This window comes from Ambystoma mexicanum, chromosome 1q (assembly GCF_040938575.1).
Source record: "Ambystoma mexicanum isolate Mex_15411 chromosome 1q, UKY_AmexF1_1, whole genome shotgun sequence".
Taxonomy (NCBI): Eukaryota; Metazoa; Chordata; class Amphibia; order Caudata; family Ambystomatidae; genus Ambystoma; species Ambystoma mexicanum.
In genome coordinates, this window is record NC_090922.1 from 759,411,682 (window position 1) to 759,483,770 (window position 72,089).

The window sequence follows — 72,089 nt, forward strand, 5'->3', positions numbered from 1 at the left end:
CCAATAGAGGTGGATAACAGCGACTTAAAGAGTATTACTCTAGCCGCAGGCACCATTATTGGGATGGCGGTTGATGACCGACATTTTTCCATCGACTTAGTAAATGAACTGTTAGGACCAATCCCCAAGGACTGCTTTGACAGTGACAGTGATGACAATACAACACCAGACAGGATCTTTACCCGGCATGGGGGGAACTTCCTGGTGTACACTTCTTGCCCCTATGGTAAGGAAGATGTGACTTGTGACTTCAGGAGGGATGAGGTGATTTTCCAGGTTCATGAATGCTGCCTTTCCCACCTGAAGCCTCCGGTCCAAATCAGCACTCTGACCAGGGACTTCTCCACCCAGCTGGAGGAGGCCGCGGAGATAGCCAGACCAGAAGTCTTTCCAGGCTTCAGGCAGATGGTGGAAGAGAGAGTCAACCTAGCGGATGCCTGTGTGACTCTGGAACAAAAGCAAAAGTTGAAACAAGTTTTCTTGGATTTCCAAGATCTCTTTGCGGTAGACTCATATGACTGTGGTCGCACTGACATCCACACAACAACAATCCCCACGGACCCTGGCATGACTCCTGTGTTTGTGAAGCAATATCGCTTGCCTCTCGCATCAATGGAGTCCCTTACTGAAATAATTAAGAATCTTGAGTCCCGGGGAATAATCCGTCCAGTCCACAGCACCTTCAATAATCCGGTGCTGGGAATATTGAAGCCAAACGGCCAGTGGAGACTCTGTGCCGACCTCAGGGAGCTCAACAAACGGGTCCATACTTCCCGATGGCCTCTGCCCTACATTGACCAAGGGCTGGCCCAGATTCAGGGGTCACAGGTATTCACTGCAATAGACCTGACCAATGGATACTGGACCGTGCCTGTCAGCAGGGAGGACCAATACAAACTGGCTTTTACCTTTGGGGGCCAGCAGTACACATGGACCCGGACTCCCTTCGGATACCTCAACTCCGGCAATGAATTCAACATTTTCCTACATAAGGCCATGCCCGACCTGGGTGCAAGGGGTAACCTGGCTTATGTAGATGATGTCCTCATCAAAAGTTCATCTGTGGAGGAACACATAGCGGAGATCCGTTATGTTCTGACACAGTTGAGGGCCGCCGGAGCAAAACTTTCCTTTCAGAAAGCACAGTGGTGTAGTACCCGTGTTAATTTCTTGGGGCATGAGATTACTCCTCAGGGTCTCTGTCCCCAGGAAAAGAAAGTGGAAGCACTTCAGAAACTGAAAGACCCCACAACTCTGCGGGAACTAAGGAGCCTCCTTGGACTGACTAATTACAGCAGAAAGTTCATTGAGGGCTACGCAGAGATCACCAGACCCCTGATTCATCTCCTGAAAGGGGGGGTCAAGTGGGAATGGGGTCCAGAACAAGCCGAGGCAGTAAAACAACTCAAAAGAAGCCTCTCACAAGCGCCTTGCCTAGCTTACCCGGTCAGAAACAAGGAGTTCTTCCTGGAGACAGGGTTCTCTAATACGTGCTTGACGGCAGTATTATATCAAAAGCATGACAAGGTCAATAAAGTAATCTCCTATGCGAGCAAAACTTTATCCTCTGTGGAGGAAAAATTCAACGATTGTGAGAAGGCACTCCTGGCAACGGTGTGGGCATTGAAGAATTACCGCCCGTTTATCCAGGGGGAACACATCATAGTGGAGACTCCACACCAGCCTCTGCAATATCTCCAAAGTGACAGAATCCGGGCCGGAAATGTGAGTAATTCCCGAATTACTTCCTGGATTCTGTCAATGCAAGGCTTTCCTGTGGAGGTCCGATATGGCCAAAACAAGAAGAGTCCCCTCGCGCAAGGTCTGGCTGACTTGCATGATTGTGCCAGAGAAAACTGTCTCGAGGACGAAAGTCTAAAAATCAAGGACAACATGGAGGCATACCTTAATTCCCCACACAAAGTCTTTGAAGAGGACAAGTGTGAGGGAATGCCCACTGTCTATGTGGATGGATGCTCTTACCATGTTGACAACGACGGGGAGAAAGAACTGGTGGCTGGCGTAGGGAATGCATGGGTGAATGAGTCCCCAGAACCCTCCGCTGGATACAAAATTGGTCCCCGAAGTAGTCAGGTGGCAGAATTGATGGCTGTGCATCAGGCCATCCTCGCTGCTGTCCAGCATCAACTCCACGAACTGGTCATAACCACAGATTCGGATTATGTACGGAACGGGTTCGTGGAGCACCTGGTTAATTGGAAAACCAGAGGCATGTTATGTGCTAACAACAAACCCTTGAAACATGGGAAGTTGATCCAAAACATTGATGATCTGGTCACCTCTAATGAGATGACCATCTATTGGAAAAAGATCAAGGGTCATTCCAAAGTAGAGGGACCAGACAAAACTGGAAATGACTTAGCTGATCAGCTGGCCAAAACCGGGGCCATCCAAGGGGATCTAATTGAGATTGAGTCCCTGTTGGGGGAAATCCAGGTCACTGCTATCACTAGGTCCCAGACAAATGCTCACAACGACCTTTCAATTGCACAATGGAGTAAGGAGACCCCTGATGCTGATTTGATTACCGCTCAGAAGGGGGATCCAATTATTGGTAAATTTTACCAGCACCTTGAGGACCCTGAGAACTTTCCCCTGACGGATACCGATTACATTGGGAAAGAGGACCTAAGAGTGTTGATGAAATGTCCAAAAATGTTCCGGATCCAAGACGGTTTGTTGGTAAGGAAATCCAAAGCTGGCCACGATCAGTGGGTGGTTCCTACCTCATTCCGAAGCCTGATGTTAAGTCACGCCCATGATGCGGCCACTGCCGGTCATAGGGGGTTTCACACAACATTGGAAATCTTAAGAGAGGTTGCATACTGGCCACACATGGGGCAGGACCTCGACCAATACTTGAAGGGGTGTCTTGTGTGTGCACAATTTCAGCCATCATCCCTCACGCACCGCGCGCCTCTCCAAAAGAGGGGGATGACACTGCCATGGTCAGATTTACAAATTGACTTTGTAGGCCCTGTGATTCGCTCGGCTAGGGGGAATAAGTACATGTTGACTGTGACATGCTTGTTTACCAAGTGGGTGGAATGTCTCCCAGCCCCAAATTGCAAGGCAGAAACGGCAGCTGCCTTGATGATTAACCACATCTTTTCCCGTTTTGGTCTACCTCAAAGGATTGAGTCAGACAGAGGTAGCCACTTCACCAGTGAAGTAATGACAAAGATGTGGGAGATACTGGGGGTCAAGAGAAAGCTGCATATTGCTTATAGACCAGCTTCTTCTGGGGCAGTAGAGAGATATAACCGAACCATTGTGAGCATATTAAAGAAGTTTGTGGCAGATTCTGGGCCAAGTTGGGATATCCGATTACCTCTGGTCCTAATGGCCATCAGATCTACCCCTTCATCTGCAACCAAAATGTCACCATTTGAGTTGATGACTGGGCGCAAGATGGTGCTTCCTCAGCATTTGCTCTACAGGACCCAAGAGCAGACACTGATAAATGCCTCCACTACTCATGAGTATGTAGAGAATTTAAGGAAACACCTCCAACATGCTTTTGCTTTTGCTCAGCGGAATCTAGAAAGATCAGCTGATAGCATGAAGACCCATTATGACCTGAAAACTTCCAGGAAGGAATATCAGGTGGGAGACCGGGTCTATCTATACAACTTCCAAAGGAACCAGGCCAAGCAGCGCAAATTTTTGCCTACATGGAAAGGACCCTTTGAGATCGTCGATAAGATCTCCCCTGTGGCCTACAAGATCCGCATCCCCAAAGGCGGTTCTGCAGAGGGGGAAGACAAGTGGGTCCACATAAACCAGTTGAAATGTTGCCATCCCAGGCACACTCTGCAACAACTGGAGGAATCCTCTGGAATCCTAGCGGGTACTGTCTCAGACTAATTCAGTTCCAATCATAAAACATACCACATCTAGTCTCTAAAATATTGTGATTTGCATGAAACTGTCTCTTAGTTATACTGTTTTTTATCAAAATAAGAATGTAATGTTTCGCTATGATAAAATGCATATGCTGCCCCACTATCTCAACAGTGGTGGAAAAAAAAAAAAAAAAAATCGTCTATGAGTAGATATTGCCGCTTTTGCTTTATCATCCTAGGAGAGATGAAACCATGAAGAATGACCAAGAAGGACGATCCGGAGACCGGGAACGAAGATCCAATGGGCCCAGTGGACCGCCCAATACTCCCATCAGGACTGGCGAGGAGAACCGATCGATCCGACCGGATGGAGGAAAAGATGCTGAACTGTGCCATCTATTGGAAGAAGATGTGGAAACATCCCAGATCTTGCGAGTCCCATTAGTGAAATAGAATGGCCATCGCAAGAGGGGGGCTTGTGGGATGTATTTACCCATGCATCCGAGCTCTACCTCAAAACTGTGCAGTACTGACATGAAAACATCATGATGGCCAGAGCTTCCCAGAAAATGCACAGGGAAATGCATGAAGAATAGGCTGTCACCCATTTTTGCCGATGTTATGGGCACAGAAGGACACTGCCTAAAACCACCATTGGACTACCCGCACAGTAGTCTGAAACCATTGGGAATGGCAATGCTGATTGCCAAATGCAACCTAGAATTGTTGGGAATTCATTTTCTTAAATCCCAAAAATGGGTGCAGTACCAGTACTCACCACTATCCAAAAGCCGGCAGTTTAAAACCACCCTGTGTTTCTCTGAAGGCAAGCCAAAGTGCCTATTTCAAACATTGCAATATGTGCAAAATATTCACTGAACACCAGCAGACATTTGGTAGAATGGAGTTTTGTGTGCCTACAAAATCTGGGAAATGAAGAGCCCAGAACAATGCTTATAACAAAACTGGCTGAGCTATGGAGTCAGCAGTTTAAGTTGCACTGGATTTAAAGACACTAAAATCGAAAATGTTTAGATTAAATGAGTGACCTATGTTTGGTGTCACATGCCTTTGTAACTGTTGAAATGTCATAGTTTTGCACTTAGAATCAGCATTCTAGCTGCATATGTAAAAATGTTTAGTTTTATTTGAATGCAGGAACTGGGGAACAAAAAGTGACATTTTATCTGAAACCTGGCTTAAGGAACTGAATTCTGCCTGGCAACTACCCCCATCAGGAGTGAAACTTGAGTCACAGCTGTGTTCCCAGGCCTAGCTGCCCTTTTGCTGCTCACACTAAGGATATGCCATCTATCTGATAATTGAATTACCTGTGCTCTGCAGGAAAGTGAACAAAGCCCTGTCCTGGCTCAGGCAAAGGTTTTATTGGCAGGAGTCGTAAATGGTCGTAAAAAGTGGCTTCCTCCTGAGGAAAGGGGAGGAGCACTGCCTGTGAGAGCAAGCTGGCTTGGCAGAACTGGAAAGACCAGTATTTCTACCTTGTGCTGAGAGGAAACCACACCCCTTTGTAGCCAGAATATTGTTTAGAAAAAGATGAATAACTCATAGAGCGGACATGTGAAAATTTTATAAATGATACCATAATTCTTGTGATTTTTCTGCCCACAGTTTAAGAGGTTTTTCGACCCGGTGGCGTGTTCAGGGGGGTGTTAGCGGAAAAGTGGGGATAACTCTAAATGTATGCATGTTAAAAATCTGAAACTTCATCAGTTAATGTCCGTACTCCCTGCGCACATGTATGTAAAGTTGGGTCAATGTCAGAAATTGCAAAATCAGTTAAAAAGTGAAATATGTGCCATTTCTGAATGCAAGCTCCCAGGAAGAGCAGAGTTTGAACAGGGTATACCTCCTGTAATGCATGATGGGTGCATATGATTTTAAAACAATATGTACCTCCGCAAATATGTATTTGTTTCAAATCTAGATTTGTGTGTAAGTTGACAGGAGGAGTGGACTTTCTGCAGGCTGTAAAATGACATCACTCTGACTCACAGTTCATTCCCCCAATCAAATGATAAATGGAAGTTTGACCAATTAGAAGCTGAGAGAGAGGTAGGGTCAGTGATGCTAGAACACACCCACATTCTAAACACATAAAAGCAGACAGACAGGACAGAAAGGGGCCTTCAATTCCATTTGCTGCAACGCGCTCTGCTGGACCATACAACATCCAGAGATCCAGACTTCAAATTCATCAAACCTCCAGAGAGCCAAACTAGAGACTTCAATCTATCCAGAACTAGAGACCCAGACCAGAGAACCAGAGAGAGCTGACCCAGATCACTGTGAAGTGCAGAGACCAGAGGCGAATTTAAAACCCTGACCAGATCCGTGATGAGGCCCATTTCACTCAAGAATATAGTGTGAGTACATAGTAAAACTGTGTAGAACCCATCTCTTAGTTAAAATAATATAATTCAATCCATTTTAACCTAAGTAGAACTGCAGCTTAGCAATTGTGTTATCCTGCCATCATTTTTAAAGCTGAAAAAGTGTGCGTTTAAAATTTCAAATCTGAAAAACGACCTTTATTCAATCGTTCATATCTCCGCAACCGTTTGTGCTAGAGACTTGCAGTAACTTTCATTTTGAAGCTGAGATCCTAGGCTTTCCTAGGACCCCAAAACGATAGAGATAGTCCTTGTGGTTCCTCTGTAATAGCGCTCGGCGCATCCGCGAATTTTACCGCGATTTGCAAATTTCTTCACATGTAAAAACTGCTGCTGCTTGCCTTCCATTTGCCAGAAATTCGTTTAACCTGCTAATCATTTCTGAATCATTGCAAAAGTGAGCCTGGACTAATATTAACTAGATACCACTCACCCTGAACCTCTGAAAGGGAATTAAAAAGCATTTCCAGCATATTTCTCATCCATTGCTAGCACATATCAAAGCAATTTGGGCCTGTGTTTTCAAACTTCTGTAGTCTAAGCTTGCTGGGGTGAACTGAATCACATTTGATTGCATTTCTGAGAACTGTGTGTTTTCCTTCCATTTCCTTGCCTTGCATCAAGGGGGGGAGGGGATTGCCAGAGAAAAGTGATTACATTGTTTGGTTGAAATCATATTGAGTATTTTCTGTACTGCATTCATTGAATATTGCATCCACCTGAGCTTACATAAAGCATCCTCTACCACCTTCTTCTTTTGTTCCTATTTACCAGTGTGCTACCTTATCCATTTCATGTCAACTCATTAGTGATTATAAGAAGTGTGCTAGGGCCAGATTCTCCGTTGTTGATCTTTATCATATCAGATTAAGTGTGCTATTCAATTATTAATTTATTATAAAGTGTGATATATATCTATTTTAAATTATCAAATAAACCTTTTAAACTTGCAAAACAGAACTACTTCTTGGCTCAGTGGGGTCAGGGGGATTCCAAGAGAGGGGTGTTATATAGGGGTAGTCATCCAGACGCATGAACTGGACCTAAAGATATATCAATAAGGGTTTTCATTCAGTATTATAGACTAGGCGTTGACTTAGCTGTAGTGTTGAATTGAATCCTCTTACATTCCAAGGTTGGAATGGCCCGGTAATTCCTCATTCAAGGAACCCGGTCCCGGAGGGTAGGCATGCCGCTAATAGCGGCATGGTTACCTGCATTCTCGGAATGGCCCCCACTGTAAGAATACACTTTTTTGGCGTCACCCAACATTGTTTTTACTGTCTGTGAATGTAAGAGCACACGCACCTAATGGCATATTACCCTGCAAAACACATTTCAATGGTGTGAGACAACACCCTCCCCCCACCTCGGCAAATATATGGTGGGGGAGAAAGACCTCCCTCTTACCATGAAACCTCATACATGGTGGTGACATCTTCTCCCTCAAGGCATAGGCTTCATGCTGGTCAGGAGTTAGGAGTCTCCTTCAACCCCCTAATTCCCCCAATCTAAAATAAAGCTGGGGTGTTATAAGTTTTCTGACCCAACCCATGCATGGGACAGGCTGAGAAAGAAGGGTGGGGTGAAGAGGAATTTACTTCCCTGTATGTTCCAGATTTCCAGGGGCCAGCAAAGGAATTAAAAGGTTGTGACACAGGGGGTGCTGTTGCGCAAGATCCAAGATGGCTGCGTGACTCCACTGCTCTGACAGCCCGGCGGCTTTGTAGGGCGCAAATCCTACCCTAATCGCATTTCTTCTGGTTGGAACCCGAGCCACAGGCAGCTTAAGTGTTACAGCAGCCGCGGCTCCAGTTTGAGACATCGGGAGACCAGCCTTTGACTCCCTGCACAGTGCACGCTCGAGACCATGGTGCGTACTGATGTCTCCCACCGCAGGCTGTGCCTGACCACAGAGCCGAGTCAGTGGCACCCTTCGGTGGCCCTGATGACTGCCGCGGGCTGCGATGCCCTACAGAACCCCACTTGCGGGGTGACATCAGTTTAACACCTGACGGCAGATGTCCACTGCCACATCCAGAGCTGTGCCACTCTCTAACTCCCTTCATACTGCCCTGTGATCTCACTGGTTATCTGTTGGAAGGAGACCCCACCCCCGACCTTCCAAAGGCATCATATCTGGTCCTTGTTATGAGTATTGATAGTTGAAATGTGCATCTTATTACACTTGCTATGTCTCGCGTCTTGCTGAAGTTCGACTTGGTTCATGCGCTGCCCCCATACAGAGTTGAAATTGTTATTTGTGTTGGTTGAATAATAACCAGGGATTCACTTCCTTGATTGGGATGGGGATGAGGGTGGGGGTGGGCGAGAAGCGACAAAAGTTAAAAAGTATGCTTGGTTTGCGATTTGGCAGACAAGGTGCATCAAATTTTAGAACTGGTTTGTTGAACAATGTCATGTCCTGGTCCTGATCAGGCATCAGTTACCATATGTCTTCAGTCTGAAAGGCAGATGAGGAGATTGTGCTCATGAGCTGGAATGTCAGAGGATTGGGCAACACAGTGAAAATACGCAGACTGCAACTGAGCGCCACAAAGTCTGTGTTCTTTTTTTGTAGGAAGCACACGCGTTGGCGGGGAACTGTGACAGGTTTGCGAAGTCATGGGGTGTGCATTGCTATTACACCACTTACTCCACTCAGAGCCGTGGTGTGATGACCCTTGTGCATAAGCCCCTTCACTACACTCACAAGGCAACACATGTAGATACCCTAGGGCTTTATTGCATAGTAAATGGCATCTTGATGGAGCGGGAGGTGGTTCTCCTGAATATATATGGGGCCTCATTACATGGATGGCGGCAAGGATTTACCGGTACCGATAAAATACCGGTACAAGTAAATCCTTACCGCCTTACTACGAGGTCCCTTTGCGGGTTGGGGGATTTAACGCCTGCTTTTTGCAGGCGTTAAAAACCAACCCGCAAAGTGACCCAGGGAGCTAATTACGGTACCGCAATTTGCGGTACCGTAATTAGCGCCTTCCCCATTCCCATTGAGCCCTATGGGGCAAAAATGGGAATGGGGAAGGGCAATGGTGGAAGGGGGAATTACCGCACTGCCAACCTTGGAATGGGCCGGTAATTCCCCTTTCCGCCAAGGCGGTGGCAGTATTTTACCGGCATGAACCGTGGCGCTAATAGCGCCATGGTTCTCCACCATCCGTGTAATGAGGCCCATGGTCTAAATGATGATGACCCTGAATTTGATTATCAGCTGGCCGCCCTATTGACCTGATTTTGCCTGGTTCCCATATTGTGGGGGTGGGGGATTTTAATACCATAGTTGACACCAACCTCGATAGATCTAGTACTAAGGCCCGACAGCTAACCAGAGCAGCCAAGACCATTTTAGTGGCGCAGATCTCGCAGGGTGTTGTTGATGTATGGAGACTGTTAAGCCCGCTGCCATGGGAGTTCTCCTTCTATTCCACGGTGCCAACTCGCACTCGCGGATCGACAGGTGATTGATCTTGGACACCCTGGTTGGGCATGTTGTACGGGTACTTAGCCTACCCAGGACCCTCTCAGACCACTTGCCATTTATGTTGACACTGGCCTGGGCGAAGGGGCACGGAGTGACGCGTTCATGCAGAATCAAGCCGGATGCGGTGCTGGATCATGTCCTTGAGTCTGAGATTGGATCTGGTATTGAAGAATACTTTGAGACTACCGCTGGGTCTGTGGACTCCAGGCTACTCTGTGGGAGGCCTTTAAAGCCTATATCCACAGTTTGGCCCTAGCAAATGAATCAGGGATCCTCAAGGCACTCCGCCGGACCATCCGCCAGAGCGAGTCTCTACTTGCACGGCTGGAAATGCAATATGCCTCATCCTTGTCCACTGTCACACTTGCCGTGATTGAAGCTGTGCTGGACACCTTCAGGGAGCACGCGGACCACGAACGAAGGTTCCTGGATGACCCTCACACTGCAAGACGATACGGCGAGGGAGAACACCCTGGCAGGCTACTGACCAGACAGGTCCGACAAGCGAGTAACACTTTGCATATTCCCCTGATCAAAAAAAGCAGACGGAGCTCTAGTCCACACCACTCCCGACATAAACCTGGAGTTTTGCTCATTCTATGAAACTCTATGTGCAAACAGGGATACAGCTCCTGCCCCTGACATTGAGGCATTTCTTTATGAACTCCCACTCTCTGTGTTATCTGACAAGGCCAGAGAGATACCTGACCGCCCAAAATCCGAGGCTGAGATACTAAGAGCCATTGACTCACTCTCGACCGGGAAAGTGCCCAGCTCTGACGGCCTCCCCATACAATTTTACAAATGATACAAGGTGCGCCTAGTGGGCCATTTGTCTGGCTTTTGGGACGAATCGTGCACAGCCGGGAAGCTACCTCCCATGCTGCCAGAAGCGATTATCACAGTGTTGCTGAACCAGACAAACCAGCCACACAGTGTGGCTCCTACCAATGCCTCTCTTTGATAAACAGCGACTTAAAGATCTTCACTAAGGTCCTGGCCCTTCGGCTTGCTCCATATACGAGATTTATCATTCACCCCGACAGGCTGGGTTTATACCAGGACAGTCCACAGCTCTTAACCTACGGCTTCTCTTCAACATCTTGGCCCATCTGGACCTAGAGGCACAGGTATTTGCAGTGGCATTGGACATGCAAAAGGCCTTTGACTAGGTTTCCTGGCAGTTCCTGTGAGCTGTGTTGGAAAAGAGTAACTTTGGCCCCTGTTTCGTCTCATGGGTAAAGCTCCTGTTTACCTTCCCAGTGGCCAGGGTGTCCATCAATGTCCTCCAATCTGCCCAGTTCTGCATTGGCAGGGGAGTGAGGCAGGACTGCCCATTCTCAATCCTGATGGCCATCGAAACTTTGGCGGGCAGGATTTGTCAGAGACATGCACATAGGGGCTTGCGACTCACCGGGGAACCTGAGATTATCTCATTCTATGCAGATGATGCAATGCACCATGTGTGCAGTCCTGATGAAAACCTTGCACCAATCATGTGGGATGTCGTCCTCTTTGGCACTCTCTCCGGGCTTAAGGTTAATTGTACAAAGTCCGAACTGTACTAGCGGACGCCACCAAAGCCCCACATGATCTTCTTGCGTTAATTTGTTCCCCTGTCTGAGTTAAGATATCTAGGGGTGGTAATCACGTATCACTAAACCTTGCTGTATGACCAAAATTATGGAGGGTACTTGACAGCGCTTGAGCAGAAACTTGGCTGTTGGGCAAAAACTGCCAATCACAGTGGCCGGACGAGTCGCACTCATGAAAATGGTAGTGATTCCACAGTTGCTATACATATTCCTGAATGTACCACTCAGGCCAAGGGTTGATACATTTAAAAAGCTCACCTCAGCAATTAACAGCTTCTTGTGGCACTCTGGCACGTTCTGGATGAAGTGGGACACGCTGGCGAGTCCATAAAATCAAGGGGGATTTGCTGCCCCAAACTTCGAAAGATATTGGATTGCAGCCCATGCTCATTATGCAGCACACTGGTATGACCAAGACAATCCTCACCCTCATGTCAAACTAGAACAGCAAGCAGTGGGATCCCTAGACACCCACTCCTTGATCCTCCCCCCACTGACACGTCAACTGGGAGTTAGGGACCCTGTCGGGGTCACGATATCTGTATGGAGTAGGATTTGGAAACAGGTTGGCACCCTCACCAATTCCATGGCGACCTCCCACTGTGGAACCTGCTGCCGGGGTCCCCCGCGACAGACAGAACGACTGCAAACATATGGTAAGAGGCCGGGTTCGGCCTCCTCTGGGATGTGTATGCAATGGGATCCTTCACAGAATGGCAAGATTTGCCCAAACCCCTGAAGACACACCCCTCCTGCTGGCTGCACTATGCAGGCTTGCATCGTACGCTCAAGGATAGGTGCCGGGAGTTTCACTTGCTTCCACCTGATGACTCACTGTTGGCTATGGTTATGAGGGATACTACGGCTCCTGGGTGAATATCCAAGTTGTATGGGATCTTGCAATAAGGGGCATGCCAACCAGTGGATAGGCTCCGCGAAGCCTGGAGCAGGGACCTGTGTATCGACATAACATACAAGGGACGGGATTCCATGTATACCCGCAGCCATGAAGTGTCTTACAATTCAAGATTCCGCCTAATTCAATTTAAAATTCCACATAGATACCCTGCCAGATTGCACCGTATGTCACTGGAGCGCTCCCCTAAGTTCCTGAGATTTAATACAGATGATGCAGGGTATATCCACATGCTCTGGACCTGTCCGAACATAGATGCCTTTTCAGGAGTGGGGGTGGGGGGTGAGGCGGTGTCTGAAATGCTTGAGTGTACTGTTGCACCATGCCCAATGTTATGCTTGTTCCATGAGTTCCCAAAGATTTGTCGCAAATATAGGAAGCTGGCCAGCCTCTGCATGTTATCGGCAGTGCGCTGAATATTATTACTGTGGTTGGAGCCCCCACTATAAGACAATGGTTGCATGCAGTCACGTGAGCCTCGGACAAGGAAGAACGGTGGGTCACTCTGCAACCAGTAACCAGTAGGCCAACAGACATATGGGGCCTCATTAGGAGTTTGGAGGTAGCCATGCCGCTATTTGCGGCATGGCTGCCTCCAAACTCGGGTCTGGGTCCTTGAATGAGGAATTACAGGGCCATTCCAACCTTGGAGGACCCGGTAATTCCTCATTCAATTTACCCATCCCCATTCCCATTTGAGCCCCCATAGGGTTCAATAGGAATGGGGAGGGAGCTAAAAACGGGCCCGTTATTAACGGGCATGTTTTTAGCTCCCTGGTCCCCTCAAGGGACCCGGAAAGGACGTCTGGTTTGACCAGATGTCCAGAGCGGGTCCCGCGAGGGAACCTCGTAATATGGCTGAATGGGTTTAACGGCACCGACACCATTACCAGCGCAGTTAAACCCATTCCGCAGGGTCCTAATGATTCCCTTGGTCTCCTTTTCGCATCTACCTGCAATCGTTGAATACTGATAATGCTGAAAGTGTCGACCTCCATTCACCCTCTGTGGCTGGTTGACCACTATGTCTATTTTGGTCTCTATATAATGTAAAGTACAAGACGTTCGTATTAGACTTTGTGTGGTTAGATTGATTGATGGATTTACAGAGTGTTTCATTCACCTGATTGTAAAGTCAAGGAAGTTAAATCAAGTTTTTTAAAAAAAGGTTGTGACACCAGGGAAGGCTTCTCGAAAGCAGGGATCTGCAAGCAGAGGCTCTCCAGATGTGTTGGACTTTAACTCCCATGACTCTTCACCATTGACTATGCTGGCTATTGTTTATGGTAGGTTTAGACACATCTGGAGATGCCTTTTAGAGCGCTATGCTTGCTGTCAGGGCACTGAAAGCCTCTGGTCCTGCCCCATGTACAGCACTATGAAGGAATATAGAACACCACCAGCCTTTGTATTGCAAAGCATCTAAACATTTTTGATGTACTGCAAGAGCAAAAACTACATTATAGAAATGTATGAGCAACAATCCGGAGTCCAGATGGTTGAGTTTTAGGGGGACGGGATCAAACAGTGGACGTGGTAACGTACATCTTGTGTTACAACATACAGCAGAAAGCCAGGTGTATGATGCTCCCTGTGTTAGGCTCAGTGAGTTCTATTTTCATTCATCTACAAACTTGTTTTGCCAAACAACTCATTGAATTTATTTTTTTTATTTTTTTTATTTCGCTTGTTACTCCCCCTAACCCCAGTCCCCTTTTATGTCTGTTCTATCCTCCCACCACCCTTACCCCTTATATGACCTTAAAAACCGCCATATGTTTCGATTAGATTTTTCAGCCAAAGTTTTTCGGCAAAAAAACTCAGCGAAAAAAACCGGCGTGAATGACCGTTGTAACCCTCAGTGATCAGTCGTCCAGTATGGGGGCATTGCTGCATAGATGCTAAGGGGAGATTATGGCTTTGCAGCATATGCTAATATGATGATATCATAACAAATCCCCCGAGCAATAATTGCCTGCACACCCCTTGTGATTTGATCTGCCAAATACCGAATATTTGCTTCTAAGAAGCTCTTGGCAATATAGAATGTTCAGTAAGCGTGAGTCCTGCATTGGTTAGATTGTGTTTTAAAAATAATCATGTTAATATAAATACAATTTTGTCATCTCACTATAATGACATATGAGGGAGGACTAATATTGGCAAAATAATTTCATTCACATAGATGAAAAATACATGTCGCTATATTCGTAACATGTACTCAGACAGAACACATACATCATTAGTGTACATGAGTATTTTGTACCTTTGCAGGGCTGTTGTTTAGGTTTTCTTCCAATCTCACACCTATAGCATCATCAACATCGTCATCAACTATCATCATATCCTCCTCATTAGAATTCAGAATTATACAAACTCTGAGTCCTCTGGGTACCCTGTCATGCTGTACGTACGTTTTGTTGCATTGTTGCTTTCTCCCACAATTCGTCTACTTCTTGTAATATTGTCTCCAATTCATAGTACCTACCCCTCAAATGATCCCTGTATTGCGAGGGTTGTAAAATGCATTTCGTCTGGGTGAAAATAGGGTGGCAATAGCTTGACTTCTTTTGGAGTTGTAATTTGCAACTATGGTGAAATGAGAGTTATGACATTTTGGTGAGGGAGCCTTACAAACATATGGAACATATGACGTCTCGACACGCAGCAACACAAGTTCGATCCCCGGGTCCACGCTTAGAAACCTCTGGGTATTAAGCACGTTATAAATAACCTATTATCATATCATATCAAAGAAGCAATAAGCACATGCGGCGGGTTACTGGCAACCCTGTAACACCCTTACTGCCGCTTGATATCCCAGTGCCACCGGGATATCACAAGTGGCGGTTACAGTTAATCTCCATTTACATAGAGTCCCATATGATTCATGTAAATGGGGTCACTGAAGCACTGGCACGGTTGCTAGCTACCGGTGCTTCAGTGAGAGACTTGTCAGTAGGGGCCTGAAAACCCGGCAGGTCAGGCCTGCAGGGGGGTCTGTGGCCCCTACCGTCAATCTCAGAGTATGGCAGTCAGGAAAAGGTGCTGGTGCGTTGCTACTGGCACCCTTTTTTCAGGACTGCCATACTTAGAATGAGGGCCATTGATTCCTTGAGCCAACTTATTAGGGTTAAATGTGTGACCCTCAGAGTAACAAGCACAGCTCTGGTGCACACACACACTTTAACACCCTTAGCTATCTTGCATGGATTGGACCATAGCATTGACCTATTTTAATTGGATTTTTGTATTGATGAATTGTATATTGTTCGTCTCTTTGACTACTAATAATACTATATTTAGCACAACTTTGTAAATTCGATTTTTCTTCCTCTCATGCTGTGTATAGTTTGTAATAGAAAACTTGACTTTGTGTTTTAGGCCAGTCCTTTAGTGACTTGTGGCATGCCTCTTATAAAGTTGTTTTATTTTTTATTTAATACTTCTTAAGCTGCGCCGTCAACTAATATCGTTTTGTGATGCTTTAGGATCCCCGTGAATCGTTCGTCCCATTGAAAACGGCCTGTCACTTGGGGGTTTCCACTTGCTATGCTTGTAAAGTAATACATCAATGTGCTTGCTCCTTAGAACGAACCTCTGACATGGGCTCGAACTACGAGAGAATATGTACAGAACAAAAAGTATCTGGAAGAAGCCATTGGATTAATACAGAAAGTCTGACTCGGACGGAATCACTGGTCCACAGCCAGTACAATGGAAAAAAAACTACTGTGGACTTTCGACGGACATCCTGGAATTATAGAGAAAGGTTTTCTTGAACTTCTCGCCAGAAACATGGAGTGTCCCTGCCAAGCTGCTGATGACGTACTGTGTTACATTCGAGAAATAAAAAATAAATATGCTTTCTGGCAGAGGTTTACTGAGAGTCTCGATCTAAGATAACGAAGTATTTGTGAAGATTGTGAAGATAACTTGTTTGCTGGGCTGAAAATAGCACTGATGCAGGCATGGCACAGGCCAGCGCTGTAACCTTAGCATGGAATATAGGAAAGGCACACTGCGTACAGTATGTACTTTGGGATATTACCATCAGTGTATGAGAATGAAACAGAGAGGATGGGACATGGTGGTACTGTGCAATTCCTGCTGAATGTACATGGAGTGCAGTGCCCAGGGGTACAGGAGTTCCATGGAAATACATTTTTAAGGCAGACATTGGGAGCTGAACAGTTTCTCTGCATCATTATAACTGGTTGGTCATTTAATGAAATTACAGAGAATTTGAAGAGCTACCATCTACAATTCCTGGTAGTCAATAGATATACACTGGGTTCAAATGTGGATTCCCCACTCACATAACATATGGCATTGTAGTTGGGTAAGTGTCATCAAGAGGATAGATTCCACCGAGGGTTCTATGTGACACCTGATAGACAACAATTTATGTTATCTATGATATCATTCAGAATCCTGAGGTACATTGATCACCATTGGTGATAGCTGCCTTTTGTTACACTCACACAACCATCGCCAAAGGAAGACAGAGCCAAGAAGAAGAAGGAGGCTGGTGAGTCGAGGTAAGTCCTTCCTTTATTGATAGGTTGACTCCCAACAATGGAGCCATACCATCTGAGCTAACCATACACCGCTGCCTCCCAGGTGCCCCATAACACAGAAGCATTCAAAGGCTGCTCCTGTGCGACCAGGCACTGGGAACAAGTGGCAACATAATCTGAAAGGCGGCACAAGACATTTTGTCCTGCGTGGTCGCATCCACACTTGACTCACCACTACACACCCCTCCACCCACATAACCTAATAAACTCAATACAAAAGTCTTTAGACTTGGAAGACATACATCATACCGATGCCTCTCACTCTATCCCTCCTTCATTGGCATGCTATCCACCACCACCATGCACCGGTCGGTTTGTCCCTCAGGAGTCTCACACCTCCTCCTCGGGTTGCCTTACCAGTTCACACAAACAATCCACCACCCGGGCACTCACATCAGGTGTATCCCCTTATTTCAAATCTACACTCAGAGCACTGTGACCACTCAAAGTCATATCTGACATTAAGAATGTTCCTGCACACCCCCTCCCTTCCACCTCATGACAATTAACAAGTTGCTTCAGACTGCACTTCTTGCCATCATCTAACACCACGACAGTTCCGCTAACCATTACAATTCTCTTTGGAGAGGACAAATATGATTCATCTCCTGCTCTCACTCATGGGTTCCTTACCCGCAACTTCTCTCCAACTTTAAACATATCTGCACAAACATGTCTCCTACTATCCAACCACCTCTTAAACATCTCTTGACATTTTTCTGCCCTGCTGATCAACTTCACTCTCCTCACCTTGACTGGTCCTGAAGCCCTCAAACAATCTGGGGTCATTTCATATATCAGCTTCCTGCCCGACACGTCACAAACAGTGATATTCCTGTGGTCGAATGAGGCGTCGTCCTATAAATCCAGACCATATGATTAACCAACCCCTCAACATTCAAATTTGGCATTTTTGCCAATTGGATATCCCCAATGACTACTCAATTGAACCGTTGCACCATTGTATTTGGATGTATAGTTCCATCATCTCATGGCGCATGGCCACCAGTTTCAAATACTCCTGCACAACACTGGACTTGGATTGGACCCCATTATCTGCTAACAAGATGGATGGAAATCCCTCAACCCTAAAGAAACCATCTAGAAACTCCACCACAGATTTGGCTGTGGTGTTGTCAAACCAACCCATGCAGGGCCATTTAGAATGGTAGTCCAATAACACAAACAAATACTTCTTACCATGGTAGCACATTGGTCGTGGCCCTATTATACCCAATGCCAATTTCTCCCATGGTTTGGTAGGGATTTTAATGGGACACCAAGGAGGCTCCACCACTACATGCAACTTCTCGCAAGATGTACATGACACAAAATGGCTTACCGACTGCTGGACTTCATCATCCCTATTTGATCAACAATTATTGTCCCTAAACCTCCTCTTTGTCATATTTCTCCCAAAATGCCCCCATTGAGCAATCTCCAAAACGAGACCTGTCATGCTCCCATGCAGAACAATCCTTCCTCCCTACACATGATATCCCCATCAACCCACAAGTCAGCCCTGACTTGCTCAAATTGTGCGCTGACCCCCCGTTGCCCGTCTGGGACAACCTATAACAACTGATAAATCCTTGACATTTCTACACCAGCCATACTCTCTTCACCCCATTTAGCCAAGTTCAGAACCCCCTCGTAGGCCACTTGCACTTACATAGGCCATCCTTCCTTAAATTTGCATCGCCTCCCTGTGAGGAATTCGAACATCCGCACAGGGAGTGTGCGTTCACTTGGGCTTTTTTGATAATAAAAATTAGTGATGGGAGATCAACCTCCGAAAATATGTGGGGCCATGTTGCACACATTTTCCATACTCACTGCACGAAACACATAGTCATGTGCACTTCGGGAGGACACAGCCTACATGTGTCATCCTCCCCTGTCATGTTCAGCTGGAATGTGACAGCCACGAATACATCAAAGCATCAAGAAATGGGAAGGCACACCTTCCTCCAGCCATGGACAGCCTAATTAAAACATCAAAGGTTGCATGGACCGGACTCCATATTGTCTAGTTCAACTGGTGGCAGTGCATACTAATGAGAAATTATTAAGGCAAGCCTGAGAAGGGGCTTGGTTACAGGACAAACGACAGGAAGGCAGGGCTAACACTTCTTTGATATGCAATGTGTGAACTTGAAGCTAGTTCCCAACACTCAATATGAAGGATGATAAATGGCATGTCTGGGTCCACTAATACTGTAGGCAACGCATGCAGAGCGGACCCCTTTCAAAGGGAGAAGTACGTGATTTAAGGGAGACAGGAAGCTCTCATCACAACCATCAAGGGACACCTGCGCTTTGATCAAGAGCCACAGAAGCCTCAGTTAACCAGAGAGACACTTTCATCTAGAACAGACAGGAAGATGGGTGGGACATAGGAGTACATGGTGTCACCCCCTACCTTTCCTGTTGCAAACCAATCTGGCCCTGACCTCACGCATAACAACATTGTTGGTGGGGACCCAGGACTGGTTCCTTAAGATAGGCTTAGCCTGCACCAATCGCTGGGGCCCATTTGGCTTTATAAGAGGGCTGAACCCCTCACTTAGCAGATCATCCAACAACTTCAAAAGGAGTATGAAGAAGGACTCATTTGGACTCTGGCTGAAGGTACTGTCTACCTTACATCTTTCGCCAGTGAAGGAATGCCAGTATTTCCAAGAGAGAAGCAAAATCGCTTGCCTAAACATCTCCCAGGGAACAGAGGCAGATACCAGACTCAGAGGACCTGTCCAGCAGCTCCAAAACCGCTACCCAGTGAACCTGCTTTCTACCTGATACCCACAGCTGTCTCCCCTCTTGAACTCTGTCGCAGGAGTTGCAAAGTGTCCTGGAAATGACTCAATGTTGTCGAGCATCTAGAAAATCTTAAGCACCAGGTACTCTGTGATTCTGTCCCCCTGGTCCTTCTGCGAAGGCCCCTAGTGACATTTACGACCCCTTGCTGCCTTGATTCTGAAACCAAATAACCTTGAATAGTTAAGACTTATTGCTTTATAGAATACCCTCCTGTCAGTATCCAGAGTGCATCCCTTTCCTTCATGAACTCTCTGTCCTTGGTGTTCCCTTATAGGGTGGGTTCTGTTTTGTAGTTTGCTAGAACTGTCTGTTTTAATAATAATAAATTATATATGGTTATATAACCTTGACTGGACAGTCCCTTTTTTTCAATTGGTATTGATTGGATTTTCACTGTGTTGCAACTAACCAATTATCCACAACCTGAGATAAGCCTGCCGTTCCATCCACGTTACCGAAAATTGGACAACTTGTGCCCCGGAAGTTGACTCGTCATATTGGTGGCAAGCGGTTGGATCAGTTGCAGCCTTGCGCACAGCTTAGTCATCCAACGATAAAAGTACTATTGGAGGCAATGCTCAGAGATTCCTAGGTATTAGTAATAGTCATGGAGCTTGACATGGAGACTGTAAAATACATGATCAAGAATTTCCTGTGTGTCTTATGTCAAGAGAGAGGACTCCCCCAAAGACTTAGTACATGCTTAAGAAGTGGGGAAGGATATTTTGAACTGGTTTGAAGCCCTCGAGCTGGCTTTCCAGCTACAGGACGTGGATGAGGTACAATGGGGTGCAGCCCCGATGAGTCAATTACCTGCACCAGGGACTGATGCAATTCTTCAGTTAACTCCTGAGGAAAGGCCTGTTTATGAGAGCATGACGGCTGCCCTCCTCAGGAATGTATATAAAACCCCAGAACTGTATCGCTAGAGCTTCAGAGAGCTTGGAAAGAAAAATAGGCAGACATTTGAAGCATTCACACACATGTTAAAATATCTGAGCGGGTGGGTGGCTGGTAACAAAGTTGACACATTAAAGGGATGTGCAATTTGATTGCATGTGAGCTTGTATTAAAAAATGGTGAAGTTGGCCTACACCAGCATCTTGTCGACAATACTATCATGGACCCTAGGGAGCTTGCAACCGCTGCCAACAGGTTTGTGAGTACTCGAGTCCAGAAAAAAGCGCAGGCAAGCACACCCAAACTGGAAGAGAAATTGGTAGACAAAAAAGTAAACAAAGACTGGAAGGACAAATGTCCAACCCAATCCTATTCGAAGCCAGGTCCCCAAAAGAATGAAGGTAAATCCTAAATCTCTAGTTCAGCCATGCACACCAAAATGAAGAGCGCAGGCACCCCTAACACTGGGACACCTGCATTCTCACCATCTAAAGGTTGTTTTGTGTGTAAGGAGCTGGGCCATAGGAAAGGGGATCCTGCTTGCAAGGGCTTACCCAAGCAAGCCATAGCGAATGTTGGACTCATGTGAGAGGCCATCATTAGTGTAGGCCTCTTAGAGGAGGACTTTCTACTAGGCCAGGGAGTGGCCGAATGTGGATTGGTTACACTGAGTGGAAACAGTTCTGGGTCTCCAGAAGAGATCCCAATTCCCAATAATACTCAATTCTAGAACATGTGTATATCAATGGACACAAAACTCCTGCGGTCAGAGACACTGCGGCTATCGTTACTGCTGTCACTCACAGTGGGTACAGCAGGGCAGTATATTGATGGACCTGATTGTAGCATAAGTGTGTTTGATAGAAAGAGTAGGTGCCCCTTGGTGATAGTAGAGTTCACCTGGTGAGGTGGAATGACCCAGCGCCATGTAGAAGTGAAAGACTCCATCCCTGTCCCAAGTTTGATGGTTAATGATCTTCCTGATTCCGAAATAATCGCAGTGTCTATCCGATTGAGGGCCAAAGAGATCGCGAGATTGAACACTCTCAGATCCTTTGCGCCTGGAGTGCTTCCAGAGGGCTTTTTGGAAGGACCGGTGTGGCCATGTAGAGATGCAGCTGAATGCCTCTGCAGTAAGTCCCACCCCCATTCTGCCCATATGTTGGAAACCGGACATTGCGACATGTGCGACTGCAGTAATGATGCCTATACCACGAAGAGCCTTTGAGACAAGGTATCAGTTGAGAAAACCCCATACGATATATCCCTGTAGAGATAATGGTCTCCTGAAGGAGACCCCCGAAGAAGTGTGAAGATGAGAAAAAGAGAGGCTGGTGATGTCACAAGAAATGAGCGTGACACAATGAGAAGAGTGGCTGAAGAAGAGAATGCATAGACCTTATATCAAAAGCACTGCAGAAAATACAAGCCATTTTAAAACTGTACAGGTGCTTTAACGCAAGTAGAATAGGTAATCGTAAAGGCTGGCTATACGTAGTAAGTAGACTGCAGCCGGTGCCGTCAATGAATATAGAATCTGGATATTCGATGTCACAACTTTAGTAAGCTCAACCCGTGGAGAAAGGAGGATTGATAGCTATGCATGTCTTGCAGCAAAGAAATAAACTGAAGCACACAGATGGACCAAGGAAGGCTGTTTGGCATGGTTTCAAAGGCTGAAGCAGCTAAAACTGCTTATCAGTCTTTGACGAACAGCGAATGTAAGACACAGAGTCAACCCTTGTCAAGTTCCAAAGAGAGAACTCTATGGCCCTCATTCTGACTCAGGCGTTAAGGGGTTTACGGCGCCGTAAACGGCGCCGACCCTTAACGCCTGATTACAAGGTTCCCTTTGCGGGATGGCTTTTAACGGCTGCTTTTTTGCAGCCGTTAAAATCCATGCCGCAAAGGGACCTTGGTGATAATTACGGCACCGTAATTTATGGTGCCGTAATTATCGCCTTTCCCCATTCCCATTATGCCCTATGGGGCGAAAATGGGAATGGGGAACGGTAAAATGGGAAATGGGGATTTACCGCCCCACTCACCTTGGAATGGGGCGGTAAATCCGCCAACCACCATGGCTTAAACGTAGTTTACGCCATGGTGGTAAGGGTACGACCCAGGCTCTAACTTACCGCCTGGGTCATAATGAGGGCCTATGTGTGCCAAGTTGCTTTATTCAAGACAATTAAATGCTCTAATATGGGCCAATTCATGGTCTCCTGCCACGTGAGTCCAGGATGGAAATAGGAGGGGGCATGCAGACCTGAACCTTGATAAGAAAATGTTCACACTCCCTTATATTCCCAGGGAAGAGAAGCTACTACAAGGCCAAGTTCAAAGACAATATCAATGGCAGACGCATGGGTGATGATGGATGTCAGGCTAATTGGGTGGGGAAACATGGTCAAGTCCACCGACTGACACCTGGGGTACACGCTTACATTCTGCTAGTGAGTTGAATGTTCCAGAGGGTACACGCATGTCAACCAATTACAGAGGGCCGTATAATGAATGGCCTTATAGTTTGAGAGCCAATGATATGCTGTGTACTTAATAACTGTTGAAGATGACTTGCACTAGGGGTGGGCATAATTTGTCCACCTGACTATAGAGACCCAATCACATCCAATCCCTTATAGAAAGTATACTTAGATATTTCCCTTGAACCAACCACAATCTCACATAGGTTTTCTTAATTTGCCACGTAGTATGACATCACATATGACAAATGTTTGTTATAAAAGAGATGGTTTTTTAAAGAAATGCGTTGAGACTATGCTGTGTGACATCCGTTGATGTCTGTTGTAACTCCCTGTTTTAGACAATTGAGAATAAAACAGAGACATTTATCCAACTTCCTGAGTCAGTCTTATCATTTGGTGTAAGAGTTATTCTGCATCCCCTCCATCATATGATATGTTACCTCGATTACAAGGGCCAAAAGGGTTCATTTGGTGGGAAATTCGACCCATCGACCTGTAAAGTGTTGCAGACGATCGGGCACCCGCCGCAATCTAGCCTGAAGATTGCGGGTTTCCTGTGGAGAGCGGCCGATGTACAATTCTTGCAAGAAAATCGAGGATGCATGCATGGTCCCTACCTGGTTCCCACAGGCGCTCTGCGGACAGAAGGTGAAGGTGGTTGATTGTAGGAGGGAATTGATACTGAAGTCCTCGAGCTGAACGAGCGAATGCCGAGTAGACTAAGGGGAAAGGCAAATTGAGGGGTTGTGATTGTGGTAATTTAGAAAGTAACGGAAAGTAATGGGGAAGTAATCAAAGTAACAGAAGATTTGTTTTGTGTAATGAGAAAGAGAGAGAGAGAGAGAGAGAGAGAGAGAGAGACAGAGAGAGAGAGAGAGAGAGAGAGAGAGAGAGAGAGAGAGAGAGATTCCTAAACCAAGGGGGTTCTAGAAGAGATTATCACACCAATCAGAGTAAAATAGGCTACATACAGGACAGGTCCGTATAAAGCGATAATCTAAACTCTATAATCAGCGTACTTTTAGGGGTGTAAATAAAGCGTGATCACTAAGGATTAATGTGAAGAGTTGACTAGTCTGTATGTTTGTGTATTTGTGGCAGGCTAAGGTGTCGAAGAGCGACATATGTGTAAAGAAATTAAGAAAAAGTCAAGGAGTCATATTGTCTATCTAGAGCAACTGTCGGTACCGACCTAGAGGTAAGCTGAGATCATTAATAATAGAGGTTTTGAGTGGCGATTGTTCGAGCACGCTTCTATTTGTTGTTATAGAAAACGCTGGTAAGTATTGACAGTCAATTGAGACTTGTCACAAAGGGAGATATTACTTAGGCTGAGTAGGCTGAGATCATTAAAAAATAGAGGTTTTGTGCAGCGATTTTTGGAGCGTGCTTCTCTTAGTTGTTTTTATAAAGGTATTTTTGTAAACGCTGGTATTGACAGTCAATTGAGACTCGTTACAATGGGAGATATTACTCTCTGAAGCATTTATATAAGGCATTGCCAAAACCATGCTCAAGCTCAAACAGTACAGTGCAGAATGGGTAAAGGACACAGCAGATAAAATGTTCGTGCTATAGCCACAAGGGGAGTTGCTGTAAAAAGCGGTGTTGCAACACATGACCACATACTTGCACGCTGCGTACACAGGAAGGAAATTGGGGAAAATGTTAGCTATTTTAGATATTTGAAAAATGTAACAGGAAGAGAGAGAGGATCCGCCTCCTGAGAGTTGGATGCTTAACCAATGAAGGGAGGAATATGTTGAGCCTTCTGCTGCCCTTGCCTCACCAGAAGTAAACAGCAATAGTTTGGAAGACGTAGGATTGTTTTCCATTAAATGAATGGTGATGGGTATAGTAATCCGATATATGAACCACCTGCTTATAGTAGTGACGATAGTCCAGAGGAGATATTTATGGTCTTGCAAAATAAGGAAGAGAAAAGTGAGCGATTGAATGCATCGACAGGCATAGAACGAGAGATCAAGAGATGGAAAGGAGAAAATGATAAAGGTGACAAGGTAATGCTCGTACAGAATTAATGGATGGGAAGACAGATATTACTCAACCTAAATGGGAAAAGCATCGAGGAAGTTAGAGAACAGTTAGATCAAAATGAACAGGATAGAAAAGACAGGGAACAAGAAAAGAGATTAAAGGAGGTTGAGCATAAAAGAAAGAGCAGAGAGTGACAAGAACAGATGTATCAGGAGGAGCAGAAGCAAAAGAAGGAAGAAAGGGCAGAAGAGCAAAGAAAGTGTGACAATAGGCAGTGAGCAATAGAAGAACGGGATAGACAAGAAAGGAACAGAGAAGAGGAGGAAGCACAGAAATTAAGGGATACAAGAATGCAAAGACAAAAAGAAGAGGAAGCAAGAAGAGCAGGGGTAAGGAAAGAAGAGATATGACAGGAAGAGGAAAGGGTTAGATGGGAAGCGAGAAAGCAAAGAGAGTTAGATGAAGAAATAGAATGAAAGACGAGACAACAGGAGCACGACATTGACCACATTCAAAAGAAGTTGATGGAGCCAAGTCCAGCAATACAATGGGGCAGTATAGAAGAGTTCCTCTCATCACAGGAAGCAACGTCAGGGCCATCGAGAGCAACCTTAGAAGAGAACTCTGATATAGGAAGCATCAGAGATAAGATCGATAAAGCTTATCAAGACTTAAGAGAAGGTGATAAATTGGGAAGCTGAGGAAAGGGAAGTCAAACTCTAGTTTACCAATCACGCAGTGAAGAAAATAATCCATTCAGCCTTAGCACAAAGCCTTGTCTTTAAGTAGGCTGACCTTACAAAAGGGTGAAGGAGACAAGGGTCACAGTAGTTGGGGAATATATATGTCAGACGAAGATAGAGAAATCTTCCGTGGGGAAGATGGAGGAGGTACATGTGCCTCTGAGGATAATCTGCAGGCAGACAAGGATGTAAGATGGTCTGATCTAGAGCAACTTAAGAATAGGATGCCAGATCCTATAACATATCCAGAGCATCCCAAAGGACAATCGTATAGCGAGAAGAATCACTGCCATATGTAAGCAGGTGAAGGTCATTGCCAAGGAGAAGGCGATGAGGAACCATTGTCCCCACCATGGATAGGCAGACAATGCGAGCTGATTGCAGGTCAGGATTTACAAAGTTTAGCTTATTAGAAAAAGGGGTGGCAAGACCACAGTATATTCCATGGCCGCAGATGGATAAGGATAATTTAAGGTTCAAACGCCTCAGTTTAACGGCCAGGTGCGGGCCAATGGATTTATGAATTCGAAAAATTACGGGGGGGAAATGCCTTAGCAATAGGGGACATTAAAGGGCTCCTAGCAGCCATTCTTGGGGAAAGAGCTGATGACATTTGGAAGAGAGCAGGCTATTCCAATGTCACGGTACAAAATACAGAGCACGATGGAGCACCATTTAATAATTGTAGGTCATATGTCTAGAGAGCTTGCAGGGTGCAGTATCCTGAGACATCTAACATGGGTGCAATTATGACATGTAAGATGAAAGAGGACAAGGTTCCGCTTGCTTACATTCAGGACATTCAGGAACGCTAGACTTTTAAAACGCGTGAGCCATGGGGAAAAACAGTGGCAGTATTTTGCCGCAATTTTTTTCAAGGATTGCCTGAGCAGGTACAGAGACAATTTAAGAAGTTAGTGGGAATGGAAGCAATGCCATGGGCAGACATACAGTTGACTATAGTGCATCACTGTCGGCTGCTACAGGAGAAAAACAAGAAGAAAGATGATGCTAGAAGGCTCGATTAAGCAAAGCAAGTTCAGAAGAAATTTAAAAATACGCCACAGAAGGGGCATTATTGACGAGTTTAGCAGGACTGGGAATACAGCAGATAGTAGGTACATCACAGGCGAATAATCAGCGCCCGATGGACGAAGAAGGGAATGGGTTTGTACCACAAGATAGAGGCATGGGCTACAGAGAAAGGGGTGGTTTAAAAAAAAATCAATGGGTTTCAGAACTCACAGAATGGGAATCAGAATACGCAAGGAGGGTTCAACCAAGGGGGACTAGACAGACAGGCTCCCCCTATATGTTGGACATGTGGGATGACAGGCCACATTGCGCGCATATGCTGAAGCCAAGGGTATTTACAGAATGGCCAATTCTCAAGAGGGGGGGACAGCTTATCCTCCAGCATATAGCTCAAAAGTTAGGGATGGGTTTGTCCAAGATCAGACAGGGTAGCAGGCACAAGCACCACAAATGCAACAGGCACAACACCCATGCAGATACAGCAGAAAGCAAGCATAGGACAACTATTCACACCTAGGATAGGGGGAGTCATTGTGGTGGGAGGGAATCCTTTCACAGATACAGGGATATGCATGTATCCACAATAGGACAGCTCACAGGGCAACTTCATGTGTTCAGTGCTATCAGTGACCCCAGACCCCTGAGAGGAAACAAGGGTTGATGTGACGATAGAAGGCAAATCTTTTTAATTTCTAGTAGACACTGGTGCAACTCGTTCATGTATACTCGAGGGAAAATATCCAATGTCGGGAATTGCCATTAATGCTCAAGGGTTCTCTGGAGCTATAAGTTGAGTTCCTTTTACTGATGAATTACCAGTCTCTATAGAAAAATGTTACATGTCTGTTCCATTGTTGTATTCATAGCAGACACCAGTTAATATTTTGGGAAGAGATTTAATGACAAAGCTTAACATGACGGTTTCTTTTACTGACAAAGGCATAGGGTGCTCCACTCCTGGGATACATTATATGAATATGGGTGAGTTTATATTGGCATTTACAGGGCAAATGGCTATGTGAGGTGTGCCAATAGAACCAGAAGTTTTCCTTTATGAGGTGAACATTCTGTCAACATGGCTACCTGCTTTAGTAGGAAGTACTATATTTATACCACAGATACCTATGGACGAAGAGGGGGGAAAGACCATCCCCCTAGAATTAGATGCAGCCATAGTATGAGGGCAAATGACAACATTCGAAGGATAGGATGATGAGGGTAGGCTATGCAGAACAGTGATTGCCATTGAGGAAGGGTGTATATTGACTGACATCACTGACAATGACATGTTTAGACAAGACTCATCAGACGATGAAGTACTGTTCTTTATGAGCATTACATATTGGATTAAAATAGAGACAAGAGAGATCCCACAGCACAACCCATGGCAATAATGTGGCAGTGCACAGGATTTTTGGATGAAGACTTGGAGAAGGTGCCAAGCGCCTTATGGACTACAGGCCCTTATGATGTAGGCCTATTGAAGGGGGTCGGGGAGGTTAAAATAAAGCTGAAACCAGGAGCGATTGTACCGCAAGCAAGACAGTATTCCATGTCTCGAGAGGCAGATGAGGGCATTTTTAAGACTATCTCAGCACTGATGGAACAAGGTATGCTGGTATTGTCAGAATCATTGTGCAATACCGCTGTGTATCCGATCAAGAAATTAAAGAGATTGTTGTGGAGATTTATACAATATATGAGACCGAATAACCAGATTGTAGAGGCAGAGTTTCCTAACCCAGCAAATGATATTATGCAGTACCCCAGTAGAAGTGTGATATTTCATGGTGATTGATTTGAAAAGTGTGTTTTTCTCAATTCCATTGCACAAGGACTCACACAACATGACTTCCTTTTCGTTCCACCAAATCCATCTGAAACACACTTGTTTGCCTCAAGGGCACTGTGAGTCCCCATCAATCTTTAACAGAGTCCTACAGATGGACCTAGGCAATGTTGATTTGAAAAGCACTTTCATACAGTACGTAGATGACATTTTGATTCGTAGCATGACAGAAGATGAGTGCAGGCAAGACTTGATTCAGTTAATGATTATCCTAGCAGTCAATGGATACAAAGTAGACAAAGATAAGTTACAGTACTGTCAAGAAGAGGTGTTGTACATAGGCCAGTTGATCTCACATGAGGGATAAAGGGTAATGCCTGAAAGATCTGAGGCGATCATGAAAACTGCAAAACCACGCAAGGTAAAGCAGGTGCAACAGTTTTTGGGACTATGTAATTATGTTAGAGCATGGGTGTTTGACTATAGTTCGCACACAAGACCCCTTTTGCAGGCTCTAAGGAAAGCACAGGTGAACAAGGATAACATGGAATGTACTGAGGAAATGGAGGGAGGATTTGAAGAGTTGAAGAGTAATGAGTTGTCCTATGATGCTTTTTGTAGAGCATGCTTTGTTTGCCATTTTAGAGAAACCCAAGGGTACAGTGACATGTCCAAGAGCTTCTGCATATGAAATAATAATATCAAAAACAGCAATTAAAATTGTCAGGTGTAAAATAATAAACCCTGCCACTTTTGTAGTTAAGCCAGTGGCAGAGAGTGAGCATGGGCATGACTGTCAGGAGGGGAAATTGTATTCTGGCACAGCTGTAGTGAGGCACAGAGCAAATGGCGAATTTGAGGTTATAGCAAGTGTAAGACTACCGTCTCACTTTTCATTGCAAGTGGCAGAATTGGTAGCGGTTATTGTCATGCTCGAAAATCATGCAGGGCAGGAAGTGACAGTGTACAGTGACTCTGCCTGCGTGACATCAACCGTACATGCAGGACTAGCATGTTGGAAAAGGATGGGCTACCTCGAGGACAGCACTCCAGTGCACCAAGCATCATTATTGGACAGGCTTATCAAAGCACTACAACTCCCAGTAGCCATAGCAATAGTTAAATGCACAGCGCACACTAAGCAAACTGGCTTTATTGCTTATGGGAAAGAAGCCAAAGACACAGAAGCCAAAAGGGTTGCATATTCACCAGATATTTCAAGTGTTGATACTCGAAATGTCAAGGAGAAATTAATTATGGTTAGGGTAATGAATGAAGGGTTTAATCATGTACTAAGAGCCCAGTTAATGGTGGTTAAAGGCAGTGCACCAAAATAAGAGCAGAAATTATGAAAATTAAGGCAGTGTTCTTTATCCCCCAAAGATGCATTATGGCGACAGGACAGTACTGGAAAGCCAGTAATGCTATTAGCATTGTTAAAGATAGCGTTTGAACAGCTGCACTACCCTACGCATGTAACTAGGGAAAGTCTTGCTGCAACAATTGCAGAAGATTGGTTTGTGCCAAATTTGTTAGAACACGTTGAATTTTAAACTGCATTGTATGTCAAAGGTTTACCATTGGGCATACACTGTGAATGATTAGAGGAGTGATTCTTCCACCGAATGGTCCTTTTCAGCACACATATCAATCATGTTGATATGCTGCAAATAAGTTATTGATGCAGGTATCTGATAGTGCTGGTGTGTCCCTTCTCCAGGTGGATTGAAGCAGGTCTTTGTACACACCCTGATGCCACTTGCACAGTGAAGTTTTTATACGTGAAGTCTTCCCAAGATGGGGAGTGTGTGAGGTGCTGAGATCTGATAATGGGCCACTTTTTTTATGAAGTGTTTGAAAAAATAGGATTATTGTTGAGCATTAAACAAAGGTTTTCTTCTGCTTAGCGAATGGGATATGTGAGAGACTCAACAGCATTCTTTAAGAGAAAATCGCCAAGCTTAAGTTAACACTGAAGAAGGGATGGCTATATTGCCTACCTTTGGCTGTATATGCTCTAAGGGATCAACCTGGTTTCGAACCACCACCTCACGCCCCACGAGCTAGTAACAGGGAGGCAAATGAGAATGCCTTTAACTCCTCCATCGAGAAATATAAGTGATGCCCAGAGTACATCAAACATGTTAGGAAATGAATTCAATGAATATTTGACATTGATGACCGCTAGTATCTCTGTCAGTTCAGATCAACTCAAGCGCCAAGGGGGCTGGTCTCAAAAGACAGATGAAAACCATTCAGCAACCAAATCTTCAGAATTACTATCAAAACAAGACTGTTTGCTGGGGACACTGTGTTGATCAGAAAATTCACTAGGAAGTGGCATGATCATCTCATCAATAGAAGTTCCCATAGCATAAGGCATGAGTGCACAAACATAGCAACTCTCTTTATATGTACTGTTATATGATTTGTTGGACCTTATGTAGTGGAGGGTATTACTCCCTCAGCAGGAAAGGTTTAAGGAAGACGATCTTGGATCCACCTCAATGACGTAAAGCTACATATCGGTGAGGCCGTCACACCCCAACGATCCATCCAGATGCAAGACAAGGGGAAGAATTTCAGCGTGTGCTAACTCGATCGATGAAAAGGAAGAAGCCTTATAAGGCAAAGACCTGATAAATGCAAGTTTGCTTTTGGACTGTAGCTCTCCCTAGATATTCCTTATAAATATTGTAGCAGGCGTGCAAACGTGTTGCTTGAGTCACAGGAATCTTTGAAAATGAACTTTAGAAAGTTGCTGATGCACCACAAAAATGCCTAAAATGGATTTTGAATTCAGCTTTGATAATTGGAAGTGGAAGCAGTACTGCAATTCATTTTTTACTGAATACTTGTTCGACTGAGTTCATGGTTCTCCCCGAAAGTAATGTGAATCATATCGTGCTTGCTATTTTTGTGTTTATTCTTCAAGCTTATGCTGCCCTTGTTAGAAGAGATTTGGACATCCACAGGTTTGTACAGGATCCTAAGAATGGCCGTGTAATAAGGAGGTTGCTTATAGGAAAATTAGAGGAGCTACTATAAATACCAAATATACTACAGTTGCCGGAGTAGTGTTTTTCCTTCCTTAAACCATTTAAGAGTTAAAGTGAGAAATATTGAAAATGGTACGATTTCGGAGAATGAGCACGCTGAACCGACACTTGAATGGCACACGTGGTGGGGATTAATATGTTGGTTTGAAATGTACATAAGCACTATTATGCTTTGTGCATTTTTGTCCTTTTGATTTTTTATTTTATTGATCCAAAGAAGGTTGACCTTCGCAGCCATTGATCAAAGAAGGTCGACCCTCACAAGGAGCAGAAGCTCCCCCCTCCACTGCTGGAGCAGTGCGCCGCCTTGTGAAGGTGAAGCAGGAGCTTCCCTTCAGCAAGGTAAACCCCGACCTTATTTCCACCCGAGGCCACTGTCGACATCTTTTGCTGCGCTTTTATTCTACTCAGGCGTGGCTTTGCATTCCAACGCCGTGCATACCCTCAGCCAGCTAAGCAAAGCTGACAAAATTTGAAATCTAGCTGATTCATTCTTGTGCACCTAGACGAATGCACATGGAGTTGACCAGTCCAAGATGGCCACCCAGCCCCCTGGTCCTCACTTCCTGATCTCCACCTCCAGCCTGCCTGCCCATGAACCCCTCTGATTGGCCCTTACAGATCTGAAATACCCAATCCGGAACCGGGTGCGTGAGCCGGCATTGGAAAGAAGGCAGGAGGAACAAAGGCTACTTCCTGTTTTAACCTGTCCTTGCCATATCTTGCCTCTTGCCAGAACCCCTGCACAACCGGACCTGAACTCAAGATAGAAACTCAAGGTATAGTCTAACTACGCCCCATATTTCTAGTTCATTACACAACCACTCTCAGTGACCATATTTCCCGACTACTATTCAGCATATGGACTATCGATAATATTTACCGCTACATGTCACTATACCTCTGACTACTAGATCGTATACTACTGATTATTAATGCAATGTCTGCCAATGTGAGCCTGCAAATTGAAATTGCTGCTCATACGGTGACTTCTGAAATTACCTATAGCCAAACAGCACCATGTTTTGTTACACTCTGTTAGATATCACGGCATCTCGCCCGCTAATAGCACAATTTTAGTCCATCTGTACCCGACTTACGAATTGCACCTAGCCCATTAACTGGACCTAACCTACCTATGTCTTGCTACCTGATATTGCGCCCAGCCTGATAGTCGCATCTAGCCTGCCTGTACCTAGCCATTTCAAATTGCAACTGAAACTGTACCTAGCCTGATAGTCGTATCTAGCCTGCCTGTACTTAGCCATTTCAAATTGCAACTGAAACTGCACCTAACTGGCCTCTACTCAGCCACTTAGCATGTACACCTTGGGTCTTGCCTACAGGTCATCCTGGCTACCATTGTATATTACCTTCCTCATCACACTAGGAGTACAATCACTTAACCTGAACACCAAAGCTAACACCCTGAATCTATGCGCCACGTCTCATACCACCCATTTCACCTGCCCTATCATGCTCAATACAGGACATAAAATGACCCATTATCCAGACAGCACCACTCTACAAAGGCCATGTAATACTGCTGACAGAAACCTAAGATTACGCGAACGCCTGTCCAAACTGCACGAGCCACCAGCCAAGAAAGTTGAACTACTAAATCTCCTAAACAAAATACAGCTACCTTTGAAGGGTAATGCAGAACCCACCAGGAAACAGTCCAAGCCCAACAGACCCAGAATAAACAGCACCAAACAGACAGCCAAACCTAGTCATAACACCACTTGCTCTAACCTAGAAGGCCACAAACCTTATCTCAAAGGAGCGCTTATAAACGCCAGGTCCCTAGTCGCTCACGCCACAGAGATATCATACATCATTCTCACAGACAACCTAGACTTCCTGGCCATCTCAGAATCCTGGCTACATGATGCGGCAGTCCCAGATAACTATACAATTCTACCAGCGGACAGACTCACCTCCCGAGGTGGAGGCTTAGCAATCATAGCCAAAATTAGTCTAGACATGAGGATCATCATTACTACCACTTTGCAATCCTGTGAATGCCTCACGGTCAAAATAGCCATCGCCAATTCCCAAACCCTAAATATCATCCTCATCTACAGACCACCAGGTCCTATCGGAACCTTTGCTGAGGACATCTCGACATCCCTGTCCAGTAACCTAAAAAATACATCCCAAACAATAGTGCTAGGAGACTTTAATCTAGGTTACAATGGGCCTCATTACGACCCAGGCGGTAAGTTACCGCCTGGGCCGTGACTTTACCACCATGGCGTAAACTATGTTTACGCCATGGTGGTAGGTGGACTTACCGCCCCATTCCGAGGTCGGCGGGGCGGTAAGTCCTCAATCCCCATTTACCCTTCCCCATTCCCATTTTTGCCCCATAGGGCATAATGGGAGTGGGGAAGGCGTTAATTACGCCACCGTAAATTACGGTGGCGTATTTAACAACATGGTCCCTTAGCGCCATGGATTTTAACACCTGCTAAAAGCAGGTGTTAAATCCGCCATGGCGCTAAGGGACCTCGTACTCAGGCGGTAAGGGTCGGCGCTGTTTATGGCGCCGTAAACCCCTTACCGCCTGAGTTGTAATGAGGGCCAATGACAATAAGGATACCCAATCTACAGCGATTGCTCTGACCTTGAAAGAGCTGGGATTCGCCCAAAAAGTTGAATTACCTACCCACAACAAAGGTTGTATCCTTTTTTTGTTTAGCAGAACATAATTGCAAAGTAAATATCACGGACTCTGTACCGCAGATCTGGACGGACCACCACCTGCTATTATTCACAGTGACGACCAACCGGGCTACTGCCCTTTCCTCACCTGCCCCACCTCTGACCACGAGGAATAAAAAACTAATGACAGCGGAAAATCTGAAGCCCGGCATAATTCCTAAATTGAACTCACTACCAGACAGTATGGACCCTAATCCGTTAGTTGAACAGTTTAATGTAGACATGAATTCAGCCCTTGATCACATAGCCCCGCTCAAACTAAGAAATAGCAAACCAAAAAAACACCTCAATTCATGGTTCACGCCCCATCTAAAAAATCTCAGGCTGGCCAAAAGAAAACTTGAAACTATTTGGAGACTCTCCCCTTCAGTCGAAAATAAACTCAACCTTTCCAAAGCCTCTTCCCATTACAAGAAAGAAATATTATTAGCCAAACAAGAAACCTACAATACTAAAATATCTAATTCAAAATCAAGTGTCAAAGAACTGTTCAGCATTCTGAAAGAATTGGAAACTCCCGTTGTACCCCAAGAAAACTGCACTAAGGATAAAAAATGGTGCTCCAGCATACAGCTTGCCTTAACAAATAAAGTAACAAATCTACAAACTAAAATTGCCATCAATAAGGCATCCCTAATGCCTCACATCCCTCAGAGCTCAGCGCCACCTCCACAGCCCAATACTAAAGCCCGATTCTGCTTTTCTAAGGTATCGACCATAGAGGTATAAAAGGTCATCCTGGGACTTAAACCGTCTTACTGCAAAGGTGACCAATGCCCAGCACAACTCATCAAGGATGCTGTGAGAGAAGTATCGCCATTTATAACCAAACTAATCAACTGCTCCTTTACCACAGGCTCAGTACCAAACAACCTAAAAGAGTCTTGGGTACTGCCTCTTTTAAAGAAACAAACCCTCGACCCGGCCATTCCTACTAATTTCAGGCCCATCACAACTGTGCCCTTTCTTCTAAAAATCCTAGATAAAGTGGCTTACTTGCAAATACAAAATTTCCTAGAGTCTAACCACCTACTTGGAACCCGTCAATCAGGATTCCGCCCGCAACATGGGACCGAGACAGCGTTAATAGACCTTAAGGCCCAAATAGACGAATGCAGAGATAATTGCCAAGCAGCCCTACTCCTCCTTCTGGACCTATCTGCAGCATTCGACTTAGTGGACCACACAGTCCTATGTAGTCACCTCGACTCTGCAGCCCACTTCTCAAAAGAGGCTATAACTTGGATAAAGTCATTTCTGAGTAACCGGACTATGAGGGTCTTCGCTACATCAGCGTCAGCAGACCCAATTCCCATAACATGCGGAGTACCACAAGGGTCTTGTGTGTCACCCACTCTCTATAATGTTTTCACGAAGCCCCTCTTCGATGAAATGGATCATCTGGGTATCTCCTACACCAACTACGTAGACGATACCCAGATTCTCCTCTCCTTTATGCCAAGGACCTGGCCCTAGTGAACAGAATATATAGCATCGTTCAGGCATGGATGGCCACACAAAGGCAGATGCTCATTTAAAAAAGAGATGATCACTCACATTTCTTAACCGGCAAGGAGGGAGGATTATTTCTCACCTAAATCAATAAAAGCCTTTGATTCTATTCCGTATGAGCACATGTTGTTCAGCCAGACTTCAGCAATATTCACAACTATCTTTATGCCACGAATTCAGACAATGGTGAATGCAAAGTGTTATAAAGAATTGGTTTTGATGAAATGCTTTGAGGCTATGCTGTGCGACGTCCGTTGATGTCTGTTGTAACTGCCAGTTTTAGACAATTGAGAATAAAACTGAGATTTTTGACAACTTCCTGAGTCTGTTTTATCATTTGGTGTAAGAGTTATTCTGCATCCACTCCATTGTATGTTGTGTCACCTCGATTAAAAGGGCAATAATTGTTCAGCCGGTAGCCCCTAGTCCAGTTACACAGACAATGAGTCACCTACCCTTGTGGGAGAGGAGCTAGTTGCCACTGCGGATCCTACTTAGTAAGCAGGGGACTCAGTGACTTCAGAGTTGCCTGGTGCAGCACAGGAAGCTGAGGTCGAGGACCTGGTGGGTGCAGATCTGAAGGCCAGACCAAGCTGGATGTGTTTGCATCAGCTGGGGGCCCAGGTCAGTCAGACTTCTTCACAGCCCAGAAAGTGTCCAACTCTGGCGGGTCAGCGGAAGCAGGCGGATGAGGGGGCTAAGGGTGAGGGCCCTGGATTGTTGAAAGTGTAGTGGGAGGATATACTCCTGTACAGTGAGCCAAGGACTCTGAGGGTGAGGGCACTAGGAGGTTGGTGATTCCCCAATACCACAGAAAGTTCCTATTGGATTTGGCTCACCAAATTCCTTTAGCGGGTCAGTTGGGAGTGACTAAAACATCAGACCCATTGTCTGCACACTTTTACTGCCCACATTTCGGAGAAAAAGTTAAGGAATTACTCCGTCCTGCCTGACTTTTCAAGCTTCTGCCATGTCAGGTGGGGCCACAAAGGGCCCTTTAATTCCACTACCCGTGGGTGGGTGGGTGTCCTTTCAAGAGAATACACATGGATATTTGGATCCTCAAACCAGCTTAGGGAACAGATACATCTTGGTGGTGGTAGACCGTGCCACAGGATACCCAGAGGCTGTACCTCTGAGGAGCATCAAAGCCCCATAGTTGCGAAGGCTCTGATTGGGATATTCTTCTGTATTGGATTCCCCAAGCAAGTCATTTCTAACAGGGGATCAAACTTCATATCAGCATATACGAAGACCCTGAAATGCATGATAGGTGGCTTGGAAGAGCACCTGTGTAGAAAACAGGATATTCTCCTCCCATGCCTTCTGTTCGCCTACAGCGACGTGCCATACAACGGTGTACGGTTTGGCCTCTTTGAGCTTCTGTTTGGACACCCTGTACAAGGTCCTCTAGGTCTAGTGAAAGAGGGATGGGAAAGCATACCCTCACCGCCTATATGAGATGTAGTGGACTATGTACTCAACCTTCAGTCTAGAATGCCAAAGTACATGGAATAGTCAACAAAGAACATAAAAGGTATGCAGGAACTGTTGAAGCAATAGCAAAACCCGAAGGCCACAGTCACAGTCTATTCTCCAGGCCAGTGGGTGTGGATTATGGAGCCTGTCAAACCCACTGACCTTCAGGAGAAGTGGGGTGGGCCTTATTGTGTGCTGGGAAAAGTCAGTAAGGTGAATTATCTCATTGACTGTACAGGACCTCAACAGATGTGCAGGGTCTTTCACATCAATCGGCTAAAACCCCATTATAGCTGGGATGACTTAGTCATGGTATTAGTGACTGATGGAGAGACTGTGGAGGAGTTTGATCCCCTCCCAGACCTCTTGCACACTGAAGCCACAGCTAGGTCAGTTGAAGGAGTCAACCTTGCAACAGATCTGTCAGAACAGCAACTGACAGACTGTAGCCGTTTACTGGGACAGTTTTCCAGTCTGTTTTTGCTGACTCCCGGTCACACAGATTGGTGCACCCATGATGTGGACTCTGGGGACAGTAAGCCGGTGAAGAGTAGAATTCACTGGATGTCCGATAAGGTCAGGGATACCATCACAGAGGAAGTTTCCAATATGTTGTCCCTAGGAGTGATAGAGCCATCCCACAGCCCCTGGGATAGCCCAGTGGTGCTGGTTCCTAAAATCAACAGTGGTGGGAAGACTGAAGTTCGCTTTTGTGTGCACTACAGGGGGCTCAAATCTGTCATGAAGAGAGATGCTCACCCCATTCCTCGGGTAGATGAGCTCATTGACAAGCTCGGCGCTGCCAAGTACATGAGTCCCTTTGACCTGACGGCGGGGTATTGGCAGGTCAGCTTGACTGATGGAGTGAGAGAGAAGTCAGCCTCTCAACCCCAGAAGGGCATTATCAGTTCACTGTGATGCCCTTCGGATTGAATAATGCCACTTTTCAGCACATGGTTAACAAGGTTTTGTCGGGTCTGGAAAACTTCAGTGTCGCCTATTTAGACGACATTGCTGTCTTCAGCACACCTGGGAGTATCACTTATCCCACCTGAAACAAGTGCTCCGGAATGCAGGTCTGACTATCAATTCCACAAAGTGCCAGATAGGCCAGGGAACCTGGCTAGTGGGGGTAAAAACAACCTCTCGAAGGCAAAGCTACGTCTCACCGGGTACTAGCAGTCCTTCATCAGTGGGTATGGGACCATTGCCATGCCCCTGAATTATGTAATTTCCAAGAAGATGCCGAAGAAGGTAACTTGGCCACCCGCCTGTAAAACCTCCTTTGAGGATTTTAGGGATGGATTGTGCAGGGCCCCAGCTCTCAAAGTACCAGACTATGGTCAGGAATTAATTGTCTAGACAGACACTTGTGATTTTAGGATTGGAGCAGTGTTAGTGCAGCTGAACTCTGAAGGAGTACAGCAGCGTATCGCCTACATTAGCAGGTGGTTGACAAAAAGGGAAAGGAACTGGGCCATCATAGAAAAAGAGGCGAATGCGGTTATGTGGCCTGTGAAGAAGCTGAATCCCTACATCTTTGGGTCTCACTTTATGATCCAGATGGACCAGTAGCCTCTGCGATGGTTAATGGCCATGCAAGGGGAGCACCCTAAGATTTTGCGTTGGGCCATATCCCTACAGGGATTAGATATGTATATCCAGCACAAGACAGGCTCCCAGCATGAAAATTCAGATGACCTCAGCTAGTACTTTTGCCTTGATGACGAGCCAGAGGTTCAGCCCCTCAGGTGGTTCACATGTTGAGGCTGGGGGACATGTGAGTAATTCTACTATTTGCATGGGGAGTGTGCGCTTGCCTGGGCTTTTTTGATTTTTTGGTAATAAAAATGAATGATGGGAGATCAACCTCTGAAAATGTGTGAGGCATTCCGCACACATTTTCCCTGCTCATCGCATGAAACACATAGTAACGTGTATTCAGGAAGGTAACAGCCTGCAGGCACCATCCTCCCATGTCATGTTCAGATGGAATGTGACAGCCGCAGGTAAATCAACGCATCAAGAAGGGGGAAGGCACATCTTTCTCTGGCCATGAGCAGCCTAATTAAAATATGAAAGGCGCCATGGATCTGCTTCCCTATTGTATTTGGCTGGTGGAAGTTCATACTAACAAGAAATAATTAATGCAAGCCTGAGAAAGGGCTTGGTCACAGGACAGACAATAGGAAGGCAGGGCTGACACCTCTTTGATGTGCAATGTTTCAACTTGAAGCTAGTTCCCAACCCTCTGTATGAAGGACAGTGAATAGCATTTCTGGGTCCACTAGTACCATAGGCAACCCCTGCAGAGCAGACCCCTTTCAGAGGAAGAAGTATGATATTTAATGGAGACTGGAAGTCTGCTCTCGTCACAAACTTCAAGGGAGACCTGCACTTTGATCAAGAGCCACAGAGGGCTCAGTTAATCAGAGTGACACGTTGATCTACAACTGACAGGAAGATGGGTGGGAATTAGGAGTACATGGTGTCGGCCCCTACCTTTCCTGTTGCAAAGCACTCTGGTTCTGACCTCACCCATAACAGACAATTGTTGGTGGGGATCCGGGATTGGTTCCTTAAGGTAGGCTTAGCTTTCACCAATCACTGGGGCCCATTTGGCTTTAAATGAGGGCAGAAACCCTCACTTAGCAGATCAGACGACTTTGAAAGGAGTAAGATGAAGGACTCATTTGGACCTTGGCTGAAGGTACATTCTACCCTACAAATTCCACCAGTGAAGGAAGGCCAGTATTTCCAAGAGGGAAGCAAGATCCATCCACTAAACATCTCTCAGGGAACAGAGGGAGATACTGGACTCATAGGACTCATCCAGCAGCTCCAGAACTGCTACCCAGCCAGTGCCCACCTTGCCCTGCTGGGTTCTGCCAGCAAGCTTTCTAGGTGGGTAGTGTCAGAGAGTCTCTGAGCAAAGGACAAGGGTTTTGCCTGCAAACACTCTCCTAAGCTTTGGGCCATCCACCTTGAAAGGATGCCACAAGCCCTGCGAAGAAGCTAGGAAAAGTGCCACACAAGCATCAACCAATGTCTATCTTTTAAGGTCATTTTTGAGGCAGTTGAGCACCTCGAACCTTGACTTGCTTCAACTGTTGTCATGCTGCAGTAACTAAAGCCATCCAAGACACCTTGACCAGCATTCAAGATCTGCCAACCAGCCCAGAGACAATGATTCTGTGACCACTGTGTAGGCCATCCTACAGCCGTCAGTCCAGCCTTTCAAGCCGATTTGCCTGCCGCCAGATAACAAAGCTGTCTCCCGTCTTAAACTCCGTCGCAGGAGTTGCAAAGTGTCCTGGAACTGACTCTACGCTGTGGAGCCTCAAGAACATCTCAAGCACCAGGTACATTGTGGTTCCGTCCCCATGGTCCTTCTCCGAATGGCCCCTAGTGACATTTACAACCCCTTGCTCCCTTGGTGCTGAAACCAAATAACCTTGAACAATCAAGACTGATTGCTTTACCGACTACCCTCCTGTTAGTATCCAGGGTGCATCCCTTTCCTTAGTGAAACTGTCTGTCCTCTGTGTCCAGGTCGGGTTCTATTTTGTAGTGTGCTAGAACTGTATGTTGTAGTAATAATAAAGTGGATATTTTTATAAAACTATCACTGGACAGTCCCTTTTATCATTGGGTAATAATTGTATTGTTGCTGTGTTTCAACTAACCAATGATCCATGACCTTCCTGAGATAAGCCTTTCGTTCCATCCACATTACCAATAATTGAGCAAGGAGGTTTATAATTGACTGTGTTTCCAATCTGTTTGGAACCCTTCTGGTGTAGTAGAGATGTGCGGCTAATTGATGGTTTAGAAACCGATATTCATCCCTGAACCACTGGTGCACCAGAAGTTGATTTGTCACACTTCCTCTAGGGGAAGCTTGGATAAACAATTTGCAAAGACATTACATAGTCCCGGAACATAAACAATGGAAAAATTGTATTCTTGCAAAGCAAAAACCCAACAATTAATTTTCGGAGAACCACTTATGCTCTTCCCTCCTAGAGCAAGGACCAACGGTTTATGATTTGTCTTAATAACAAACGTGACCCCTCACAGGAAAAACCTGAAGTGACTAACCAACCAGAAACATGGCAGAGCCTTACATTCCATGGATGAATAATTATTTTCTACTCCCGGCAGAGCCCTGGAAGCAAAAGCTACCACTGTTTCTCTCCCCTCTCTCACTTGTGTAAGGACAGCTCCAATCCCCACTCCACTGCCATCAGTTGTCAAATCATCTTGCTGCAAGGATCATACATACTCATAATGGGAGCCACCACAATCTTCCTCTTTACTTGAGAAAATGCCACCTTACTCTCTTTGCTCCACACCAAACTTACATCCTTTCTTAACAACTCCCACAATGGAGCACAAATGGAGGCAAGCCGATCTATGAACTTTGAGTAGTACTCAGTGAGGCCCCAAAATGCTGTAAGAAATCCATGTTATGAGGTGGCAGTGCCTCCAGCACAGCGTCCACCAAACTAGTTTTTGGTCTGATAAACTGCCAATCTATCACATGTCCTAGATAAGACACTTCGGCCATTTTAAACTTACATTTCTCTTTCTTGCCCATGAGCCCTGCCTTGTCTAAAATCCTTAGAACATCACACACACTCATCATGATCCTGATAATCAGCCACAAAGACCACAATGTCATCTTGAAAGCATTTTACATTGGACATCCTTTAAACAATGTCCCCATGACTCTCTGGGAAACAGCTGCAGCGGACGCCAAGCCGAGCAGCGTCCTTTTAAACCTATAGTCCCCAGAAGGCATCACTAACAAGGTCAAAGATCTCGAGTCTCGATGCAATTCCATCTGATGATATGCACTGGGCCAGTCAATGGTGGAGAAATACTTGGCACCAGGCAAAAGGGAAACCATCTCCTGTGTGTTGGGCAAAGGATGGCGATCCACCCAAATATTGTTGTTAAGAGACCTGAGATCCACACATATTCCCATCCCCCTTCTTCGCAATCACCACCGGAGACAACCACTCTGCAGCCTCAGTCGGCTCAATCACCTGGTTCTTGCAAAGCCTGTCAATTTAATCCTGGCGTGGACCCCTTTTTTAGGATTATCTTGTGGCTAAAACCCTCTAAATCACCTAACCAACCAACAAACACATTCTTAAACTGTGCACACATGTCACTTTCCATTAACATGACTGACTAAACTGCATTTGGATTCCGAATGATCTTTAGGCCTTTCTGATGCTTCCACCTCAACAGGTACACCCCCTTGTTTGCCACACATATGACTCCTTTTACTAATCTGTAAATAAAAGCAATTGCCACTAGCCTGGAGCCTAATAATGTAATCAGTGTACCACCATACCCCTTCGGAAACATACCTGGGGCTTTTCGATCTGCTATGACAAATCCCAACCTTTGAAAAACATCCACTCCTCCCACTATATATCTGGAGCCTGATTCTACCAGCAATCATAACTCACGCCCGTCAACCTTCACCATACACCAATGGGAATCAACATCCTTACCATCAACAGTGACAATCAATAGATCACTTGCAACCAACTGGAACAAACTATCTTTCTCCAAATGTTTCACTTCACCCCCTATTATGGTTCTACACACTTACCCTACACACCCCCGCTTATTACATTGCATGTCACATTTCTGGCTGGACAAAGTGCACTGGTCGAGATATGATCACTCTCCAAATGCATAACATGCAAGGTTCACTCTCACGCCTTGGGCTTTGCATCCTTGGGAGGCAAACTCTCTGCCTTGACGTCTTGACACGGCCGGAAAACCCTTTGCCTTTGGGGTCTTGGGAGTCTTTTTGGTCATGCTGTTAATTTCCTCCTTGGAAGAATTGAGAGTCAAGGCATAAGCAGAGGGTTGTTCTGCTAACTTGGCAATCATGATGACCTGCTCCAAGGAGAGATCCTTCACCATCAGCAGTCTCCCCTGAAGCATTTTATCCATTGTACACCATACAGTCTGATCTTGCACTAAACTGTCAGCAAGTGCTCCATATTCACAATGTTTAGCAAACCCCCGTAGTGCTGCCACATAGGGGCTCAAGTTTTCTCTAAAGTCTTGCAAGCAGGAGAAAAATAGGTGGCATTCCATGGCTACATTTATGCAGGGCTCAAAAAGGTGCACTCCACAGCTAGATAAATGTCCTGCACATCACCTTCACCAATGGGGAACAATGGTGGCGACTCAAAAATCCTTCCCCACTTAACATCAAGGCTGTTGAGCAAGATCGATTCCTTCTTCTTCTGTTCAAAAGTCTTCACCCATGGCAATCTTGCATGTATTGAACATTTTTTTTCCATTGTGTCCATACAATAGACAGTTCTAAGGGGGCGTGGCCTGAAAAACAGGTGGGGACTTAATGGCCGCTTGCATGTCCACTTCAGCAAGAGTAACAACTTGAGATCAGCAACACTCTGCCCAGGGCTCTCGCATGGTGCCCTCCCTAAATCTCAGCCTGGGGTATGACTACAGCACTCTGAAAAGCCATATGTGCAAGACTGCTAAAACTCCAATTGACCCCAAATCCCAGCAGTTACTCTCTTCTGCCATCAGATGGTACCGCCGAAACATGCACACACTTCCTGCATGTTACATGACTTTCAGCAACTAGGTGGCATTGCAGCAGCACAGAGGCAGAGGTGAGGGACTGTCTGTGTCTTGTAGCCAACGTGTCGCCAAAATGTTACATTCACGCAACCATCGCCAAAGGAAGATAGAGCCAAGAAGAAGACAGAGGCTGTGGAGTCAAGGTAAGTGCTTCCTTTTTAGATAGGTTGATTCCTGACATGGGAGCCACACCATCTCTCTCGCCGTCGTTAGGCTACCTGTTTGCTGCTGCCTCCCTGGTGCCTGTCACACTTTAGTTTTCACAGGACGATCCTGTGCGACCCGGCACGGGGAGGCAGCGGCAACAGTACATGCGATGCAGTGCAAAACATCTTGCCCTGCACAGTCCTAGCCAATCTGGATTCACCACTACAACTTTCTACAATTTCATGTTTATCCACAGGATCATCCCTTTTCTACCCCATACCCTTTCATGATGGACTGTGTAAAACACCAGAGGTGCCACGATTCTCTATGTGGTAGCTAAGGTTGTGCAATCAATGCTTAAGCTCTCAGGAGGTGATGTGGGCTGGTTCTTAAGAACAGTGTAGTCCCCAAGCACCCACAAAGAACTGTCCACACACTATGTTAGTGAAAACACAGTCTTTATATAAATAAGATTCACGTTATATACACAATCACAATAGCACACTTTGTACTCTGCCAATACTATAATGGCAAATATATACAGGTCTACATGGTAACACTCTTAATTATCGATTCCTTTGAAATGTGACCACAGCCAACAGCCCCACAATAGCATACAAATCAGATTCTAAGATGTATCAACGATAGACCACAGAAAGAATGCAAGTTTGTAAAAGTATATTTTGCATGAATACCACTTGATGGTAAATGATTGGCCTAAGCACATTCACATCGCACTATAAATTGTATTGAGTGAACCTGAAACAGGCTGACTAGGCTGCCATTTTCAGTTATCTGCCATTTTGATCTCCTCTTGCTTTCTGCCCCATGTTTAGAATTGTGTTTTTGGCTCCGGCAGAGCAAAATTAACTTTGTACTGTTTCCATGATGTCAACGCAGATAAGAATGTTGAAGCTGCTAAAGTCCTACACTGAGAAACCTTGGAGTTAAACAAGAGCCGTTCTAATCAGTAATTTAGCTACCATCCGATTGTGCCTTCCCCGTTCAAACAGCAAAGTAGATTGATAAATAGTTGAACGTGCTCTTCTTGCAGAAATCTTTGTTTTCGCTCCTTGAAACTAAGCTGACTTTAAACTCAAGAACAAATGATAGACGAATATAAGCAAGCAAAATAAGGAATGTTACCTTTGTGTCTTATATTTGGAAAACATGTGAAATATTTAAAGGAAAACAACAAACCATTCATGGATGTTTAAGCATGACTTAGTTATGTGGATAGGCCATTAACCCTAGTAAATATATTACACAAAGAGATGCTGGATGATGTGTCTGGGATTGTGGAAAACTTGTATAAATATTTGTGTTTTTTAAATGTCCAGGACTCTCTCATCTCACATTGTCTGCTTGCACACATTGCCGGGTGTTGAGAGTCAGACAGCTGTCTGTTAATAAATAGTAGTACATTGTACCTTTGGACTCATGACTGGTGTATTTCTATTATGTGGTATTAAGCCTTGATATTCTTTAATCGTTCAAGTTAAATCTAGCAATGGCAGAATACTGACTCCCGTTACCTAGAGACAGTTCTGTGCGAGGATCCCCCCACCTGGGCAACCTGTAAATAAAGCATATTGACAAGCCCGGCACAATTATGCTCAATATAGTCTTGAGTCCTTCTAAAAGGTTCCACAAACCCAAAGCACCTGGTTTCGGGGAGTTCTTTGGTGAGTCGGCGACGGTCCCATCTTGAGTGCAATCCCTTTCAGGCAGGAGCAACGGGTCGTCAAGAGTCAGTGAAGAAAAGGGTGAACACTGTTGTTGAGGCAGCCGTTTTGGTTCTTGCAGTGCTCGTTGACGATTTGTCGAAAACGTCCTGCAAGCTGAGGCATGCGGTGCACCTCGACGACAAGTGTTTGTTGCCGTAAGGAGTCAATTAAGAACTTTGTCCCGGCAAGGGCATAGAGTCCTCAGTGTCTCTGCGGTCTTCTGGTGGTGGTAAACCCACTGGCGATTCTCCTTGGTTGTAGGCGGTCTTGACTTTCTCTGATAAGATGAAAGTGGTCGATGAGAATGAGCAAGGGAGTCTGTGTTTCAATGTTCTTAGGCAAGGGAGCACTGCGGCTCCAGTTGGCGACGGCGGTCATCAACGGTGATGGACTTCAATGTCTGGGCACTTCCACGGCAATCCCCGTCTCCAGTCGGCAGCCTTTCGAGGGTCTGATGTCCAGGGAGCTTTGGCAAAGATCAACTGGTGCATGATGGTCCCTCTTAGCTCGGAAGGAGGTCTCCTAGCCAAGTCCTCTCTTGGATCAGTTTCTTGAAAGCACAGCAGCTTTCAGATTACGTTGAAGGGAATAACGGTTCACCTTCTTCCAGCTCGGCTTCGAGAGTAAGCATCAAGTATCAACTTCAGCTTCTGAATGATTTCCTTCAGTGAGAGGCCTCACATATACTGTTGATCTCACATTCACTCTTCTGGGTCACACTCAAAGTGTGACCCAGCAGAAACCAATTATTCAGAAAGGCATTCAGGCAGTCAGACTGCCAATCAGGCTCACAGTGCATTCGGACCATTCTTCTCCATCCAGACATTCACAACACAGAATGTGGATTTGTACAATCACTCTGCCATTCAGCACTCCACACTGCATTCATACCTTGAGAGTTTTATTACATCTCTCGAACAGATCATTTTTCTGGGGATGGTAATAGGTGGAGGACTTGTAGGTTACCCCACACTGTTTCCACATGGTTTTCATGTAACTCATCATGAAGTTGGATACTCTGTCACAGACAACCTCTTCAGGGCTCTAATGGGTAAAATGTCCAGGAGAGCCCTGGCAACCACCTTGGCAGTAACAGTCTGAAGGGGTGTAGCCTCAGGGTACCTGGAGGCATGATCTACCAAGACCAGCATGAACCGATGTCCACCTGAAGTGGGAGGGTCAAGAGGACCGGCAATGTTGATGCCCACCCTCTCAAATGGTGTGCCAACCACTGCCAATGGCTGCAGTGGGGCAATGACACTGCCTCCAGTCTTGCCAGACAACTGACAAGTTGGACAGGTCCTGCAGTGGGACTCCACTTCTACTCCCATCTGAGGCCAGTAGAAATGCGCAGAGAGCCTCTCCTTAGTCTTCTTGGTACCAAGATGACAAGCCAAGGGCACCTCATGCACCAACTGCAGTAGGAAGGTTCTGTAAACCTGGGGTACTACCAACCTCTTGAGGGCAGCAGGTTCAGGCTTAGTGGGCTCACCCTCCCAATATATCCGGAATACCCTAGGCACTTCTCCCTGCACCTGGGACAGGGCTTGTTTCCTCAGGCACTCTCTCTGACCCTTACAGAAGTCCACCCACGAGGGTCCCCTTTCAGCCAACAGGCATTGAAGGTTGGGGTGGTCCTCTGGGTTGAGCACCTCTCCCACAGGAAGGTCTTGTGCCTCTTCTCCCTCAGGAGTTGAGTTTGGGTTTACCACTGGACCCAGCCCGTCCAGAGCATGAATCCCAGTGGGTGATGCTGAAGCAGCACGAAGAGAAGGGACCCCCTTCGCTGAGGTGACCTTCTTACTCTTCCATCTTCGTTGTGCCTTGAGTTTCCCCATCGGTGAGGGTAATGGACTCACAGCCGGTCCCGCTGTGACCTGCGAACGGATGACCGCTGCAGCAGCCATGGGTAGACCATTCATGATCATCCTCATTTCCACCAAATAATTTCCTAACAAAATGTGAGCAGTCACATTGTCCTGAACCAGGACAGGAATCTTTGCTGTCTTGTCTCCAATATTAATGTTGACTAAGGCTACAGGTGATAATTTGGGAGGCCCACCAGCTAACCAGGTGGTTCTCAGAGGAGCACCTTCATAGTCCTCTGGCTTGAGCAGGGTCCTGTCCACCACTGTCATGCTCGCCCAACTGTCTCTCAAACCAGTAGAAGGCTGGCCATTCAAGAGGTAACTTCTCCAAAACCTATGAGTGTTCTGTGGGATTGTCATCAGTACTTCTGCGTACAGGTCCCAGTCCTTAGGGGACACCCGGTGGGAGACCCACTTGTCAGCCAGCCTGGCCAGCTTAAAGGAATCTAAAATGTTCTGGTCATCAACATATTGACGCAGTTCTGGTGAACAGGCTTCAAAAAAATGCTCAAAAAACAAAAGGTGAGACAATTCAACAAATGTTTTCACCTTATAAAAATCAAACCTCCCCATCATGTTCATATGTGCAGCACTCACCCAGTCAACCCAAGACACATTCTCTCTTTTCTTCCATTCCCTGAACCTTTTAAGGTATTGAATAGGCATCTTGCCAAACTTAGCACTCAAAGCAGACTTCATGCACTCATACTGACCCCTTTCTTCCACACTCAATTTCAGAATACCGTCATGTCCAGTCTGAGGCACTCCGCTAAACAAAGACTTAGCCCAGTCTCTTTTAACCACATCATGGATTCCACAAGCCATCTCAAATGTGTCAATCCATTGGAGGATATCAGAACCCTCTGCATACACACCAACCAAATCTTTCCTAAACTTGGTGGCTGTGGATCTGACACTCTCAACTTGTTTCGCTGATGTCTCCACTCTAGCTTTCTCTAGCTAGATTTGCTGACATTCAGAGTCCTTGTTATTGAATTCAAGCTCCCTATCCTTTAGTTCCAGATCCCTGGCTTTAAGGATCACTTGCTATGCCAGCTCCTCATTCTTAAGCTCAGCTTCTATTTCCAACTTTTTATATTCAAAGGCCAATTTCATCCTTAATATTTCAGGTTCCAAGGCATTCCCTGAAGAAACATTGCTGGAGGTCGGAACAGAGGCAGCAGAATGGTGGCATTCCCAGAATCAGATTCAACAACTGCCGCAGGGGCGGGGGCCTCAATGGTTGTATCCCCACTTCAAAAGCTTCACGATCAGTCTGGTAGTCCATCAGGGCAGCTTTCAGCTCAGCCCTATACTTATCCTCAAAGTCTAACTCCCTGGCTTCACAAGCTCTCTGGAGAGCCTCTAAGCTCACCCTAGTCAATTTACATTAGCAATAGATTCCATTGATTGTAATGTAGTTCTAATACACAACTAAAGCTTAATTTAACAAAGTGTAGATATTTTGTAAGTGGCAATGTTACACACTGATTCTTAAAACCATAAGCATCCCACCACTGCCACCAGTGTAAATCACCAGAGGGGGGCATCTATACTCCTGCTCTCTGTATAGCAGAGAAGAGGCACTGAGCACCCCAGCCAAGACTCTCTAAGCAGTAGCTAAGGTTTCAGGAGGTGATGCAGGCTGGTTCTTAAGTACAGTGTAGTCCCCAAGCACCTACAATGGGATGTCCACATACTATGTTAGTGATAACACAGTCTTTATATATATAAAATAATAGGGGCCATCTTGTTTCCCATCAGGAATAAACTGAGTCCCTTGGCAGGTCCTGGATATCCCAAAATGGAGGATCAGAGCATCTATCAAATTCAGCATGGAGATGTCACCAGCCCATACCCTGCTCTGTGGACCACACACAGAAATATACACTAGGAGTACAGGGTCGTACTCCCACCCATGGGTGCCATAAGGGTATCCTAAGGGTCTGTTCACCACAGCCAAAAAGAGGAAGAGCCGTACCGGCCAGAGTCCCACATGAACTCCTACAAGGAAAAAAAACAGAACATACATGATAAGGCAATAAAGGACAAGTATACGGAGGCCCAATCCCTCCAATGCATCCCCAGCATCACAGTCCAGAAGTACATGAATTTTTAGGGGAGGCATGATGAATGCATATAAAACCAGGGCCTGAATAATTTAACTGGTGACCCACCACCTTCCCCAACACTCCGTATTGTGGCTCGTATAATTTTACAGACCTTTAAACATCTGGGCAGGCAGAGACAATACTATATACCCCGGCTGTGAGGTCATGATGTTGGTATATGGCTTCCATATTCCACTGAAATGATGTCATAGTAGGAGGATACAGCACTTTGAAATATCTTTAGGCACTAAAGTCCCCCTTTTTGAGCCATTAACAACAGGTATATGTCAGTAGTCATTCACATCAAAAACAAGGTACACTGACCACTAGCTACCCACCTCTAACACACCAAAGGGGCTACTCATCAGCAATTTTCCTCATACTAGGAATTACATCAAGATCAAGGTGATATATTTGACATATTTTAATAGTTAATTACTCAAAAACATAACAATAAAAAGGCATAAAAAACCATTTCCAGCGTTCATCATTTTTTTCGAACCACAGTAGAGAGAGAGAAAATACCACTTTGCATGTATGGCTGTTATTCAAACCAATGTATTTTACAGTAGGTAATCATTCATTGGCAAATGTGATGTTAGTAATAGCGTGACTTAATCACATTACAATTATACAGAAAGTAGTATAGTAGCGTCTACAATCTAAGTGTGTTTCTGGGGCCAGAGACAGCACCGTTGCAGTCTAAAGCTTATCAATGGAGTCATTGGACCCGTCTTCAGGACGCAGTTGGTTGGGAACCAGGTTACACTATCAACATGGCACCTATATGTCGGTGTGGTAACTCTATGGTTATTTCTTATGATGTGATGGGCGAGGCGATTGCAAAAGTCAATCTAATTTTGGCGGCAGACAAGTCCGTCTCAATGGTTCAAGCATTCCGTATAAACCTCAGTGTGGTTGACAGATCCCACGTTACGTCTTAGTCGCAGACGTCGGTCATGTGCATACTAGGGCACTATGTTTCCCACAAGGCATCATAGAATTTATACAGTGGTGGTCCACAGGGATGCCTTAGTTAACGAGTGTTTCCTATTTCACTGCGAGAAATCGACTCGCAGAATGCTTGCTCCAGAGGATTATTCTGTCAAGTCACTCCCAACGATCACAGGGTGCCGGTATAAAACGCGGCTGCATTCACGCCGTGCTCATAGATGAAAAAAGCACACGTAAACGTGATGTATCCCTCCTCAAAGACCACAACCCCCTTATAAAAAATTGAGGAAAACCTTTTTGCTCACAACACTTTTTTAACCGGTAGTCATTCACATGCCTGTCACAGACTTCTCTTATTTGGCTAGAACAACCACTCATTTTGACAGGCTGGACTGTGTCTGCTAGAACAACCACTCATTTTGACAGGCTGGACTGTGTCTGCATACCAGAACAAGAAACATTAATTTTACCCTGTTATGCCTTCATCCTAACAAGAAGTCAGTGTAACTCTCTTGATGAGTAGTTACTAAGTAGGCATCTTTTCTATCATTTACCTTATGTGTCCTTCCCTAAACAGATGACCTGACGTTGCACCTGCTTTAGATTCATGTGGTTGCTAATCTCAGAACCCAGTAGGTTCCTATACAGACTTCAAACAGATCTATTTAGGTAGGCATTCAAATCAGCAAGGGCAATTAGACTAGGGTAAATGGGAAAAGCCTATTGGCTAAACTGTAGGTTGAGGCGTTGCACCCTGATTGATTTATACCCCCTCTTCCATCTCTCCTCCACTGAAGCATGAGGCTTTCCTCTGAAACCAGAAATCTTAGTCATCAAGCCAAACCACTGAAACCTACCGTCCACTCCAGCGCCTCATGTGACCCTCGATTTAATTTCCACCCAGTTTTTGACACTATTGCAGTATAAGTATGTACTCTATTGTTGCTTCTTATGTGGATGACCCTCTGTAGAGGTGGCAAGACAATTGTGGCTCTGTGCAAAACACGCAACTGAATAAATAAATGGGACCTCCAAAAGAGAACAAGTCCTACTTTTTGCTGTTTCTAGCCAAATTTCCTCAGGATGTAAGGCACTCCAGACCATCAGCCCACTCTCTTAACCAACAGCAAGTACCCTCCGCCCCAGATACACATTATCAGTGGTTTGGAGTGCACAAGTCATGCATAGCTTTCTATAAATGGACTAATCTCATATCATTCACGGAAAGTTTCCTACGCTCTATACAAGATTGACAACGGATCTTTTTCAATAAACACGCAGCTTCGCCTAAACCAATGAGATTATCCCTGACGGCAGGTAACCCTAGAAGAAGAAGACCCTGTTTTGACACTGAGCTCCACGAGGATTAGGGCCTGCGTCAGTCTCCATCAGGCAATTAATTGCTAAGAACTGGAGGGAGTGTTCTGCACAGTAATGTTCCATTTCCGGAACTCCCTAGTGCTTTGGGGGAAAAGTATTGTTAGATATTGCCGCCTTTTTTCTAACCAAGTGGTCAGTTAAAGGTCTTTTGTTTTTTTTCTTCTGATTGATTCTGGCACTGATTAATTGTTGAGAGAGCTTGACCTTTCTTTCATCCTGTTCTTATTTTAGAAAGTGTCCTTAGTTTGCATTGGATGCTGAGCAGGACTTGCTCACACTTCTATCTGACATGGGCGGATAAAGGATGACAGTCCACTTGTGTCCATGAACTAACTATCCCGTTGAAATGGAAGTTTTCTTCTCTGGTTGTTTATGTGTCACCTGATCTCATACTGCACTTGTTGCAGTGTTTGAAAAGTGATAGCATATTTAACCAAGCTCTGGCAAAGACAAATGCCTTGGCTTTTGTGCACGCATTGATAAGACATGTGCTAGGCATTCATCACTTGCCAACTATTTATCCTATCTTTCCAGTACTACCATCAGTTTCTCTGGTATTCATATCCTATGACTGGTGTTGCTAGTAGATCCCAGCTGACCCCAACAGTTCTGGCAAGGCTGGAAGAGAGAAATGAATGAAGTGACTTTCTGAGCTCTGGGACCTAGGGAACCTATTTACACTTTGAGGAATCCTTTGCTGTGTTAGCACATGGCAGCTGAATCAGCAGTTCAGCCATAGACGGGCTCCAAGCTGAGCTTCTTGTACCAAACCGGCCATTCCTCCCAAAGTTCATAAACAAGGGAGGGCTTTCTAATTTCTGAAGAAGCCCTGATGAGAAGGGCTGTGGTAAGTGCAGAGAAGTCTAATAGCACGAATATAAAACACCCTTCTATCCCTCTTCATATGTGTGCTACCTGTTGATTCGAATGTTTTATGTCATGTGTCGGATCTCACTTACCAAACTTGGCATTATTTAGCTAAGTGGTGTTCCGCACAACTGGTATCCATTTAATTTTATTCGGGAAGTGCTCTGCTGATTGCACAGATGTTCGATGATCCCCTGACTGTGGTTAAGGGAGAGGAAGATTGCTCAGGTGAGTGCTGTGATCTTCCTTGCCCTGCCCGAATTCACTCTTTGCCTGCCCTTCCTTACATATAGCTTGAGCCTGGCAAAGACTTGCAGGGATTCTTAATCCAAATGCTGAGCAGGATTCTGTGAAGGTGACGGAGGAGAAGTGGTGTCAGAGTCCTGTAGTGCCTACAATGCTGGGTGCTTGATGAATGTTGGTGAGGTACACTGTACATACTTGTATTTGCTCCCTCTACTGGTGTTTCAACGGACTTGTGTCCCTTCACTAGTCTATTGTTCATTTGCTCTTTGGAATCATCTTCTCTGGTGGCTGAAGGTGTGGGGGACTGACCCTGGCTTCCCCTTTAGCCATCAGGCATTCCTGACACACAGTGATCTTAGCAACCTAACGGATTTGACTGTCCCAATTGGCGTTGGTTCAGACAAACCTTGAAATGGGTTGTTGATATCATCAAAGTAGCATTTGTTTGGGCTGTGATGCATCAAGCAAAACAGAGTGGGAGGTGGTCTTCTCTTCCACACCATGAAGTACAGTGAATAGATATTAAGTAAGGGTTGACCAGTGCACAGTGACTCACTTTTCCTTGACAGCTAATCATGAGTGATGACAGGGGACTATTTATCTTGGTTGTTTGATTAGCTGGGTTGGAGTGTGCAAGTTACTTTAGTTGTTGATTTTATGACTGTATCAGAGAATTTCCCTAGTGGATTGTATGTTCAGCCTTGTGTAATCTACACGGTATGGAGGCATGTCTGTTTCAGGACCTTCCACCGGTGAAGCAGGCAGATAATGGTATGCTTTCTCCAGCCCAGAGAACCAAGAAAGCGTCTGTAGTGATGGCTCCAACCAAAGAAAACAATGTCAGTAATTTGGGCAATAGTAATATGGGAGTGCAAGATACTGGACAGTAGCTGATTAAGAGAAGAAAAAGAACAGTTCATCTTTAATGGAAACTTTGTAAAGCTGCTCTTAAAATACTGCAAAGGTGGTGCCAAAGGTGCTCTCATCCTTAAATGTGCCTCTATCATCTGAAAAGCACAAACGGTCCAATTTTGTGGTGCCTGTCAAACGTGTCAAGAGTAGGCATACTTTGGTTATGTTATTGCAGTAGACATTCATGTTCTGTACACCATATTGATAGAAACAGGAACATCATTACCAAAGCTAATATCCCTAAGAGTGAAAAAGCGGAAAGACCAGCTGTCATAATGCCTTCTGTGGTGCCGAGGACCCCTCTGATGGCACTGCCCACCTTCTTGATGTAAACAGCGAGCATTTGACTGAATGAGGGTGTTGCTATCATGTCTAACCCATCTGTGTTTGCCATGTCCTTGTCTCGTGTGAACTGTCTGTCTTGATTTTGAAAAATGTTGTCATGAAGTCACAGTTGTGAGGTTTAACAAGCAACGTATCGAAACCTTAGCTATTTTTACTGGTGTTATGCACGGCCAGACTACTCTGAATTCTCACGCTCTGACACCAGGCAGTAATGATACTCAAGAGACAAAACAGGATCCGCAGGTGAAATTTGAACAGGGTACCACATTGTAGACCTAAGACCTCATGTTGCTCCTGCGCGTTATTTGGCGGCCGGTACCCATTATTTAATTTTAACTTTATTGTTTATTTATAACGCGCCTAATACCAGCGAGTGGTTTCTAAGCACGGGATAGGGCTTCGTAGCTGTTTTGCAGCGCGTTGTCTTGCTTCCAAGACAAAGGGGGTAATTCCGAGTTGGGCGGGAGGGGTATAACGGCACTGTTAAGGATGGCGGTGCCGTAAAGCCCCTACTGGCCTATTACGAGGTCCCTTAGCGGGTCCCAGCAGGAACGGCTGGTCTGACCAGCCGTTCTTAGCGGGACCCATTAAGGGACCTTAGAGCTAATAATGGACCCGCAATTTGCGGGTCTGTTATTAGCGCCTTCCCCATTCCGATTGAGCCCTATGGGATCGCAAATGGGAATGGGGAATGGTTTACTGAATGGGGACTTACCGGGTCCTCCAAGGTCGGAATGACCCGGTAAGTCCCCATTCAGTGAGACCGGACCCGGACCCGGGTTTGGAGGCAGCCATAGTGCTAATATCCCCAGGGCTACCTACAAATTTGTAATGACCCCCAAAATCATTACCCCTGAGCTATCCTCCCTCCCCTATGTTTACACTGTAATGTAAGCGGGTTCCCGCTGCCAAATTCTCGTGATTTGCAGTGTGGGGTGAATATGTAAAGGGCAAAAGGTGGCGTACAAGCTTGTATGCCTCCTTTTGACCGTCACATTTGCACTCTACAGTGCAAAGTGAGGAAACACTGCCTGGCATGTTGGCATGCTAGGTAGTGTTTACTTTCCATTGTAAGCACAGCTTTTATGCGAGCATGGCAATCAGTGCTCACAACTGAAATTATTTTCTAGGGTTTCATTTCTACTGGGAACACTGCTTACCAATGTGCACATGGTGCACATAGTGTTCCCACTTAAAATGAAACCCTACCAAACATGTTTGCATGCCGCGGAGGGTTTGATTGTAATTGTACACGCTCCTTGCTATGCTTGCTTTGCTGGGAGCGTATGCAATGAATCCCTATGGGGTCTGCCTGTGTTGTGCGGCTGCATAAAGCAGGCAGGCTCCATAGGGATCTCCAGCATTTGCGCTAGCATGAAAATGCATGTTGGAGCATTTGTATGGTGGAGAGGAAGGTAGCGGTGGAAAAGCGAGTTGCGCTCCTACCCTCCTCCCTGTCATACTAATATTTGAAAATGAGCTGTGCCATGAATGCAAGGCGTTACAGCAGTGGTCTTCAAACTGGAGGGCTGGCCTGCCTGGAGGACCCGAAAGATGTCCAAGGATGTCCAAAGGGGCCCCCAGATTAAGATGACTGTTTAAAAGGATTAAGGTGACTGCTTTTCATAGAAAATATAAGCAGTAGAAATGATGCTTTATTTCAAAAAGCCTGGCCCTTCCCTAGACAACCTTGAAAGCTCAATGAGGGTGTTAAAGTCCGGGGTTGGGATGGTGACTTATACTCCTCTCGGGGTCTGTCTCCTAAGCCACCTTCACAAGGATCCTGGTTACCCTGTCCAGTTGAGTGTGTTAAGCAGAGGGGAGGGGCTCATCTAGCGAAGAGGTGAAGATCTCCTTGGATATGTTGCAGTACAACTCTGTCTGGATCAATTTATCATTTTAGTATGTATATTTCTAACGTGATCATATGTCCTATCCAGTCATACTTTCGAAAACATAGTTTCGAATGCCAAAAGTTTCAAATACAAAGTTTCTGGCAAACAAATTTGAATGCATTTTTTTCATGTGTTTGGTTTTATTTTAGATTCATATACAAAAAAAGTTTGTTTTAAAAAGAAACCAGGGGTTGGGGGGGAACCCCCTATAAATAAAAATGCATTTGAAACTTTTTTTTCTCACTGCATTTGTGTCGAAACGTTTGTATTTCGAAACTATGATTGTCGAAAAAATCACTATGAACCATCAGATGTATGTCTAACTGGTAGCTTGCTAGTGACATGTCAGTTCCCTTAAGGGCTGACATTTACCATTATATTTTGGCTTTAAAAGTCAAATCCAAGTATGTCAACATTAAACCTAGATCATTCTTGCTCCTCCCATAGCTAGGTCCAACTGGCAAAAACAGTGTCCAATGGCACTGGATGTATCCTAGTATGTTCCTAGAACAGGCTATGAAGATAGGAATGATACCTCTCTCCTTTTGCTGTCTGGGAGCAAACTAATCAATGACATGTTCTTAGCAGTGCACGGTGGTGGCGCGAGTTATGGTTGCTTAGCTTACCATAACTGGCGAATTTCAAGGGTTTTTCGCTTTTACTTTGAACCATAACGTCCCTTTAACAAAGTTTTTTCACTGAATTTCATAGGTTTTTAGTAGCGCAACTTAACCATAACGTCCCTTTAACAAAGTTTTTTTCACTGAATTTCATAGGTTTTTAGTAGCGCAACTTAACCATAACGTCCCTTTAACAAAGTTTTTTCACTGAATTTCATAGTTTTTTAGTAGCACAACTTAACAATAATGACTTTGAATTTATATACATGTCATATGGAACTGACTAGATCTCTTCTTATGAACTTGATGTCCGCGAACTTATTTAATGTTCGCGGACATGTTCGGAGAACAGTACCACTACCTAAAAACTGTGGGGGGTGGGGGGTATGTTTGATTGTTATATCATAATATAGGAACATTTAACAAATTCAAAAAGCAGCACACAAACACATTATATATAGTAATACATAAGAAATGTAACCCATATATGTAACACACTAACCATTCATTTAAATACAATATGTTCTGAAATGGAATATACCACAAGAAGATAAATTGGCTTCCAACATAATTACCTCACAGACACAACAGAACTGAGAACAAGACCAGACCCACTGAATACATAGGACCTATCTTACCAGAAATAGTAAGTGTACTTCATTTTACTCATATATTTATAAACTTTCTGTATTAGATTAAAAAATATATTATCTTTTTTTTTTCTCACAGAAATGTCTAGTACTCTGGAATGGCTAGAGGACAATTTCCCACATGAAGAAATGTCACAAGGTAGTGATACTAATGGTAAACACTTTATAATATAAACCATTTATTTATTATTTTTTTTATATACATTTAACATATATATTATTTTTTTGTACAGAGCATACCAAAATAGAAAAAACTTCAGAAAACCCTGTTATGGATAACAGTCTTCACAATATAGAAGAAAAAATTGATGTATTGTTGGAAAATTTTAATAATTTAAAAACTTTTGTAGAAAATCATTTCAAATGAAAAAAAACCTCGTACCATTGCCCCACATGTACTTGTCCCTCCTCACCATATCCCAGTCAATTATCCCCAAACCCTCTGCATAATCCAAAACGTTTTGATGAGACTTCCATCCCTTCTTCACCTAATACCAATCATGTTGAAACCCCAAATTCTCCTGTTTTTGTTTCTGTTTCTGCCTCACCTTCTCTGTCATAAATTATTAATATATGTTAAATGAAGTTTAATTTTTATATTGTATTGTGAATAGTTTCCGTTTTTTTTTTTTTTAAAAACAATAAAAGTGTCCGCGGACAGTGCGAGTGTTCTGAAATGTTCGTACATAAACGAAAATGGAGGTGTCCTGAAGAACACCACACCTGTTCGTACTGTTCGCTAGCAACTTGAAACTGTTCTAAGAACACACGTGTTGTCCTGAAATGTTCGTAAAGAAACAAAAAGTGTTCTAAAGAACACTATATCTGTCTGTAATGTTCGCTATCAACTTAAAACTGTCCTAAGAACACAATTGGTGTCCTGAAATGTTCGTAAATAAAAGAAAATGATGTGTCCTGAACAACAGTAAAACTGTTTGTAGTGTTCGCTAGCAACATGAAACTGTACTAAGAACACACGCAGTGTCCTGAATTGTTCGTAAACAAACAAAAATGAAAGTGCCCTAAAGAACACTATACCTGTCCGGTACTGTTCGCTAGCAAGTTCAAACTGTTCTAAGAACGCTATTGGTGTCCTGAAATGTTCGTACGTAAACGAAAATGGAGGTGTCCTGAAGAACACTATACCTGTTCGTAGTGTTCGCTACCCAATTGAAACTGTTCTAAGAACACAATTGGTGTCCTGAAATGTTCGTACATAAACGAAATTACACGTGTTCTGAAGAACACTATATCTGTCCTTACTGTTCGCTACCAAGTTTAAACTGTTCTAAGAACACACACGGTGTCCTGAAATGTTCGTTTCACGTGTGACACACTTTTAATTACTTCAGAACCCGAACAGTGTCCGTAGGACATCAATGCGCATGCGCTAACCAATCTCCGTGCACTTGGTGTCCTGTGGACAGGCGCTTCCTTCGCGGACTAGTTCGCAAACGGATCATATGACCGCGCCCACGCTCATCGTGTGTCCTGAAATGCGGACACTGTTCGTGTCCCCAAACAATTTAAAAGTACATTTTCAGTTAATCCATAATATTTTTCAATAAAATCTCACCATGCCACAAGTCCCACATAGCAATCTTGAGTTTCTATATACCTTTTGAAACTTTCCGATCCTTTTTTTGTGTTCGATCTGTCCGCGGACAGTGCGCATGTCCGCGAACCGCGCACAAGCACCCCTATAAAAGACCACGCCCAAGAGCTTATTCCCATTGTGTTTCTAGCTATTCTTCATAACACAGTGATTTTTGCTGCCACCTGCAGACTACACCATCATCGAGATGGCATCCTTGGCTGCTGAACTGCCACTTGGTGCTGCACCTGCTTCAGCACCACCCCCACCCCCTCCACCACCACCACCACCCCAAGGGCCTGAAGAGGGGAACAGGAGTGAGGATGCGGAGGAGGAAGAAGGGGATGATGAGAATGAGGTAGAGAAAAACCCTACTACCCGCACTAGGCCGAAGTCTTGGGTGTGGCGGTTATTTACCATTCATGGTAATGTTCCTAAGGCTCGTGCGAACCGTGTTACCTGCAATGAGTGCAAAATGATACTCAGTTGCGGGAAGCACGGTAAGTACAGCTTTGGGACCACTACTATGAAGCGATACCTGAGGTCATTTCACTCTGGGGCTATCCGCAGGGTTGTACCTTGCGAAGAACGTAGGAGGTTGATTTCCTCTACTTCATCCTCTGTTTCTGATCCTGTCACCACAAGGACCACCTCTGTGGGACAGCGTCTTCCTCAAGCTGCCCCACAGGCCATACAGAATGCTGATGACCCTTACCTTTCGAGGGTCACAGTTGTATGTATGTACTGTGACACAGTACTCTGCAGGGGGGAGCGACTTCGGAGTGCTTTTGAGACTATCGTCTCAGAGCACGAGAAGACCTGCTCACTAGCCAAATAAAACCCACTCTACATCTTCCTCTCTCAGCTCGCCCTTTCTTATCCCTGTGGTTGGTGTCCCCCCTTTAACCTCCTTTACCCTCCTCTCCTAGTGTGTCATGCCTGAAAAACCAAAAAAAATACAAAATTACAAAAATCAAAAAAAAATAAGGCTCTTTTCAGAGTCGCCTTTCCCAGTTAAAAAATAGAAGTGAAAATAAATGAAGCAGGGCTCTTTGTATTTTTTAGAAGTCCACGGACAGTTCGCGAACATTAAAAAAATTGGGTTGCTACTCCATCACAAACATTGTAATTTTCTCTGGAAAGAAGTGGTGGCTCTGAAAAGAGCCTTTGGGTGGTGTTTGTAAGTCAAAAATTGTAAATGCTTAACATCTACTTCAAAATCGTTGTTGTAATTCCAAAAAAAGGTCGCAATGCATTTTGTACATTTCTCAGAAAAATCTGATTGCCAGCATAAGTAAGATGGACTCCATCTCTGCGAAAAATGTATGTACTACAAAACATAATATTTTCATTGTGAAAAGAAGACATGCCAAAATCTCTTAGAAAGGCACAAACAGCCTTATTAACACTGCGCCTTGCTTTTTCCATTTGTGGACCAAATGAAGAAGAACAAAGCCACATTTGTCTCTGCGCAATCCGTGAAAATATCACTTGAGAATTAGGAAACATGTCCATAACCTTCATACGTCCTTCTTTCATAGCAAATTGCAAAAAAATTCCAGTCACATGTCCTAAACTGTTCCCTCCACAATGAATTACAATTATGTCTGGATGTTGCTCTGTCTCCAAAGTAGCACAGAGAGATAGCAAGTCCAACCACTTCATTCCACATACTCCATGCCAGTGTACTTCCACATGTGGGAATCCAAGATCTACAGCTACTCCACAGCTTTCTGCATGCACCTTCAACCAATGTATCAACGAATCTCCTAAAATCCACACAATCTGTTTTCTGAAACACACAGCCATAGCTATCTTTTGTTCTCTCAGCAAAAAGAGTATCTGAGAAAATCTCTCCTGGCACAACACACCCACCAAACTTTCCTGACCAATCCCTTTCAGTGCTTATTCTCATTTGCATGACTTCTGAACCCAAAAATCCCCGGATGTAACACCCGATATCCGCGAACTACCGCCATGTCCGCGGACATATTGTAACATGAACAGCCCTTCTACCATTTCCACTAAACTCTCTCTGCCATTCCCTCATTGGATGTACCTCAAAAATCACATGACCATGCACCAATCACATTCAAGACCTCTACATCTAACTGCATCATCATAGATCAGCACTGCAAATGCACTCTGAATCTCTCTGGGTACAAGTGTCATATCATTGGCAAGCAGCATCTACCAGAAATATTGTACAATTCTTCAAGATTTCTACTTGCAGCTCCATGCATATCCATATGCATGAACACAAACTTCAGGTATGCATATTTTCTGTATAGTAGATGAACACATTTTCAAACAGACTTTTACCTTGTAAAATCTGTAAAATGAATTTACTGTACTTTTTTCAATTTCCTAAAATCAACTATCACTTATAAACCTTTATACTATTTACTTTCTTTATACACACACACTCAAATCATGTTAAACTAACATTTTTTAAATGAAATATATAGACTACATATATTCAAACAAAATTGCATGCAAACACAATCTATGTTTAAACCTTTATAAAAATACTTATACAATTTCATATTTTTTGTTTTTATTTATTTATTTACTTAATTACTTTAAATTAGACATGACATTGAGGCGCTATTACCTAGAACAGTTTACTTACAGAAATAGTGGTATTCACTAATATATTATAAATTTCACAAGACATAGTAAAGATATTTTTTTTTGCTACAGTTAGTCATTCAATACAATTTGTTCATTAAGAACATATCATATGTACTGAACTGATGCAATGTATCTTATGTAAAAAAATTAGTTTAATGGTTTTACAGAAGGCACTGAGGATTTCAATTAAAAAAATCTATATCTAAATTAAAAACAGTGCTATATACAAACAAAGTTACTAATTTGAAGCTTTTACAATTGCAGTGAAGACCAGTTTCCTGAAAAGAAGCAGCCAAATTCGAAGAAGAACGAAAAACTAAGAAGTTACCTGTTAATTTAAAAAATAAGTAAGTAAAATATCACCATAATATTTGTATTATTAATCAAATATACTATAACGTTAATACGAGCTATTTCGGTTTCTAAAAATAGAGATTTTGTACCATTTTGTCCAAAAATTTCCATGTCTTAAACAGCGATTTACAGCCAGAATGGCCCATAAATTTCTATTTTTGGACACACAAATTACCCAACTGAACCACTACAATTTTCATATTATAGAACAAACAACTGTTTGAATTGTATACATTAGATTTACTATTTGTACTTTTCCACACCACTAGCTTACTTTTTTTTGTCATCTGAACCCCAGTTTAGTAACACATAAATGCAAGAATACCTATCCCTACTAGTTTTAGTTCCCAATGCACAATCACACACCATTACATACATCTTTATCATCTTACTCAAACACTCATGCACACAGCACACATACATTCCAGAACACCCCAGCCCATACCTTCTTTATTAGTTTCAACAGACCCTAAAGAATGCCTACCAAAAGTCAAGTCTGTAGAAAGCAACGCAAAAGTAGAGCAAATGAAAATAAAGGTGTCCAACATAAGCATCCATCTCTAGCAGAATTTGTAAAAAAAAGTTGAAACAAAACAGCTAATACAATAATTTAGTGAAACACAAGAAGTTTCAAGTACAACAACTTCGCTTCCTCTATCAAAATGTAAAACAAACCAAAAAACAATTAACAGAAAATCAGCTATCAGTACAGATAAAACTACTTCTTCAAATTTTAATATAGTGCAAAGTAAGCATACCAAGAAAAGTATTTTAGCCAAAATATACCGTCACAAAGTCCTTCAAAATCTTATAAAAACAGGAGAGAAATCAGGTTCAAAGCTTAAAACCTATCATAGGAAATTAATCTTAGAAGCATTGATGGACAGTGCAATTCTTCTCAAAAGAAATGTATTTATTTTACTGTTAAACAAAATGAAACCACTAACAAAACTAATAACTAAATTACAAAAAAGACTTCTCAATAAGCGAAATATCAACAGAAAGAACTTCTTAAGTATCAGCAGAGGTGAATGGAATCACACTACAAGCACAGAACCATATTTTAATGAAGAAGCGTACAAACAAAAGCAAACGAATACAATTGCCATACATAGCAGTGGTCGAGGTTATGAAAAAGTGAATAATACCATAATGGAACAAGAAGTACTTCTTACAAAAATATGCCCTGAAAACTTAGAATTACCCCTCCATTCAACTGAATCAGAACGTCTAGTGTACAAATGGCCATGAACGTCAATGTGTGACATTCCCAAACAATGTTTCAAATCTTTACGCCAATTCCTCAATAAATATGTAAAAAGCAAAGACAAAATCAAAATTAAATTACTGCAAAATATAGATACCTGTCCAGTGTGCAAGTACACAGGACTACAAGGACATTCATTGGCCTGCATTACAGGACCTACTTGTAAAACCACTTTCCATGATATCAAAAGGATATCAACACATCATTCAACTATAAGAAATCTAGTCTATAAACTGTACTATGCTAAAAGTCCTGCTTTAGCACTAGCAAAGTTAAATAACATCATTCTACATGGTACAGCAAAAGACCTACTTGAAGAAATTCACTATATCCAGAAAAAATATTTTGGAAGTGAAAGCCATTTACAGAATGAAATAGCTTTAAACCAATTAAGCAACAATTCTACACATGGCAACCTTTTGCTAAACACATACAAAAAAGAAATACTAAAATTTAAAAGTACATCAGCTGAAGTGCCAAACCATGTATGTGTATGTTGCCGTAGAATTTTTTATAAAAGTAACACAAAAACTGTGGACCTATCATACAAAATAGAAGACAATGAAGATTCTAAATGGTTTGAATTAGCTCTCTGCCTTGTAGCAGAAAACAAATATGAAATAACTGAGCCCTTAATACTTTGCAGTTATTTCACTACAAAACTTGACAACAACCAAACTCCTTCACGTTCTATCACAAATAATGTGGAATTATACCCAGTACCAAAACCTCTAGAACCACTTAATTTATATGAGAGCATCATAATTCAAACAGTACACCCATTTCAAGCAATAATACGCCTTCAACCAAAAACAGCAAAATTACCTCTCTCTGAATTGGTAAAAGGCATTCGTGGAAAAGTAGTTTATTTACCATTAAATCTAAAAGAAAATGTGCATACTCTAGCAGTGCAACGTCCAATGCAGCAATCTTTAATTATATTAGTAAATGGAGTACCTACAAAAGACAAAAAAATATGGCAACAGCTGGTAGATTTATATAAAGTTAGACAAGCCTTCCAATATCTTAAAGAGAATAATGAATATTACAAAGAAATTAATATTGAAGAAAACTTGAAAGATACAACTGAAATAATTCAAGAAACACAAGAAGCTGGTCAATTTGAGCTACTAGATCCTGCTACAATATCAAATATTTTAGACCATTATACAATTCATCCTTTGCACTGTAATGACACCGTACAAGATGTACTGGAAACTTACCAAATGCGTCAAACAAAAGGATCGCCAATCAGTATATGGGAAAAAAGTATAGAAGCACATGCTTTTCCTCTACTCTTTCCTACTGGCAAAGGAGGAAGGAATGATGATAGACCTATTCAAATATCAGCTTCAGAATACCGCTCATTACGGATGTATTCTGAAGATCCCAGATTTAGACAAAATGTGGAATACATATTCCACCTACTCTTTGAAAGTGAACTAGCAACTTTATGTTACGGAGTTGCACACATATTAAAATCAGGATCACACTTTCAAAATATGACAGCTACACAATTATTAGAAAAAGTGCAACAAAAGGATGAGGTTTTACAATCAAATATTACAAATCTATTAGCAAATATGCGTGGTACTAAAGAGTACTGGTTTCGACGTCATGGAGATGTACGTTGTATGATCAGAAACCTTGGCCCACCCACTTGGTTTGTTACAATAAGTTGTGCAGAATATGCATGGGAAGATTTACATGATTTCCTACGCATATCAAATAAAAACAAAACAAACAGATATTCTAACACCTGGAGAACTTTGTTCTTTGGATCCTGTTAATGTTTCAAGATATTTTCACCATCGCTTCATTGCTATGCTACATTTTTTTTTGTAATAAAACTGTTCCTCCCCTTGGAGAAGTGCAACACTTCTTTTGGAGAAAAGAATACCAAGCCAGAGGAGCAGCACATATCCACATGCTTTTATGGATTAAAGATGCTCCTAAATTTGGTCAAGACAGTGATGCCACTGTTTTACAGTTTATTGAAAAATATGTCACTTGTGATCTTCATGCACAAATTTTACAATTTCAAAGACACAAATGTGGAAAATATTGTCGTTGCAAATACAAAAACAAAGGCAAATACTACACCAAATGCCGATTTGGTTTCCCTAGACCAGTTACAAATACAGGTCAAGTAAACAACCTCATGTCTTCAGTTAGACATAGTGTTAAAGGTAAGTCACCTAAAAATACATATTACATAAAAAGAAAAGAAGAAGAAAAATATATCAATGATTATAATGCAATCATTGCCCACTTATGGAATGCAAACATAGATGTGCAGTACATTGCAGACAATTCTACTGCAGTTGCGCGATATGTCACAGCATATTTAACTAAAGCAGAAAAGACAGAGCTACAAGACCTCTGGAATGACCTGTCATCAGATAAAACAGTATCTCAGAAATTATACAGCTTTGGCATAAAAATGCTCACCCATAGAGAATGTGAATCTTATGAAGCAGCTGATCGTTTAACTGGTACTTCATTGTATGGTAAATCTGAAAATATACTATGGCTAAGTCTTGGTCCAGCTAAATCTAGACAAAGAGTTCTAAAATCATATGAAGATATAGAAACAATAGCCAAACAAGATCCCAACAGCCAAGACATTTTAAAAAACAATTTATTGGACACATACTACCCAAACAGAAGTAATACTTTGGAAAACATGTGTCTATACCAAATAGCCCAAAACTACACATACAAAAATAATATGAAATCTGATGAAAAAAAAGGTAAATATAGAGTGACAGACTGTGAAGGCAGCTTAGTTAAACTCACTAAACCAAATTTAATTAATCATATCAAATTGTCATTGAAGACTCCTCAACACAAAGAAGTATATTACATGTCCCTGCTACAACTCTTCAAACCATGGAGAAAAGAAGAACAATTACTAGATAACTATGACTCATATGAGGATGCTTTCAAAGCAAATGAAAGCACTATAACTAATGTAAACTTTACACAGTACAAAACAATGTTGCACAATGAACAGCAACATGAAGAAGAACTCCAAGCCCAACTAGATAAGGATATTCCTGACAGTAGTCAACCTTCTGTAACAGGAAGCCAAGAACCACTGGGAGAACCACTAATAACAAATGAGGCAGAATTAGCTATGATAGAAGTAGAAAACACCACGTGTCAGTATGAAGATAAGGAAGACTTAACTATACTACAATCAAAACTAAACAATGAGCAAAGTAGCATTTTTCAAGAAGTAACAAAACAAATTGCACATGGTGTAAAACATGAAAATAAAGAATGTTCCTGCCATAATTATACACCTATACTACTGTACGTCAGTGGTGAAGCTGGTTCTGGCAAAACATTCCTAATCAAAATCAATCAAAATCATTAGTAAGTTCCTTCAACAATTGACAAACAACAAACTGTCAGCTGTTGTCACTGCCCCCACAGGTTTAGTTACATTACACCGATTACTACTATTACCAGTAGAACACCAGAACAAATTAGACTATTACAAACTTTCTGCAGAAGCTGCAATGGAATTACGCAGAGTATTGAAACGAATGAAAATGCTACTAATAGATGAAGTGAGCATGGTCTCCAACCTGATGTTAGCTTTGATTCACCTCAGATTACAAGAAGTACTCAAAACAGACTATGAAGAGCTCTTTGCAGGAAAACACATTATTGTTTTTGGAGATCTGCTTCAATTAACACAAGTAAAAGGTGAACCTATTTTTAGAACATTAGGGCACAAACTCTGCCGTAAAACTGTTGGCAGCATTGGAAATGTCAACCTTTGGCAACATTTCCAATACAGAGAATTAACAGAAAACATGTGCCAATCTGCAGATCTAACTTATGCCAACATTTTAAAAAGTTTGAGAGTTGGTATACTTTCTAAAGAAGCAGAAGCAACATTGAAAACCCGGCACATTAATGCACTTTATGGCGATAATGCATGTGCTACAGATGTTATGGAACAATTAACCCACAAAAATGTCAATTGTATGGCCTTAATGCCAACTCTTGCAAGCTGTCTCAAATTCAATGAAATAATGTTAAGTAAAGAAATGCAACCAATAATGGAAATTAGCGCCACAGACAAACTAGATGTACATGGTCTGACACTACCCATGTGTGACCAAGCCACAACAAGACTAAATAATTTAGAAAAATCAATCTCAAACACAGCAGGCTTAGAAAAGATGTTAAAATTATCCTTAAATTGCAGAGTAATGCTTAAACGTAACCTTGACGTGGACCAAGGACTAGTTAATGGAGCACTGGGTACAGTTGTTGGCTTTCAAACATACCCACGTGACAACAAAATTCAGTTTGTCAATATACTCTTTGACAAACTTTCAGAAGTAAAACGGATAGGACGCTCAACAGCTAGATTCCTTCTCTTCAAAGATATGTATGTACGCAGAGAACAATTTTCTCTAACTCTTGCATACGCAGTCACGATTCATAAATCACAAGGTCTTACCCTAGACAAAGCAATGATAGATATTGGTAACACAGTCTTTAAAGAAGGCATGAGCTACGTAGCACTATCACGCTTACGTACACTTGACGGTCTATTTCTAATCAACTTTGATACAAGTAAACGCTGATATTCCTTGCATTTTAGAATATAATAGACTTCGCTCACTATACACTCTCCATCTAAACACATATTCTGTTCCACAAAACTAAAACGTTGTAAAAGAAAACTAAATCAAACAGAAATGCAACAGGACGTCACTGCAAATCCTCCAAAGAGAGTAAAAGAAACTAATACTTCATCAAGTACCACAAACAAAAAAGAATCAATTAGAGAAAGTAAACCAGGTACTTCTTTAAAGAAGGAAGACAAACTCCAAAAAAAGCAGTTAGATACAGAACTACCTGGACCATTTAAATTCTCAAATATAGTTGGTGTAAGTTGCTATGCAAATGTAGCAATGAATATTCTATTTCAATTACCACCAATTGTTGACAACATTTACTTACACAGTACAGACTCTTTGTGTTTGCAAATGTTAGTACTTCACATAAATGCAGCAAACAATCCTGACAACACATATAGTGTTTTTGGAATAAGACGACAATTGGACTACTGTGCTGGAATGGTGAAATTCACTATAAACTCACAGGAAGATCCACAAGAATTTCTTATGTACTTACTATTAGTACTGGAAAACAAAAACATACCTATAAATGAAATCTTCCAGATTTCATACATGTGGAAACATACATGCACTCTGTGCAACAATGTGACACAAGAAGAAATTCCCAATGAACGCTTCATATATATATCAATACCAAATTGTGAATCCATTCCATTTCAGCAACTTGTACAAAATGCAAACCATGGTAGATTATGCTCCACCTGCAATTCAGATAATCGCTCCACGTTAGTAATACAAACACATAGTAAATACGTAATACTAATGCTTCTACGTTACAATGCAGATGGTACCAAAAACAACTGCAAGCTGACTGGATTCACACATAGTCAAATATCACTTGGTAAGAAAACCTTCACAACAATAGGTATAATCTACCACGCAGGAGCCACAACCAATTCAGGGCACTACACGGCATATATAAAAAAGAAATGTGGATGGTTTGAATGTAATGATAGTACCATTACTCTAAAGCAGAGATTACCAGTAAATCTTACAAACGCTTATTTGATGTTCTTAAAACCAAAATTTGATAAATAAACTGTATTTAAACCTTTAAGTAAATTTGTGTTAAAAAAATATAAACTGTTAGAATACTCCAAAAGCTATCTAACTGCTCAAAGATTCTACAACAACTAATCAGATAAATGAATACCACTAAATTAGACCAAAAAATACACAGTTAGAATACGCCAATTGGTATCTAACTGTCCCAAAATTATAAATTTGTGTTAAAATAATATAAACTGTTAGAATACTCCAAAAGCTATCTAACAGCTCAAAGATTCTACAACAACTAATCAGATAAATGAATACCACTAAATTAGGCCAAAAAATACACAGTTAGAATATGCCAATTGGTATCTAACTGTTCCAAAATTTAACAATATCCAAATAGATAAATCAAAATCACTAAAATATATTAAAAAAATAGACAGTTAGAATACGCCAATTGGTATCTAACTGCTCCAAAATTTTATAATATCAAAACAAATGAAGAATCTGTTACTGCTCCAAAAAAATACAACAAAGCAAAGTATAAAGCATTAGCCAGAAACAACAAGAGAACACTGAAAACAAACAAACAAATAAACTGTAGCATAACAGAAAAAGTTTTTTTTTTTAATCCAACATGGATTTTTTTTTCTCCCACAGACCCAATGATTTTAGCAACAAATACAGAAACTGAGCAAATTGCACAGTACTCTGATTTGTATTCTACTAAATATGAGGGTCGAAAAAAAATAAAAGTATATTGCTTAAACAATGTAATAAGTCATTACAAAATACTAATACTAACATGCTATTTTCTTTTATCACAGAAATGAAGAAAAAAAACATGGACTCCCATTACTAGACCAAACAGTAAGTATACAATAATAAGGACAACCATAGCAGCATATCACATCCATAGTATCTAATACCTTTGTTCCTTATACATTTGTTTTTCACCCAAAGTTATAAGCAAATATGAATGTGATATGCCAAATGGCCATGCACCCAAGACTCTATGCCCTGGCAACAACCACCGCAGCATATCACATCCATAGAGTCAAACATTTCAACTATGATCTATGGGAAACTTTTAATGTCCGCGAACAATGTGAGTGTTCTTAGAACACTGAACTTGCCAGCGAACAATACGGACACTGTTTTCAGGACACCCCCTATGAACATTTCAGAACAACGCGATAGTTCTTAGAACACTTTCAACTTAACAATGAACAATACGGACAGCGTCTTAAGGACACCCCCTACGAACATTCCAGGACACCGGGAATCTTCTCAAAAACGTCTTCAGAACACCCCCATTTTGTTTATTTGCGAACATTTCAGGACACCGCGGGTGTTTTTAGAACACATTCAATTTGACAGAGAACAATACGGACAGCGTCCTCAGGACACCCCCTACGAACACTCCCGGGACACCGCGAGTGTTCTTAGAAGCGTCTTCAGAACACCACCATCTTGTTTATTTGCGAACATTTCAGGACACCGCGAGTGTTCTTAGGACACATTCAACTTGACAGAGAACAATACGGACAGCATCCTCAGGACACCCCCTACGAACATTCCAGGACACCGGGAGTGTTCTTAAAAGCTTCTTCAGAACACCACCATCTTGTTTATTTGCGAACATTTCAGGACACCGCGAGTGTTCTTAGGGCACATTCAACTTGACAGAGAACAATACGGACAGCGTCCTCAGGACACCCCCTACGAACACTCCCCGGACACCGCGAGTGTTCTTAGAAGCGTCTTCAGAACACCACCATCAAGTTTATTTGCGAACATTTCAGGACACCGCGAGTGTTCTTAGGACACATTCAACTTGACAGAGAACAATACGGACAGCGTCCTCAGGACACCCCCTACGAACACTCCCCGGACACCGCGAGTGTTCTTAGAAGCGTCTTCAGAACACCCCCATTTTGTTTATTTGCGAAAATTTCAGGACACCGCGGGTAGTCTTAGAACACATTCAACTTGACAGAGAACAATACGGACAGCGTCCTCAGGACACCCGCTACGAACATTCCAGGACACCGGGAGTGTTCTTAGAAGCGTCTTCAGAACACCACCATCTTGTTTATCTGCGAACATTTCAGGACACCGCGAGTGTTCTTAGGACACATTCAACTTGACAGAGAACAATACGGACAGCGTCCTCAGGACATCCCCTACGAACACTCCCCGGACACCGCGAGTGTTCTTAGAAGCGTCTTCAGAACACCACCATCTTGTTTATTTGCGAACATTTCAGGACACCGCGAGTGTTCTTAGGACACATTCAACTTGACAGAGAACAATACGGACAGCGTCCTCAGGACACCCCCTACGAACACTCCCCGGACACCACGAGTGTTCTTAGAAGCATCTTCAGAACACCCCCATTTTGTTTATTTGCGAACATTTCAGGACATCGCGGGTGTTCTTAGAACACATTCAACTTGACAGAGAACAATACGGACAGCGTCCTCAGGACACCCCCTACGAACATTTCAGGACACCGGGAGTGTTCTCAAAAACGTCTTCAGAACACCCCCATTTTGTTTATTTGCGAACATTTCAGGACACCGCGGGTGTTCTTAGAACACATTCAACTTGACAGAGAACAATACGGACAGCGTTCTCAGGACACCCCCTACGAACACTCACCGGACACCGCGAGTGTTCTTAGAACAGTTTCACTTTGCTTGCGAACAAAACAGACACATATTGAGTCCTTAGAACACCCCCCAGTCAGTTTATTTAGAACATTTCAGAACACCCGTGATGTCCGC